The 72,089-nt window shown below is 37.1% G+C and overlaps 1 protein-coding gene and 1 pseudogene across 1 annotated transcript; both read left to right on the forward strand.

Moving 5' to 3' along the window:
- The first annotated feature begins 24,306 nt into the window (after window positions 1–24,306).
- LOC149162689 (uncharacterized) lies at window positions 24,307–24,729 on the forward strand. The gene has a single exon (XM_089435268.1). The coding sequence runs from the start codon at window positions 24,307–24,309 to the stop codon at window positions 24,727–24,729; it is 423 nt and encodes a 140-aa protein (XP_089291394.1).
- Window positions 24,730–44,303: 19,574 nt separating this feature from the next.
- LOC149162690 (uncharacterized) lies at window positions 44,304–44,816 on the forward strand (annotated as a pseudogene).
- The last annotated feature ends 27,273 nt before the right edge of the window (window positions 44,817–72,089 follow it).

Consider the following 72,089-nt stretch of genomic DNA (forward strand, 5'->3'; position numbering starts at 1 on the left):
AACCTAAAAGTTACCTGTACATTTCAACAATTCAAAGAAAGAAACATAACATATTTCTGTATAATAAAACTTTAATATGTTTCAAGTATTCAAAGTTAAAATTATTTTCATAAAATAAAAACTTAAAACCTAGATCTAGTGGTAATGAAACACATAAATGTTTATAATTTATTTTTCTCATCATACTAATATATGCTAGCCATATGGATATTCAAAGGGTTGGATTATATAATGAACATGTTTTAAAGACATTTTTGACAATATTATAAATAAATAGGAAAAACTATTTTAACCCATGTTTAGCCATTTTTCAAATTAATTTCCTAAAATATATAAAAACCTTACATTTGATTTAATTCTTTAGGGTTGTTACCCTTCAAGAAAGTACTTTGTTATTTCAGCTTCCTATAATTGAACAATACACATTTACATAGGCATATGTTATTTTTTATACTCACTTCGTGCGAGATTCTCCATTTTAATTCTTCCTTTCATTAATTGTTACAGTTCACCACATTGTTGCGACCAAGCCTTAGTGTAGGTCCTAAGAATGAATTTCCATGTCCTTGGAGTTAGAATTAATTCGTAAAGGTTATAGTGTAGGAAGTTAGGGTTTTTGCACGCTCCATAATTCCATCTCAAACAAATGACCTAGGGAAATCGTCATAACATTCTCTCTGAGCATCAGATTTGAATTTTGTAAAAAGTGAAGGAAATATCACACACTCTAGTTTTTTGGATATCATCTTTTGGGAGGAACCTCGAAAGAATGACACATGGCACTCCATACAAGTTCGCTTTATCGAACTAGTCTATAATGAGTTCATCCTCAGAGATTTGGTATAACTCTTTCTTGAAGAATCAAATATTGGTATGACTTGGAGGGATACTACAAGATAAAATTTAAGATCTTCTAGATTCACGATTACAAAGATACAATAGGTGCAATATCTAGCTCCTAAAAAGAAAAAAAGGTGTATATATTTTAAATTTTGCTTAGATTTTGTTTGAAAAATAGTTTGAAGTGATTCAAAGGGCATAGTTAAGCATAGATATCATTGTTTTATTTCAAAATTCCTCGAAATCTCTTCTATGACATATGAAGAAGAGGAAGAAATGAAATATGAGATATCAAAATTGCAAGATCAAGTGCAGCAAATTTCACTATCACAAAGAGTAACCAAAATTGAACTCAAAGAGAAGATTGATGGTTTGAAATTTGAGATGGAAGCAATTATGAATGTGAAGATGGAAGGTTTGAAGGACGATTCAAAAAAATATTTCAAAAGGTACCTTGAAGCTTTGAAGGAATGTTTGACAAAATTGCTACAAGAAATGCTTCCTAGTGGTGACAAGGTACTCAATGAAAATCATGATGAGGATAAAAGGAATAAAAATTATGATTTTAGAGACTCACATAGTGGGACTAAGATTAAGCACATTCCAAATAGTGATATGAGGAATTTTTATGGCAAGGATTCAGTGACATGGGTACTATAAATGGAGCAATTCTTTGACCTACATGATGTTTCGAACATACAAAAGGTACACATTGCATCTTTATATTTATAAAAAAATAAATTAGCATGGTATCGATCTCTTTGTTCTCATAAACCACTTGTCACTTAGTCAATTTTTAAGTAGAAATGAGAACACATTATGAGGATACTAAGAGAAATACGTTCTTTAGCCAATTGATAAATCTCAAACAAAAGGGTTCAATGGAGGAGCACATTGAGGAATTCCAAATTTTGAATATAAGGGTAAATTATATTCCAGAGGAGAATAGGGTTGATGTCTTCATAGAGACTTTACTTGGAAAAAGGTTTATGCTTCACTTGGGCAAGAAAACAAGACAAGAGGCGGAGTTAGAGAAAGAAAAGGTTTTGATTCTTATCTAGGATAAAAAATAGTTCACCTCATTCATTTCCAACACTCGAGCCTCATATCTGAAATTGTACAACAACTTGGGATTCTTGGTGAAATCACATGGGACCCCATTCATCGACTCGCTCATAGAGATCAAGTGTAGGGATTAGTTCAGGCAAGAGATTGAAGAGTACTTGGAACATTTGAGATAGACGACCATCAAGTAAGATCTTGAAGTAAACCGACAGAAAAAGAAACATTACATTGGTGCCCCTCTCCAAATCAACATGATGGTACTCCTGCTCCAGAAGCGAACAAAAACTGGTTCCAAGTCACTATACCCAGATTCCATGGAGGTTAGAGTCTACTTCCAGCCTAACACCATTGGATAATTTGGGTATGTCATCACGTAGTACAAAGCTTGGCACCGTTACGTAACTAAGAAACATTAAGTGTGAGTTGTTGAGCTATAGTTTCCCCAAACTCAAGCATAATTTTTTTTTTATTAGTTTGTCTAGTTTTCTCTACCAAATTTTGTCTTATATAGGTACGAGTAAATTGTAATATTGTTTTGTAACTAATTTGTAAGTGAAATTCCAAGTGTCGACTTGACCTTGTGGATAGAAAAAACGCGCATGGCATGATGGGAAAAACCAGTGTTTTTGACTGTTACAAAGGCGTTCTCCATGGAAGGACACAAAGGAAGGAGCTCCACTCCCTCCTACAAGAAGGCTGTGGCCAGTAGGGGAAAAAAACCAATGGAAAATGACAGAGAGCCTTCAGAAGGAAGGGAAAGAAACAGTGAAGAAGAATAGGAGGGAACCAAGTCAAGGAAACATAATGATGCAAAGGAAAATGAGGAAGAAGACAAGGAGAAAGGAACAAAAGGCAAAGCACACATGGGACCATGCAAACCCAAAGCGACGATAACTCCCAGGGTCATTTTAAATGAGCCAGTGTTGCAGGCACACAGGGATCACATGCAAACTTATGCAATCATTTGTAAATTCAAGGGTTTATGGCCCACTGAAAAATCCTTACAAATGTGGATTAAATACCACTGGAAACCAAAAGGAAAAATTGACCTACATCTTGGGTCTAAGGGTTTTTTCATTGTTTTATTTGCAAATATTGAAGATAAGGAGAGAGTGTTTGAAGGAGGGCCCTACTTTTATGCTATAGCAGGCCTCTATATGCGACCCTGGATTATGAATTTTGTTGCGGAACGTGAAACTTTTACATTGGTTCCGATTAGGGTAAGGCTCTATTCTCTTCCTCTTGATTACTGACAAATGGAATCTCTAGCTGCCATAGGAAATAAGCTAGGTCATTTTGTCAAAGTTTCTGAGGCCACTAGAAGGGTAAAATATACTTCCTTTGCTAGAATATGTGTGGAAATGGATGTCTCTGGAGCTCTGTCGGTCGAGGTTATTTTGGAGGTTTTTGGTGAAGAATGCATACAAATAGTAGATCATGAGCATATCCCATTCAGATGTCATAAATGTCACAAGAATGGACACCTATTCAGAGGCTTCCCTCTCAGTAAAATAGAAAACAAAAATAAAACTGATACAATGAAGGATGCAGAAGGCTTCTTCAAGGTGGAACATAAAGGAAAAGGAAGCAAAAGAGGACCAAAACCACACAAATCAGCAGGGCAACAAGCTAACCAGAACATGTTTCATGTACTTGAGGTAGATGAAGGTTCTATAGAAACAGATCAAGTAAAGGAAGGAAGTCCAGTGGAGGAGGAGAAAGTAGCAGACAGGGAAAAAATACAAGATAACAACATAAAAAAGGAATTTATGATGAATGATGCAGAATAGGAGATGGACCATGAAATGACCCAAAGTGAGATGGAAATGGAGGACCATGAGCTCCAGGAAAGTCTTGAGAAAGAGAACCTAGATTTGGAAGGTTCCTTGAAACAAGGAACTAAAGAAGGGTTAGACTCGTTACCTCCAGAGGAGTTCAACAGAGTTCAACAGCTATTTTTATGGAAAACCCAAACTAAAGGGGTGGACAGACAAAAATACAAAGATGGGCAGGGCAACGAAAGAGTGAAAACAACGAAAAACATAGCAGGACTAGCACCAAGAATCCCAGGGAAGAAACGGTGTAGAAAAAAGAAAAATGAGCTTTTGATGGAATGTGGAAAGCTAATGATAGATTCAGGTAAGATGAAAGACCTATCCAGTTAGTCCTTTACTAATATTTAATTATGAAGTTCACTTCTTGGAATATCAGGGGTCTAGGCAGTAAAAGGAAACAAAGATTACTGAATAATAGAATGAAACAAGCAGCTTTGGATATGATTTTCATCCAGGAAACTAAATGTTCCATCCAGAAGATAAGAGATATCCATAGTAAATGGCACAATTGATTTGGTTTCTAGAAGTCAAAGCAAAGAATACAGCAGGAGGTATTCTCACTCTTTGGAATCCGCAAAAAATTGGCTTAATAGATGCAGAGGCATCTAGGGATTATTTATCTGTAGTCATTCAACCGGTGAGAGACAAGGAAACCTACCTGGTAACGAATGTTTATGGCCCTCAAAGAATGGATGACAAACTCAGGCTACTAAACTCTCTGGAGACCCTTAGAGACAAACATGCAGGAATACCCTGGATCCTGGGAGGTGATTTCAACATGATCAAATCACTTACGGAAAAAAAAGGGGGAACCAGAGTTCTAGGCAAAGATCCTTTGGCTTTTCAAACCTTTATCGATAAGAGGAAGCCGGTGGACATTGTAACAAGTAATGGAGTCTTTACTTGGAACAATAAAAGAGGAGGAGAGTCTCAAGTGGCCTCTAAGTTAGACAGATTCATAATCGCAGAGGATATTATGTTTAATGACAAGGAAATGGTAACAAGTATGCTCCCCTTTGGAGGCTCAGATCACTGGTTGGTACAACTAGAGGTTCAGGGCATTGGCACCCCCAGGAATAGACCTTTTTGTTTTGATAACATCTGGGTTACCCACCCAGATTTCATTAGCAACATAGCCAAATGGTGCTCAGAAGATTTAAACATTCAGGGCACCAGAATGTTCCTTCTTCAAAAAAGACTAAAACACATCAAGCTCCAGCATAAATATTGGAACAAGAATGTATTTGGCAACATCTTTGAAGAGAAAAAATCTATTGAAGGTAAAATGCAGGATCTCAACCAAGCCCTTATCATGGAGGGACATGACAAAGTCAAAAGTGATCAAGGCACCAAATATCATCAAAACTGGGAGAATTTATGCAAACAAGAGGAAATATTTTGTAGACAAAAATATAGAGTTAGTGGCTAAAAGAAGGTGAACGTAATTCCAGATTTTTCCACAAATCCACCATAGCAAATAGAGCTCATAATAGAATTTCTTTGATCAAGGATGAAAGAGGAAATCTTCTCAATTCTCATGAAGAAAAAGAAGCAGTTCTAGTCCAGCACTTTCGAAACATAGCAAAGGAAACCTGTTATGATAGAGAACTCCACATCCGGGACTTCACTAAGCATATACTAGGATGGTTTCCAGAGAGGATAATGCCAACCTTTACAGGCCAGTGGCTGAAGATGAAGTTAGTGGAGTACTCAAAGAAATGCAAAATGGGAAGGCACAAGGCTCGGATGGGTTCAATGTTGACTTCTTCGAAGCTTGCTGGAATATTGTCAATCAGGACATTTTGCAGGTTGTTGAAGATTCCAGAATGAACAAAACCATTTTGAAGGCTCTGAACACCTCTTTTATAGCCCTCATCCCCAAAAAAGATTTGGCTCAAACCCCTGATAGGTTTAGACCTATAGCTTTGTGCAACGTGGTTTACAAGATAATATCTAAAGTTGTTGCAAATAGACTCAAACCCCTCCTTTCTTCATTAGTTTCGGGGGAACAATCTGGATATGTGGAAGGAAGGCAAATTCTTAATAACATCATTCAAGCACATGAAGTGGTGCATTCTCTTATTAGCAAGAGAAACACTAGAATGATCATGCAACTGAACATAGTCAAAGCTTATGATAAGTTGAACTGGATCTATATCAGGAAAGTTCTTATTGCTTTCGGGTTCAACCACAATTGGGTAAGATGGATCATGGCTTTGGTCACTTCTTGTAGTTTTTCTATTCGGGTCAATGGTTCTCCTTCGGAGAATTTTATTCCTTCCAGAGGCCTCAGGCAGGGTGACCCTCTCTCTCCCTTTCTCTCCATCCTCGTGACGGAAGGACTGGGTAGGGCTATCAAGAATGCAAAAGAAGTTGGTAAAATCAAGGGTATTCAACTCTCACACAATGGACATCCATTGACTCATCAACAATTTGTGGATGACACCATGCTACAAGGAATCCCTACAATCAAAGAAGCTCTTGCTTATAAACAAATCCTCAGTGACTTTGCCATGGCTTCGGGTATGGAACTAAATCTTTCCAAATCCAAGATCTTTTTCTTCAATACTAACATTGCTATTCAGAGGAACATATCTAGAACTCTGGGATTTCAACGAGATTCTCTCCCCTCAAATTATCTGGGAGTTCCTCTAGAGGCTAAACTGTTACACAAAAGCATTTGGGAACCGGTGATTAATAAATTACAAGGCAAAACTAGGAAATGGACTATGAGATATTTAAACTTAGCTGGCAAGTTGGTCCTCACAAAGGCTATACTACAATCAATCCCAGCCTTTATGCTTTTAGCTATCCCTGCTCCTAAAGGAATCTTGCACCAAATGAGAAACATACAAAGAGACTTTCTATGGGGCAAGGGGGAAGATAAGAAGAAATGGGCTTTAGTTGCCTGGGAAAAAATTTGTAAACCCAAAAACCACGGGGGTCTTGGATAGGATGATCCTGAGATACTGAGCAAGGTTTTAGGGGCAAAATTATGGTGGCAATGGATAAAAGAAAAAGAAGCACATATGGCTATCCTTTGGAAAGAAAAGTATGCAAGCTCTTGGCTAGACAATGACCGCATAAGGATGGATGGTAATATAAGAGGATCATATATTTGAAATAAATCTTGGGAAAACAGAGGCATAATTCAATATAACAGCTTTTGGGAAATTGGAGAGGGAGACTTAGCCTTATTCTAGGAGGATAGATGGCAAAACGAACCTATTTTGTTAAAGGAGGATTTGGAGGAACTCAAAGCAAAGACAGACACCAAGGAGCTCACCAAAGTTAAGGATTTTTGGGATCACAACAACAGTTCAGGGAAATGGAGAAGCTGGAGGAAACTTGATCTCAGAAATGACAGTCCCCTCAAAGCCAAGGTTGAGAGACTAATGAAGATATTAGAACAAAGGAAAATTCTAGTTTCAAGGGGGCATGACCAGCTGAGATGGGGAAACAGCAATGAGGGGACCTATAATCTCAAGGAAGCTAAACTCATACTCCTTGAACTAGATTCCCAAGCTCGAGACAGGATTTGGCAAAACCTATGGAAACTTCAAGGGTGGATGAAAATTAAACTTTTTATGTGGCTGGTACTGCACAGGAAAATTTTGACTTGGGATAACATTAGGAAGAGGGGTGTCCTGGGGCCTTCCAGATTGCAGCTCTGTGAAGTTCAAGAGGAGACAATGGAGCACCTTGTCAACAATTGCATTTTTACATCCAGATTATGGGATTCTTTTGCCTCTATCTTCCAAAAATTTGATAGAGACATTGGAAGTCTTTTCAATGCCCTCACTAATTGGAGAAGGAATTTTTCAGATAATGAAGTTTTGAGTTCAGCTTGGGCACTAACACCAAGCTTCATTATTTGGAATGCTTGGAAGGAAAGGAACAGTAGAATCTTCAAGAATGTTAAGAAATTTCCACAGTATCTCTATGATCTGATCCTAAAATAGATTAAGGAAACTATTGACACTGTTGTCCGGAATCTCCCTATGAAATCCCCTTCTACAACAGATTGGAGGATTCTTTGTAAGCTAGAGATGCAGGGGCTTATTCCTCAGGGCTTAGTCAGGAAAGCTTCAATTCTAGATCCTGAGCTAGATTTCTGGCATCCCCCCCCCCCCAAGGGTTTTCTAAAATTCAACATTGATGGTGCTTCTAAAGGTAATCCCGGCACGACCGACCATGTAGGGGTGTTAAGGGATGATAATGGAAGTATTATATTTATCTTCCATGGTCATTTAGGCAAAGCCACCAACAACATGGTGGAGCTAATGACCATGGAACAATGTCTAGAGTTCCTGGTTCAGGAAAACCGCCAAAATACAATCATTGAAGTTGATTTTGAGTTAATCATTAATTTGGTCAAGAGAATATTCTGGGCAATGAATCCAGAAAAAGCCTCAAGAAACTGGAGGCTGATCCAAGTCTTTCAACGGATTCATAGTCACCTACAGAGTCTGAGAACAGTCAGTTTTGCACATGTGTGAAGAAAGACCAATAAACTAGCAGATTTGCTTGCCAATCAAGGAGTGATATGCACAGATAATAGAGTGGAAATGGACTGGCAAGAGATCCCTCAAAATAGATTAAAAACGGAGTGTCAAAACCAAGCAGAAGAAGATAAGAAAGTGTTCCTTAAAAGAGCCATGGAGGCGGGCACAACTGACCAACAGTTGTTGGTTTAGAGGTTTGCTGAAAATCAGGTCTTTTGAGAGTAGCTTGAAGTGGTCGACAGGTGAATCCCGGGTTATTATGTTCACTATAGGTTCCAATTGCAACAATGAGGAGGATTTGGTTTTGTGGTTAACAGGAGGAATGGTGGATGCTTCAATACACACCGGGTCAAGGAGGGTGACATAGCGAACGGTCGAAAGTCGATGACCATCGGAGGCCGTGAAACCAGAATTGTTTCTGGTTGGCTCACTCTACCGCGACCTGAGTGGTTTTTCGGGGATTGCAGCCCTCTAAGGTGGGAAGTGGTATTTCCTTCTCGGAAGTGATTCCATTGATAATGTTCCATGTGGCGGTGGGGACAGGAGGAATACTGCCCTCATCACACGCTAATGTGCACAAAGGTTGGTGGGTGCGATATCAGTCCCAACCGTTGGATCATCCATAGTAGATCAACAGATGGGATTGAACATGCATGTCTATGGGTCCAGTGGTAATCAGCAGGCTCACTTTACCACGAAGTTGTTCTAGTTGGCTCACTTTACCACGAACTTTTTCCGATTGGCTCACTCTACCATGACCTGAGCGGTTTTCAAGGGATCATAGCACTTAAAGGAGGGAAGTGGTTTTTTCTTTTCGGGAGCGATTCCATTCAGCATGCTCCACATGGCAGTGGGGACAGGAGGAATACTGCCCTCATCGCACGCTAACGTGCGCGAAGGTAGGCGGGTGCGATATCAGCCTCAACCATTGGATCATCCTTAGCAGATTAATGGATGGGATTGATCGTGCATGTCTGTGGGTCCAAGTGGTAAATAGCGGGCTGTCTAATACATCGAATTGGTCCATAGTCGTTGGATCGAACGGAAAATTTCGATGGTTAAGATTAAAAACGCAAATAAGGATTTGGTGGGAAGTGAGTGTCCTTGATATCAGAAGACTTTTCACTTTGGCCATTGCGTCGTGGGTTAAGAAGTCGGATGGATGTGAAACCCTTATATTATTGACACATTTTTTTCTTTTCGGGTCCGTTTCCTGACTCTTGTATCTTTCTTTTGAGAAATTTAAGGCTTGGTTGTAGGGAGGGAGGCATGGGCTTTGATCTCGGTTTCAGGTTTTGACTAGGGTCTTTCAATGGTGAACGACCATGCTGGAATTATGTATTTTTTGTCCTTTATTTGTTGATTAATGAATTTGAAGGTTTGACTCTTGCATTAGCAAAAAAAAAAAGAAATTCCAAGTGTTAATATTGGAATTGTGAAGAGTCACAACGTAATGAATATAATGACTAATTTTTTAAAGAAGTTGAAGATTCATGGGGGAAGTCCAAGAGCCACAAAAGGGAGTTGAAGAGTCACCCCCTCTTATTATAAATATACCCTCATAACTCATGTAAGGGGATTTTGGGGAGCCAAGATTTTGTCTAGGCTTCAGCTTAGGATGAGGAGCTTGGGAGTTTGTGAGAGCCTTGGCTTCTCCATAGCCAAGAGGGAATATATTTCTTTGCAGGAGTTGATGTTGACTTCACATTCCATTATTGGAGCTAGTGGTACGTCAATGGTATATGTATGATTGGAAATTTCACTTAATAAAAGCTCAGAGCTCGCACGTTTTCGTGCATATGGTATGGATATAGTAGGTATATTTTCTTATGTTTACAATGTATGTTATTTAACTTATGATTATGATTATAAACTATTTCATTTTCATTGGTATGAATCTTGTTAAATTCATGTTGTTGTTTAATTCCATTGTTGTTAACTTGTGAACTATTTCACAGATTAGCTTGTGATGTTTGTATGCTCATGTGTTTGTTTCAAGCTACGTATTGTTATAGGCTTCTAAGGGACACACTCATCTTCACTTCCTTTGTTAAAACTTGCATGCATTGCACTTGAATTTATGTAAAGTCACACACTTGTTCCCACCAAAGTCACCATACATCACTCCATGCGTTATTGCAGCCAAGGAACTTCATTCAAACCCATTGCATCGACGACCGGGTGGTATTCTCGATGGGACTCCTACACCACACTATGTGAGGTCTAATTGGGACTTAATATCTGGGAGATCCCCTGAATTTTGGCAGGTCCAACACTGTCAACAGGTTGATTTATGGTGGTCATATTCAAACATATCCAATGAAATTTTTTATATGGTGAGAAATTTTAGGTTTTATTACAAGCCAAGGGATTTTAGTAGGAATATATGGCATTTTTCTCAAATATGTGATTCTAAGCTTAATGGGGATTTGTTTCTCATTGAACAAAAAACAAACTTATTTAAAGAGAGTAAACAGTCAAAATGGCAATCGACTTGATAAACTGGAAATTAAATGATTATGAAGCTACACAAAAACATTCCCTCTAGAAAAATGAAAATGCATGTGAGAATATGTATATGTCACTAATGTGAATGCAATATACTGGAACTCATATCATGCTTCAACAAGGGATGAGATGTTGAAGTGATTTTGGAATAAAATTCCATCAATCCAGCATGATGTGGTTGATAAAAGCTTGAAGGTGAGAAAGAGCATGATCACCGTCACAAAGACCGATGAGAAGGCCATCTCCACTAATGAATAACAAGAAATGTCAATGTTGACTACAAAAAAAATCAAGAAAGAAATAATATTCGCGGAGAATAAGATCATTACACCGAGAGACCACAAGAAGATGGTCACAATACACACATAGATTGTGTTCTCTTTCTTGTTGTCGAGATCTTGTTGATGATACACCTAGAGAAATGAAGGAGCCTTGAATACCACTGGAGTAACTTTTATCCTAAGCAATGGTTGACTCATTATCGCTTTCCTCGAAGGAATTTTTGTCACCACTTTCCATCTCAAATCACAAAATTTAATAGGAATTATATTCAAGGAATCAGGAATATGTAAACTATAGTTTAGTAAAATGAAATCAATTCAAAGAATCAATAGTCTAAAAATCCCATATTTTAAAATTACTTCGAGTGCAATTAATTTGTACCTATGGTATCTTGGTACCTTTGCACTTACAGTTTCACTTAAGAAACATTATTGCATTCCCACATGTTGTAGTAGGCTTGTAAAATTTTCATGAGCATAGTAAAAATCCCCATAAGTAGAGCTACAACCTTCCATGGATTTGACAAATACTGGTCTTTATATTCTTGGAATAATTTTGAAAGAAAATTTTCACATTTGATAATGAAGTGTCTCATACATACTAATAATGATTAAGGAAAGAAACAATAAGCCAAATTTATTATTACACAAATGAGAGCTCGAAGAGGGTATTGATAATGTCATATCCCATCCCTCGAGAATAACTATCAAGGGTAGTAAATCACGATTAAGAATAATAGTGATGGAAGTTACAGAAACCTTAGTAGTGGCATAGAATGTCATTAAATGAGTGATTATCTCATTATGCTTTAATGCACGTGTCATGAAAATGGAAATAAGACATTCAAAATATGAATTGATGAGATAAATACAAATTATTTTATATATATAAGAATTATAATATATATTGGTCAAATAACAACTAATGGTTAGCCAAAAGAAAATTGGTTGCTAGAGTCCTAACATGGTAGGCCCATGTGTTATGCGATATCCCAAGCTTCAATCATCAGTATTATCTCGAAAGAAACCAAAAATATAAAATAAAATTAACATTTCATAAAATTAATTAAAGATTATGAAAGAAATCCAAATATAAACAAAATTAGTACATCATAAAATTAGTTAAATATTGTTAGCTTTTTAGCTACATAAGATGATGCTTAAATGTGATGAGAACTATTAACACATCTTTCAATTACTATTTTAAAATTATTATTCTTTTCTATAAACATGATATATAGTATATTGAATATATAAATATTATTTGTAATATATTAATTATCTTATATATATATATATATATATATATATATATATATATATATATATATATATATATATGTATATATATTAAATATTTTAATTATTTTAATAATGATAAAATATGATCCACTAGGTGTTGGATAGATGGAGACCGGGTTCTCTATTATGGAACTCCTTGATGTGAACTCAACTATTCAATTCCTTGTTCAATCTGGGTGATACATTGGTAATGATGACCATGTAGTCCTCCCAAGTTTAAAAAAAAAATGATAAAATATGAAATCAATGATTTTAAAAATTAAATTATGAGCTACAATGTAAACTTATTAAAAAATATTTTATTATTATAATAGATAGACATAAGTTGAAGTCATCTATTATAAAATGAATATTGATTCTATATATTCCCTACAATATTCTCTTGACTAAAGTTAATCTTTTCGTTATTGAATGTATAGGTGTGACTAGGTATATCATATATAGTAAAAAGTTATACAACACAGAATCTAAATTTTTTCCTAATATTTCTTCTAACTCAAACCAAAACTTCCACATTTTTCTCAAAATCGAATGTTATAAAGGAGGAAAGTATCTTGCATAATAAAGATAATACTAGTTCAGCGTGGAAAATTGTCATAGGCATCAATCAATCATAAAAAACAAATTTCCCCGAGTCCAAGATAGTCATCTAGTTACTTTATTATATCTAAATATATAAAGTATTATACTATATAATTTTTCCTCCCTAGTCCAATTTAGCCGTTCCTCTAATCGTAAGGTTGAATTTTCCCCTTATTTAACCTACCTCTCAAATCTGCTTCTTCATCTTGTAGTGAAGATGAACCACACTCGTTGGTTCGAAATGCGTGGACCAAATATTCTAAATGTGATTTTTCCTGAAAATATTTCATTGACAAGTTAAGGATCACACAAGCTTGAATTCGAATATCAAAACATTTATTAAAGAAAAATAGATTATAAATTTATTTTGAATTATTATTATACTCATTATTATTACTATTATTAATTATAAAAATACTTAATATATAGGTTAAACATATATATACATTTAAAAACATGTAACAAAATGATTAGCCTTTAAGATTAGTCTAACTTTACCATGGATATTCTTAATGTTTAAATAGGTTTTGTTACATTACCACAGACCAACACCATATCATATTAAGAGCATGTGTTTCCTCCTCATAGGTCACGGGTTCAAAACGAGTGTAGAGTATGTATTCCTTCCTAGACTTAGGAGCAGTCAAATCGCCGACCTTAAAATTGGATAATAATAATAACAGTGATAATAATAAAATTAATATCACATGCCCAAACTTCCTATAGAACTTGTTCATATGAAATATTTTTAACTAATTAATTTAATTGAAAGATTAAAAAGGGCATGCACTTGTTCCTATGAAATATTTTTAATTAATTAATTTAATTAAAAGTGAATAAAGAGCATAGATTCTTTGCATATAAGTATCATTCTTTGGTTTGTGTATACTATTATTCATTGAGGTTAAGTTCCTACCATCTCCTAATAATTATTGGCATTTAAATTAAATTTTGCAGTTAAAATAGAACTAAAACTAGAAATATGTTATAAAGTAATTTTATTTCTAATTATAAGATTAATTTATTATGATTTGTTTGACATAGAAGTTTTTCTCATGGGTTCTTGACGGTTGTCCCATGTCACCCATGAAAACCATTAGAACCGGCATCATGGGATCATGGTTAACATCTTGCAGTCAAACTAAAACTAAAACTAAAACTATATTAAATTAAATTATAATCAAGTTTGAATAAAGTAAATTATAAAAGAAAATTGAACTATCAAAACTAAGCTAAAAATTAAATTAAACAGTCCCAAATTATAAAAAAAACGAAATTTGGAAATCGAGTAGGGGCGAACAGCATGGGCAAACAGTGAGGGTTTCAGCTAGTTGCAGTCGGTGATACATATGGAGGGCCGCAGAGGAGGGAGCTCCACTCCCTCCTATAAGGAAGCCATAGCCAGTAGAGGCAAGAAACCTCTAGAAAAGGCTAGAGGTATTGTGGAGGATGGGAAAAGAAACATGGAAGACGAGACAGGAGAGGCCATAAACAAGGAAAATAATGGCACAAAAGACAAGGAGGTAGAAGACAAAAAATAGGGAACTAAAGATAAAACCAAAAAGGACCCTGCAAACCCAAAGTAGAAATCACACCCAGAGTTATTTTAAATGATCCGGCTCTGTAGGCACACAGGGATCACATGCGGACATATGCTATCATCTATAAATTCATGGGATTATGGCCCACTGAAAAAGCTTTACAGTCGTGGATCAAATAGCACTGGAAATCTAAAGGTATCATTGACCTACATCTTGGGTCAAAGGGTTTCTTTACAGTCGTGTTCACAAATATTGAAGACAAGGACAGAGTATTTGAAGGAGGGCCTTACTTCTATGCAGTAGATGGAATCTACATGTGGCCATGGATGATGAGTTTTGTTCCAGAACGCAAAACATTTACTTCAGTACCAGTCTGGGTAAGGCTCTATTCTCTACCTCTTTATTATTGGAAAAATGAATCGTTGGCTGCCATAGGCAAAAAATTAGGTCGTTTTGTTAAAGCTTCTAAAGCCATAAGAAGGAGAAAATATATTTCCTTTGCTAGAATATGTGTGGAAATGGATCTATCAGGAGCTCTACTGGATGAGGTGATGTTGGAAGTACTTGATGAAGAATGGGTGCAAACAGTAGATTATGAGCACATTCCGTTCAGATGTCACAGATGTCATGAACATGGACACCTTTTAAGAGATTGTCTGCTAAGTAAAGTAGTAAACAAGAGAAAAACTAACACAACGAAGGAAATAGACAACTTTCATAAAGTGGTGAATCGAGGAAAAGGCGTCAAAAGAGGACAAAAACAACATCAAGATGAAGGACAACACATCAGTCAAAACAAATTCCAGGTGCTTGAGGAAGATGAAGAGATCTCAAAAGAAGATCAAGCAGTGGAAAGAAGTCCTGTGGATAATAAGAAAGAAGAATGCCGGGAACAAACACATGATATCAATTATCAAAAAGAAGCTATAACGAGTGATGCAGAACAGGAGATGGATTAGGAAATGACCCAGAATGAGATGGACCTAGAGGACCATGAACTACAGGAAATTCTTGATAAAGAAAACCTAGATTTGGAAGGGTTCTTAATACAGGGAACCATGGGAGGAGTAGATTCGTTACCTCAAGAAGAGCTGAATAAAATAAAATAGTTGCTTTTATGGAAAATGTAGGCCAAGGCATTGGAAAAAGGAAAAATCATGGACAAGCAGGACAACAGAGGTGTGAAAACAATAAAAACGACTCCGGGATTAGCTACTAGAAACCCAAGCAAGAAAAGAGGCCGGAAAAAGTAGAATGAACTCTTGATGGAGTGTGGAAAGATAATGATAGATTCAGGTAAGATGAAAGATCTAGCCAGCTACTCCTTTACAAATCTTTAACTATGAAGTTTACATCATGGAATATTAGAGGTATAGGGAGTAAGAGAAAGCAGAGAATGCTTAGTAATAGAATGAAACAAGAAATGCCAGATATTATCTTCATCCAAGAAACGAAATGTTCCATTCAAAAAGTAAGACAAATTCATAGCAAATGGCTCAGTAGATTTGAGTTTCTAGAAGTCAAAGCAGAGAACACAGCAGGGGGCATACTCACTCTTTGGAATCCCCAAAAAATTGACATTTTAGATGCTGAGGCTTCCAGGAATTATTTATCAGTAGTGATTCAACCAGTAGGAGACAGGGATACCTTTCTGGTCACAAATGTTTATGGACCTCAGAGAATAGATGACAAACTCAGGTTTCTAGACTCTCTTGTGGATCTTAGGGATAGACATACAGAAATACCTTGGATCATGGGAGGTGATTTCAACATGATCAAATCTCTTTCAGAGAAAAAAGGGGGAACCAGAGCTCTAAGTAAAGACTCTTTAGCATTTCAAACCTTTTTAGACAATATGAACCTTGTTAACGCTAATAGGAACACTAGCCTCTACACTTGGAATAATAAAAGAGGTGGAGAGTCCCATGTTGCCTCAAAGTTAGACAGATTTCTAATCTTTGAAGATCTTATGCTAGCAGATAAGGAAGTAACAATGAGGGTTCTCCCATTTGGAGGCTCAGATCACTGGCTGGTTCAATTGGAAATTAAGGGCATTGGAATTCCCAGGAACAAACCTTTCAAATTGGAGAATATTGGTTGTCCCACCCGGACTTCTTCAGCAACATTGAGAAATGGTGGTCAGAATATTTGCAGATACAGGGGACAAGAATGTTCCTACTTCACAAAAGACTGAAGCACATCAAGCTTCGACTTAAAGATTGGAACAAGAAGGATTTTGGCAATATTTTTGTGGAGAAAAAATCTGTTGAAAACAAAATGCAAGTTCTCAACCAAGCTTTGATCATGAAAGGATTTGATAAAGCCATAAATGATCAAGTGGATAAACATCATCAAGAATGGGAGAATCTATGTAGAGAAGAGGAAATATTTTGGAGACAAAAGTCTAGAGTTCAATGGCTAAAAGAAGGAGAGCGTAACACCAATTTTTTTCACAGATCCACCATTGCCAATAGAGCTCACAACAGAATCTCTTCGATCAAGAATGAGGAGGGGGAGCTTCATATTTCCCATGAAGTGATAGAAGCTGTGTTAGTCCAACACTTCCAAGGTATAACTCAGGAGAACAATTGAGATAGAGAGCACTTCATCAGGGAGGTAACTAGTAACATACCGAAACTGGTATCAAGAGAGGATAATTTCAACCTTAATAGGCCAGTAATAGAAGAGGAGGTTAGTGAAGTCCTCAAAGATATGCAGAATGGAAAAGCACCAGGCCTAGATGGTTTCAATGTGGATTTTTTCAAAGCTTGTTGGAATATTGTTAAACAAGACATTTTGCAAGTAGTGGAGGACTCTAGGTTGAACAGAACCATTATGAAAGCACTCAATACCTCCTTCGTCTCCCTAATCCCCAAACATGACATTGCATAAACATCGAGCAAATATAGACCCATAGCCCTATGTAATGTGGTCTACAAGATAATATCCAAGGTAGTGGCTAACAGACTCAAACCTTTACTTCCTGTTCTGGTTTCAGGGAAACAATCAGGTTATGTGGAAGGTAGACAAATTCTGGACAACATCCTTCAAGCTCAAGAGGTGGTTCACTCATTAACTAGCAAGAGGCGGGTAGGAATGATCATGCAATTGGATATTTCCAAAGCTTATGACAAGGTGAAATGGTCCTATATCAAAAAAGTTGTTATTTCTTTTGGATTTGATCAAAACTAGGTCAAATGGGTCATGGCATTGGTGACTTTCTCTAGTTTTTCTATTTTTGTTAATGGCTCTCCCTCAGAGATTTTCAGTCCTTCAAGATGCCTCAGACAGGGAGATTTGCTCTCCCCCTTTCTTTTCATCCTTATGATGGAAGGACTCGGCCGATCAATAAAGCATGCTAAAGAAACAGGAAAGATTAAAGGTCTACAACTAACTGAGAATGGTCAGGCCCTAACTCACCAACAATTTGTAGATGACACCATGTTACACGGAGTCCCCACAGTCAAAGAAGCTTCAACCTACAAAAAAATTATGAATCTCTTTGCCTTAGCATTAGGTATGGAAGTTAATCTCTCCAAATCAAAAATCTTTTTCTTCAATACCAATATTGCCATTCAGAAAAATATCTCCAAAATTCTTGGCTTTCAAAGGGATTCCCTCCCCTCCAAATATTTGGGAGTTCCTCTAACTGTTAAACCATTGCTCAAAAGTATTTGGGAACCCTTTATCAATAAGTTGCAGGATAAAGTCAGTGAATGGACCATCAAATCTTTAAATCTTGCTAGCAGGTTGGTTCTTACAAAAGCTGTTCTACAAGCAATCCCTATTTTTATGTTATCAGCCCTCCCAACTCCAAAAGGAGTCCTACAAAAATTCAGAAATATCCAAAGAAACTTCCTTTGGGGTAAGGAGGAAACAAGGAAAAAATGGGCCTTAGTGTCTTGGGAAAAAAATTGTAGACCCAAAAACCATGGAGGGCTAGGCATGGATGATTAGGAAATACTCAGCAAAGTTTTAGGAGCCAAACTATGGTGGCGTTGGGTTTAGAATCTAGAGACCCAATGGGAAAATATCTGGAGATAAAAATATGCAAACTCTTGGCAAACCAAGCATCTCATAGGAATGTGAGGAAATATAAATGGCTCATACGTCTGGAATAAAGCCTGGGAGAATAGAAGCCTTGTTCAAGAGAATAGTTTCTGGGAAACCAGAGAAGGGGATCTAGCTCTTTTTTGGGAAGATAGGTTGCAACAAGAGCCAATTATGTTGAAAGCAGACTTCTTCAACCTCAAGCATGAGATAGATTCCCAAGAATTAATTAAGGTACAAGACTTCTGGGATCATACTGAGCATATGGATAAGTGGAGAATCTGGAAAAATATTGATTGCGGGAATAACAATCCCTTTAAAACAAAAGCAGAGACGCTCACGAAAATGGTGGAACAGAGGAAGATCTTAGTTTCAGGGGGGAAAAACCAACTAAGATTGGACAATAACAAAGAGGGCACCTTTAATCTTAAGGAAGCAAAAAGCATTCTCCTTGAGCTGGATTCCCAGGTTCCTGACAAAATCTGGTAGAACCTTTGGAGGCACCAAGGGTGGATGAAAATCAAACTGTTTATGTGGTTGGTATACCACAAGAAAATCTTGACTTGGGACAATATTAGGAAGAGGGGTGTTTTGAGGCCTTGAAGATGCCAGCTCTGTGAGGCTCAATAGGAAACAATGGAGCATTTACTCAACAACTGCATTTTTACCTCCTGGTTATGGGACATATTTGCCACAATCTTTCAATAATCCGATAGGGACAGACGAAGCATCATTTATACCCTGAATAATTGAAGAAGAAATTTTTCGGATTCTGAAATTCTCAACTCAGCGTGGGCCCTTACACCAAGTTTCATTATATGGAATGTTTGGAAGGAGAGGAACAAAAGAATATTTAAGGATGAAAAGAATCCCCCACACCACCTGCTTGAGATAATCCTAAAACAGCTTAAGGAGACAGTAGGAATCATTGTTCGCTACTACCCTAAAGACCCTCCCTTAGACAGAGATTCCAAAATTCTTAGGCAGCTGGGGATGCAGGGGCTCACTCCTCAAGGCCTAGATAGGAAGGCTATTTCAATGGACATGGAGAAGGATTTCTGGCATCCTCCCTCAGAAGGATTTTTGAAATACAACATTGATGGGGCTTCAAAAGGAAACCCGGGAACTGCTGGGTATGGAGGAGTCCTTAGGGATGCTGAGGGAAGTATTATCTTCATCTTCCATTGTCACCTAGGGAAAGCCACCAACAACATGGCTGAACTAATGGCTATGGAGCAATGCCTGGATCTTCTGAGTCAAGATAACTATTGCAATGTGATAATAGAAGTGGACTTTGAGTTAATCATTAACTCAGTGAAAAGAATAAATAGTGGAACAGCGCCAGAAAAAGTCTCCAAACACTGGAAATTAATCTGGGTTTTCCAAAGAATTCAGAGTCATCTCCAAAACCTTCGCACTGTTAGTTTCCATCATGTTCGCAGAAAGGCCAATAAGCTAGTGGATCTTCTTGCCAACCAGGGGTTAGCTGTACAAAGGATAAGGTTTCGATGGAGCGGCAGGAGTTGAGTCAAAGCAGACTGAGGGATATTTGCTTTGAACATGCGGAAGAGGATACGAGAGTGTTCAGACAAAAAGCCATTGATGCAAGCTCTTAAGTTTTATCCTCTGTATGTGTCATCAGTATCTGGAAAACGGGTCTTTTGTAGGGGGCATAATATGACTGGTTGCTAAAATTCCCGGAGTCAGTGAGATGGATATCACTGTTCATCGGAGTGAGCGAAAAAGACATCACAATTCCTTCATTAATGGAGAGTATCTCTTCCTTTCTGGGTTCCATGTTTAGGCGAGGAGGAGAAGCAGGTGCGGGAGGAATCCGGGTTCTTCCGGCAGTCAGAAGATTCTGATTTTTGGGATTCGGATAGCAAAACTGCTTCCTAGGTAGTTTTTGGCTAATCGCACTTCTCTCAGATGGGAAACATTTTTTGCGTTTTTGCAACGATCACATTCAACGTCCTACATGTGGCAGGGAGATGGTTTTGGAAACTGCCCTTCATCACACACTAACGTTGGGTCAGCTTGTTCGATGCGATATAATTCTCAACTATAGGATATAGCAGTGTGGATCAACGGTCAAGTTTAATTGTGCAGCTTGGAGGAGTAGTACCATTAAAATTCGGTCAGAGCGATGTCAACCTCAGCTGTTGGTTTGAATGCAGAAATGAATGGCTCAGATCAATGGGGCTCTTCCGAAGGTTGGGCAGCAGAAATCTTTGTGGGCTTTCTGGGGGCCAAGAGGCTTATGTGGTTTATTTTCCTTGGGTTAGATGTTTTTCTTTGTAAAGCTAAGAAGTTTTTCCCTAGGGGTTTTTTTCTAATTTTTTCTGTCTCCTTGGCATTGGGGAGATGCTTGTATTTATTGTAAACTATTTTTCAGATTAATGAAATAGAAGGATCGACACTTGCTTCAGTGAAAAAAATAAACTACACGAAAATTGAAGTAAAGAGTCACAATTTTTCCATTAACTAGTAAACCTCCACATCTTAGCGTTAGACCACAACCACCAAACTCATCCATATTGTTATGCTGCAAGGTTACCATCTTTCTTATATAATTATTTATAAACATGTTATTCAATATTCCTGCATATTTTGTTTTCCATTATTTGTGATTCGACCTTTTAGTGTTTTATGTTCTTTTGATTTTAAACTTGTGTAGTCCTGCATATTTTGTTTTCCATTATTTGTGATTCACATTTGCATTCAAGTTTTAGTGTTTCATGTTCTTTTGATTTGAAACTTTGTTCTAGACACCATGTGAAATAACTTGGGAATTTTGATTAGTTGTAAAAGATTCACGTTTTGCAAATGCTTGAATCCTACTTTGATGTTTTCAGTCACAACAAATGCTTGAATATTACTTTGATGTTTTCAGTCACAATAAATGCTTAAATATTACTTGATGTTTTCAGTCACAACAATAACTCGCATATCGTGCAAAAGGACGCACTGTTATCACGTCAGGGATTTAAAGAATCTTCAGCTAAGTTATAGATTTCTATTTCAAGTTTTCAGAATAAATAATTTTTTCGGAGGAAGCAGCGGGCTACCGATTATTTTCAGTGTCCATATTGTTCTCAGTAGCGACCGATATTTTTGAGTTTGCATATTGTGCTCTAGTAGCGACCAACCACTTGGGGGTTTAATATATACACTTGTCACGTCATGTTCAAGGATTGGAATTCTAAGTATTTTCTTTTGCTTTGTTACCGTACCCCATTGTTTATGTTCGGAATTTACTTTATTACAGTTGAGCATCCCAACGATATCGATTATATTTATAATTTCCTCAAGCTATCCAAAGCACAATTTTTATAATATTTTATTGCAATGTCATCAAGATTGATCGTAGTAATTTCTTTGCATTTTAATTTGTTTGGAAGAAGCTTAACAAAAGTTTGGAACAAGACCTAAGTTTGTGCATCATGGCCTGACACAATGTAGCTCACGGTTGGCAAAGCAAGAATAACAATCAAATGTGAAGGGTGCCTAAAATACAAAAACTAATCATATTTATAAATATAAATATAATTGGTTGATCAAACACGGTAGTGGTGACAATTAACTTCCCACTTCGAAAAGGCTAGAGAGTTGGAGCAGTTCATGCACGGTTAGGGTTTGTTACAGTTTTGTAAACGACAGACCTTTACAGACATCTTTCGGCCATTACCCTCCAGCCATAAGCTCCTTATGGAAGGAAAAGGAATAGTCCGCCAGCGATGGAACCCCCTCAGGGGGAGGATATGGAGCCTCCCCCCACTGATACGGAAAATGTTCTACGAAACACAGAAAATGTCAGGCAGGACAACCAGGAAAGTATAGGAACAGAGCATGAAAACACGCCAAAGAATACTGACAGAAATGAAGAACCCAGAGTAACGTCAATGCCCTGCAAGCTTGTAGCAGTTGACAGACCTAAGATTGAGCTCCCAAGTCATCGGATCAACACTCAAATCCAGTATATGAAAGATCATGCATTGATTGGAAAGTTCATAGGCTTTTGGCCCACAGAGAAAGCATTGCATGGCTGGATAGCAGCCAAATGGAAACCAAAAGGGCACATTACTCTGCAGTTAGGGCCTAAGGGCTTCTTTACTGCAATCTTCAACTGTTTGGAGGACCAAAATAGGGTACTGGATGGCGGACCATATTTTTTCAATGCAGTAGGACTGTATCTACGAGATTGGATTGAGCGTTTCAACCCAGACAAAGAAGATCTGAGCTGGGCTCTAGTGTGGATTCGCCTTTACTCCCTCCCTCTGGAGTACTGGGATGAAGATTCGCTGCAAGATATTGGGAATGGTTTGGGCGAATTCATCAAAGTTGCAGAGGAGACGAAACTCAAGCGATACACCTCCTATGCGCGGATATGTGTATATATGCACCTCAACAAAGCTCTCCCAGATGCGGTAAGCCTTTATCATGATGATTACGAATGGATACAGTTAATAGATTATGAGCATGTACCATTCCATTGTAGAAAATGCCACGCTGTAGGCCATTTATTCCGAGATTGTCCCTCTAATCTGAAATCCTCGACCACTCCCACCATGGACAAACCTGACTTGGATGGGTTTACCAAAGTTTCCAATCGCAAAAAGACCCACAAAAAGCCCTCTTCATCCGCCAAAAAACCTGTTACCAATACCTCCATGCCATCAACCAGTAACAGCTTTGAAACCCTGCTCCAGCCGAAGGTTAACATCTTAGAAAACCCGGAACTCCCCGAAGTCATTCCTAAGACTATCCCCCATCCCGCTCCCTCAAGCTCAAAAAAATCCCAAACTTCTATGCAATCCTCAGATCTCAAATCGCCCCCTCCCAGTAAATCCCCAAAATGGAATGTTCAAGGAATGGAGGTAGAAAGCACGCACCAGCAACCCACGACTGTAGAAGATACAAAGGTAGAGCAAGAAGAAACTCAACACATGGAAGAGGAGCTGGAGAGCTTCGACATTAGAGATTTAGATATACTGGGACTAGAATAGGCCTGTAAGAAAAAAGAATATGACAAGATCCCAGAAAGGCAGCTGGAAAACTTAGAATTCATTCTCTCAAGAGCATAGAAGCAAATATCGCTAGGTATCCAAACTGGAAGTCAGTGGGATGGAATAAATATCTTCAAAGATAATAAGAAGCGAGGAAGGAAAACAGATCTTCGAAAAACCATTCGCATAGGAGAGATGCTGGTGGAATCGAGAAGTTACTTCAAGCTTACCAAGTATTATAATTCCATTCCCAACCGTGTATCATGAAGGTCATTTCATGGAACATTAGAGGGCTCAACAACCCCGGGAGATATAGACTGATAAAAAACATGTTTTAATAGGAGAAACCTCAATTACTCTTCTTGCAGGAGACCAAATGTAACTCTCCAATGCTAGATCAGATCCTTGCCAAAGCATAGCCAAGCATCCAAGAAGTCACAATGGATACCATAGGAGCATCAGGAGGGCTAGCAATAGTATGGGATGAAAGAGCCATAACACTTACTGACATGCATGCTAGTAATCACTTTATTCAAGCCACGTTCCATATTATAGGGACAAACGTACATGGACACATAACCAATGTTTACTTCCCCCAGGATGCAATAAACAAGGTAGACATTCTGAATACTTTAGCTCAGATCAACTCAGAAAGATCCCATCCACTTTGGATTACAGGAGGAGATTTCAACATGATAACAAAATTGGAGGAAAAAAGAGGAGGAAGGGTCAAGCTGGACAATGAAAGCACTCACTTCAAAAATTTCATCCAAGACAACTGGCTCATAGATATGGCGTTCAACAATGGAGTATACACATGGAACAACAAACGAGCAGGTGCTCATCAAATCGCCTCTCGATTGGATAGATTCCTGCTCTCCGACAATGCAATCCATCTTGGAGGGGACTTCTCGGCCTCAATCTTACCGCTCTCTGGCTCAGATCACTGGCCTATCATGCTTCAATGGAAAAGACCGGGAAACAATACACGCAGGCCCTTTCACTTTGAAGCCTTCTGGTTGACTCATCCAGACTTTCACAACCTGATTACAGCGGTCTGGAAAAACTTCAATCCATCGGAAGGCACAAAAATGTATCAGCTCCAGCAAAAACTCAAAAATCTCAAGATAAACATCAAACAGTGGAATCACTTTACCTTCGGCAATATCTTCCAAGCACAAGGTGCTCTTGATCAAGAAATGCGAAAATTATAGCAGAGAATCATAGCTGAAGGCAGATCCGAAGCCCTAGCAGAATAGGTTAGCCACCTACAAACGCAAATCTCAGAAAGAGCAAAGCAAGAAGAAATAATTTGGAAACAAAAGTCACGAATTAGATGGCTTAAAGAGGGCGAATACAACACAAAGTTCTTCCACCGTGCTACTATCCAAAGGAGAATGCATAACAACATTACTCACATCCAGAATCGATAAGGGAAACAACTGGAAAAACACAAGGATATAGAATAGGAACTCCTCACCCACTTTCGAATGGCGCATCAGGAACCGCAGATTGATCGCCTGCTAGCTATAGAGAAAATCACCAAGAATATTCCTAAGATCATAACAGAGGAACACAATCAAATCCTTCTCAGGCCTATATCTTTATAGGAAGTGGAGACAGCTATGCGACAGCTCAAAGTAGGAAAAGCACCTGGACCAAATGGCTTCACATCCGACTTCTTCCACAACTTCTGGGATCTAATCAAGGAGGAGGTATGGCAAGTAGTTGAGGAATCCAGGGCAAATAGATGGATGCTTCCATCTTTGAACACAACCTTCATCGCCCTCATTCCTAAGGAGAAACACAGTCAGACTCCAGACAAATTCTCACCTATTGCATTATGTAATGTCATATATAAAATCGTATCCAAAGTTATTGCCACGCGCCTCAACCCCTGCTTCCATTACTTATATCACCAGAGCAATTAGGATATGTGGAAGGAAGGCAGATCATGGATGGTATTATTCTCAGTCATGAGATCATTCACTCCTTAAAGCAGTCCAAAAAGGCAGGTATGCTCCTAAAAATCGATCTCTCAAAAGCTTTTGATAGTTTAAGCTGGAAGTATCTTCAAAAAATGGTACTTGCCTTTGGCTTCACCACCCAATGGGTTAGGTGGGTAATGAGTCTTATTACCTCTACCTTTTTTTCAATTCTAGTCAACGGTATCCCATCCACCCCCTTTCACCCATCCAGAGGTATCCGACAAGGTGACCCACTCTCACCCTTTCTGTTTGTTATTATGGCGGAAGGTCTTGGGCGATACATCAAAGATGCCCTTCATTCTACCAATTATGAGGCCTTTCCTTTCCCAACACCCCTGCTTTCACCCATCAGCAATTCATGGATGACAATATGTTATTTGGTCATCCCTCGGTCCAAGAAGCCCTCAAATTAAAGACCATTTTATTTGATTTTTCGGATGCCTCTGGCGCTTACATTAACAAAGCTAAATCCCAAATCTTTTTCTTTCACACCCCTGCCATAACCCAGTCCTCCATTGGTAGAATCCTAGGCTTCTTGATTGCAGTTCTTCCCTCCAAATACCTAGGTGCTCCAATGACGACCTCTGCCTTAACGCACTCATCCTGGAAGGTGCTCTTCGAAAAACTGGAAGCCTATATCTCTTCTTGGACCTTCAGAGCTCTCAACATGGCGAGTCGTCTAGTTTTAATCAAAGCAGTGTTACAATCCATGCCGCTTTACCTCTTTTCAGTACTAGCAGCACCCAAATGGGTTCTCAAAGCAATCAAAAATCTTCAACGAGCTTTTTTATGGGGAAATACGAAACAAAAGAGAAAATGGGCATTGGTAAAGTGGGACATAATTTGCCTCCCGAAAAATTCTGGAGGCACTGGGTTACGTGATCCTCAACACAGCAACGCAGTCATGGGAGCACGCATCTGGTGGAAATGGATCTCGGACCCGCATACTCCTTGGGCGATCCTCTGGACAGCAAAATATGCCAATAATAGACCAGTAGATGATTTAATTTGGCTCAAAGATGTTGGCCCAGGTTCCCTAATCTGGAATGCAGCTAAACAACATAAAGATCTAATTCAACAGCACAGCTTCTGGGAAATCAGGAATGGAGATAATGCAAGGTTTTGGGAGGATTCATGGCAGCAAAGACCCAAATTGAAGGACCTAATCACTCCCCACCAGCTACAGGATTGGGTAGAATAACCGATGATCAAGGTAAATCAACTTTGGAAGCCCACTCACACCCAAGGATACAGGAAATGGATAAGCTCAAACCACATTCTCAGGCAAGGTACGCAGTCCATCAAAGATAGTCTGGAAACAGAACTCTCAAACAGGAAAATACGCTACTCTGATAAGAAAGATATCATTAGATGGGGTTATGAAACGAGAGGAACCTTCACGTCACAAGAAGCTTATCATGTAATTCTAAGGAACCTTACAGTCAAGGATCATCTCTGGAACAAAGTTTGGGATCCCCCAATTTGGCCAAAAATATCCACCTTCCTCTGGTTGCTTTGCCAAAACAAAATCCTTACTTGGGACAATCTACAGAAACGGAGCTTTCACGGACCTTCCATGTGCCCAAACTGTAAACAGGAGGAAGAAACCACTGAGCATCTCCTAAACTCATGTCCGTTGGCAAACCGACTTTGGGACAAAGTCAGCTTCAGATGTCAAAGAGATGGACGAAGTAAGGAGGATTCCACCAACACTATACGCACTTGGACAACCCGTCCTTACAAAAGCAAACTGTTAAATGCTTTATGGAAACTCATACCAGGTTTTCTCATGTGGACTATCTGGAAAGAGAGAAATAGTCGCATCTTCAAGGACCACTCCTCTCCTATAGAAGTTCTATGGAATAACATATGTCAAAACCTTCGAGAAACCTTGCTGCTCCAAACATGGCTTGACGATGATTTCCCCTCCACTCCACAGGAACAAAATATATGGGTAAATTGGAACCTCTAGTGGAACCACAAGCAGGCACACCAAGGTAAAATTTCTCCTCCAAGAGTGACACCTGACAGATGGACTCCCCCTCCACCACACATGGTTCAACTCAACTTTGACGGAGCATCTAAAGGTAATCCAGGTAAAGAAGGATTTGGAGGAATCTTTAGAAATCACAAGGGCAATGTTCTCCAAACTTTTATGGGTTCAATTGGTTGGGATACAAATAGCTCGGCTGAATTAGAAGGGTTATGGCAAGGACTTCTCCTTGCTCAGAGCCATGGTTTCTCCCCACTTATAATTGAAGGGGATTCTCAGATTCTTATTAACATGGTTAATCAGATATTATAGGGAACCCCATCACACAAAGTTGGTAGCAGTTGGAGATTGGCGGAACGGTTGGAGCAGATTGAACAGTGGCTATTAACTCATAGAGCAGTCACCATTAAGCACATTCATCGGAATGGTAACAAAGTAGCAGATTTCTTAGCTAACATCGGAATTGATAGTGGAAAGACTCTTCATGTAGGAACACTTAACACTATAGCCACCACTCCTCAACTGCAGGATTACAATGATCTGGTGCAAAAGGAAAGGGCAAATGAGGAAGAAACGCACCCGGATGCGGGTGTCAATCCTGTTAATTAATGTGATTAGATGGTCGGCTGGCAGACAGGAGAGCCATATGGCTACCAACATCATCCCCAGTGCCAACCTCAAGCGAATTCATAACACATCGCAAAAGGAAATAAATGAATATGAAGGGCGAGATACATTCATCTCCCTCATAGCCATGGTCCCTGCAGAACGGTATGCAATTCCTCCTTTGCTCCAAGGCGTCCGCCCTCCCCAAATTTTTGAACCTTGCATTCGCACTGTGACTAGCAGTCGATGCTGGTTACTTCCTTGCTTGGATCTTGGCAACGAATTTCATTTCTCTCACTCCAGCCATTGTATCTTAGACCAGGCCCATACCTCTCTTGTTCACTCTTCGCGTCGAAATACTTCCAATTCCATTGCTGTCAACTTAACTCATAATCCTGCTATGGATCGTATTAGGCATCATATCAGGTGCGATGGAACCCACGGAGGCATCATCCGCACACCGGCTTCGACCAGCTCTACCACCGGTTCCCCTAACTCCTCCACTGATATGCTCAATCCTCTCAACTCTCCCTCTCGCCACTACCCAAATACCAGAAGTGGCAAGGGTCATGCTAGAATCCAAGCCATTGAAGGGAGAGACGTAGCAGTCCATGATGCGGATTTCCCTCTTCCACCTTATCCTGCTCCCCACAACACCCAGTTCTATTTCCGCAGCACCTTAAATCGACCTATAATCACTGCTACTGTAACAATTTCCTTTGCGGAAGAGTCTGAGCTGCAAGCTCCTCCATCTGGGCTCAAGGGCAAGCAGAGCAGGGAGACTTCAGGCAGTCAAGGAATCAACATTCCTGGCAATAGGCAACAAAACGAAGACAGAGCGGCTCTGCATGGCAAGGCAATAACTGACAGTCCTTCAGCTGAGAGCAATAAGCATAATGGCACGAAGGCTTCGGGAAGCAGATCGAACGACACTTCTGAAATGCAGATGGGCACAGGTGGCGGTGAGGAGGCTCCACCAACTCAGGGACGTGGCGTGTCTAACGCAGATGATGATTGGTACCAATTTGGGTGTGGAATCAAGGAGGAACCAGCCTCGGAGGATCCACTGACTTGACGCATGGCAACCAATTATTACTGCTTTCTTCTAGGCAGATGTGTCTAAATCTGGGTAGTATTTTTAGGACTCCTGTTTTTTTGATTCTAGACATGCATTTTCTCTCTGAGTCTTTTTGGAAAAACAATGTTTACCCAGGTCTGGTTTTCTTTCTGGTTCAATGGGCTGGTTTCCCCTATGTTGGGGCAATCTGGTTCAATGGACTAGTTTCCCCTATGTTGGGGTAGTCCAAAACAAACAGATTCATTTTTTGATGATAATTGATGCTCAACAACTTTGAAGTCAAGCCTCTCTATAACCTCTTTTTGTACCATATCAATAGAACAATATTACTTAGAAAAATAAATAAATATAACTCGTCAAAATTCTCATAATTAGCCTAAAAAACTAGTATTCTTATTTATATTATATTATATTACATTATTATTTATATTGTATAAGTATTATAAAATTTTAAATTTTGAATCAATTATAAATTAAAAATAAATAAAAATACTTTTATTGATTTGATCAAAATTATGTGCTTGGCAACAAAAATACTAACAACAAAAATTCCGCCAATTTTGGTCAAATTGCAACATCAATTATTTTGAAACTAAGGTTATGATTAAGATATGATATATCCCAACATGCATCTGCTAATACTTCCTCATGTTCTATATAGATAAGCCACCTCACCCTAGAAAATGCATCTTTCACTTGAAAGCTATAATTAAAATTATTTAAAATAAAGATTTTTTATTTATTTATTTTGCATATTTTGAAATATTTGATAAATTTGATGGTCACGATAATTATTGACTTCATTTTTTTCATTAAATTTTTAAAATATTTAAAGTATAATATTTAAAATATATGATTTTAAGTATAATATTTAAAATATATGATTTTATTTTTATTCATTAAATTTCAAAAATATTAGAAATCATACTATTTAAAAATATACAACAAATAAACAGTCCCCATCCTATTAAATAATGATACTATGATCTTAAACCATACCAGACACTTATACATAAGCACTTATAAACTATACAAGGTAGGTATATAAAAGAAACTATAAGAAACATGAATGCATAAGAATTCACTCCATCAAATTCCTAAACTTCATAAACTCAAGTACTCTATATTCCTGGAATTGCAAAAAATGGTAATTTCTTGGTTGATATGTACAAGTTTTTAAAGAAATTTTAAACTTTATGATATAGTCATTATAATGAAGCATCAAGATGTATCTAGCTTTCATATCTAGAGAGCATCAGGGCTATAAAATATATTTTGATAGAGCTATATTGGCAATTAGGAAACATAGTAAGGCATAAATCATAATGCTCTTTCAAATCTAGAGAGCATCCAGAGCTATATAATGTATTTGATAGAGCTAGCATCCAGAGCTATGTAATGTATTTGATAGAGCTATATTTACCATTAGGAAACTTAATAATGCATAAACTATAAGGTTTAATTCTAGAAAAATTATGAGATATATATAAAAAAATGCGTGCATTATATTATATATTTTTCTGATACAAGAGCATTATATTAGATATTTTTTCCTCTGCTCAAAGAAGTCTTCTTTTTGTGATATTTTGATTAAGAGAAATTGGTTGATTAAGAAATTATGTGAAATCATGCTATAGTGTTTTTTAAAGCCTACAGGATGCTATCCAGAGTCACAACCAAAACGTAATCATACAGACTTTTTATTATATGAGCACATTAAAAGAAGAGACCTAGAACATGGCCAAGGTATTTTAAGCCATTTCATCAAAGGTATAAAATTAAGTAGAGTTAAAATATCGGGACTCTGCAAGAAAATGCAGCAGAAACTTTATGTAATTAACAATTTTTTTCTTATATACTAGACTTCGGTGAAATTGTTTAAAAAAAAATAGAGTAAACTAATAAGCCATGCCGCACATTAACATGTGCGGACCATACAAGGGTCTTATAACCCTAATGCAGTTGACTTCGGTGAAATTGTCAAAAAAAAAAGAGTAAACTAATAAGCCATGTTAATGTGCGGACCATACAAGGGTCTTATAACCCTAATGCAGTTGAAATTCATAGAAACTCTGGGTAGAAAACCCAAAAAAATGCATTGATTCTCTATAAAGAGCAGCGATGTGCAACAAGACTTCAAAGATTCCAATTTAAAATTGGAAAACACCCAAAACATAAGGAGAACAGAAGTATTTTTGAGGGAATTACGTGACATAGAGGAAATCATTTTTTAAAATTAACATGGAATAATTTGGGACGAATAGTTTAGTATCCCTGCAAAACATGAAATTGAACAAGTGTTAATCTACTAAAAGCTATTGATATAGTAGAAAAAAAAAAACTTAACAAATTGTGAAAATAAGAAGAATAAAATCGTATCGCACCTGCAACAGCCTTTGCAAGGCACCTAGATGGAATCTGAGTAGAAGTCCATGCAAAATAAATATTGCAGTAAAAATAGTGGCTCGACACTCAACTGCAGAAGGAAAAATGAAAAAAATGACAACCATGAAGGGTAGGGTTAGTCATCTAGAAACACTAACACTCCTTCACTGTCCGATATCTTCGCTAAATCGTGACAGTACATTACTACCTTGCCTGCCAGCCCTGCACCGTACGTACCTCTACCTCGAAGACAATTTCAGAGAGCCGACAGGCCTAAATGCTTAAGAAAGGATCTCTGAGCTCTAATGCTTACAATTTTCGAGATTAAAACGAATGGCGGTGACCGTGCAATATTGTATTCTAGGACCAAGTACTTAGGACAGAATCAGGTCACAAGTAGCTCCACTCCATAATATGATGTTCATCGTTTTAATCACAATACAAGTTTGTTAGTCCAAGTAAGTGTGTTGCTACAGGCTTAATCACAATACAAGTTTGTTAGTCCAAGTAAGTGCGTTGCTACAGGTAGTGGGGCACCCCTCGTGGGCTTTGACTGCCTGTCATACTGTTCCCTCCTTGCCACTGCTCTTGCTCTCGCTCGGCTGTTGTGAGTTACTAACCTGGTTCGATCAAGGGCTTTTCATTAGGGCATTAGGCTGCAAATTGTGGTTGCAAGGGACAGAGGCATGAGACACAGGCCTTTGCTCTGAAGAAACTGCATTGCTGACCCATGTTTTCATCCATCAATTTTGCGACCTCTCCTTCTGTTATGGACGATCCCTCATCATCCCTGCAAATATTCTCAGTACCTTTCTTGATTTTTCTAAATTGCATGCTGCTTGAAGCCTGACATTTCATCAAATTTCTGTTAACCTTTATTCTTCAATTTCTAATGTTAGTAATCACATTAAATGATATTATTAAAGAAACTACTTTAGAATAACAAATAACATGATTATTACATCTGCAGAGATATCTGTTACAGCTTCACCAACTGCTCCTGCACCACCAAGTCTACTCATGCTTAGAACCTGTCCATGGAGACTGTTCTCAGTATTCTGTCCATGGAGATTGTTCTCAGTATTTGGAGAATAGTAGCAAAAGAAAAGGTAATTTGCGTTCCGTCAGTTGACCTGACATGGGGGGCTTCACAGCTTGGCCGAGAACGTGTGCATTGAAATGGTTTGTTTGGTTAGTTATCAAAAAACAGTTTAACAAAAAGTAGTTGTGCATTGAAATGGTTTGTTTGGTTAGTTATCAAAAAAACAGTTTAACAAAAAGTAGTTGTTTGATTATTTATTGAAAGCGATTATTAAGTGTTAGTTACTTTTTAATTATATTAATTGATGGTGCCAGACTCTTCAATCTTCTAACATTTTATCCAATGGTACAGATTGGTACACGGCGGTAGTTGTTTTCAGAGATGGCATAAAAATGTAAATACAAACTTCACAAAACAATAGAAACTATATTCTTCTTAACGCAGGTTGAAGGTTATTGCTACAAAAAAATTCCAGAAAATCTACGTAGCATTTCTCACCATTGAAATTATAATAGTATTCTCATTAAACTATGCGAACCTGCGTCAATACTCCAGTCTCCATCAATATTTCCCCAAGCCCAAACAACCCAAAGCTGGAGTGCGAACACCAGTTAACTCAGCTCGATGCAGATTATAAGAAAAACATAAAATTATGGTGCTCCACAAATATACGAACTGCCGTAGAGTCAGTCACTCCCTTTGCGTCGCGATTATATTTCTCAGACTCCAACCTCCAATATATCAATCATCTACGATAAAAATATATCAATCATTAAAACTATAATTCTAAAAACCAAAGTTAAAGGAGAATTATATAATCAATAGTGACCGTGAGTGAGAGGATGAGGCGGTAATCTGAAATCACCTCTCCTCCTTGCGTATTTGTCATCTTCTGCACCATACAATTAGATGTGAGATGATTGCACAAATTTCAAGGGTTAGATTAAAATAGTTATAAATTCGTTACAAATTAGTATGCATTAGTTATTGGTTATTACGTGACTACGACTACCATTCTTTCAGGCAAAAAATGGTTTACAACTGCACTAACAGTTAAGGCAAACTTTGAAGCGCCCATAGTTGTATTCAAAGTTAAAAGGCAAAGCTACACACAACCCTTCTTCCTCCATAACATCTGCAAAGGGTGGAAACCAGCTAGCCACACCCTCCTTGCGTGACTGAAAGTTATCTAGATATTTGAATTGTGGCTGCCATGGCTTATCATCGTCCTCTTTTCGTGTGCAACTAAAACTTGAGGAAGCGCCGAAAGGTACCGTCTTGATGCCAGTTTATTAATCTTCTATTTTAGATGTTCCAGGTTCATATAGTATGCTATTTTCTTGATATGCCACAAATTCTTAAAATCAATTGCAGGGAATATTTGAGTCATAAGAGTTTTCTTTTGGTAGTGCATATAGCGTTTTTTTAATAGCATATTCGTTTGTTTTTTATCTAATTACTGGATTTGAAACTATATCTATTATATTTCCACTGAATTGCGCGTTAAGTTAATGATTTCCCTGTGTTTTGGCGGTTTGGTCAATGATTTTAGAGATTTGCTTTAAGTTAATGTATATAATCCTTTTTCACATTCCAATAGTGGTTGATCAAGATTGACACCCAGAAGTTTACCAGGCTACATAAGATTCAATGCCAACAATTTGAGATAAAGATCCAGATCGTTACCCAAATCCATTTAGCGAGCAGCGAGGCTGAGAGCTATTTGAGTGGTGATTTCTTGAGCAAAGGTATAATATGGATTTATGTATAATGCCTCCAACGAGGGATGCCTGTGTGGTCAATGGCAATGGGAAGACAGACGGGTGGAATGGAAACGGGATTGGGAATGCATGTTTTAAGAATAGGAGTAGGTCCCCACTTTAGTCTAGCGGAGTGGCAGGAACTGGAACGCTACGGGTTGATTTTCAAGATTTTCAAGTACATGATGGCCTGTGTGAAAGAATGGGCAAAGCAAACAATGCTCTGATACCACATGAAATAAACAGAGTAGGGCAATGCTCTGATACTAATTGAAAGTCACAGATCACAACGCTCAGATACAAAACAATACAGACCAGCTATGACTGCTGAATATTAAAACAACATCATTTACATAACAATGAAATGAGAAAGCAGTAGCTACAGCTTCATACAAGAACTCCGACGCACTGAGACCATGCGTCTCAACTCTACTTTGTTCTATCTTAGCTCAACTGTATTTATACAAAACTATTAAGTCGGTTAAGGCCTCTTCAGGCTGGAAGGGTCATGGTGGTAAGTATGGCAGTAGTACCTCTTCGATACTGGGCAAACCATGGCGGTGAGATGGTGTTTGGTGCATAATATGTGAGGCTACCTAATTATTTCCAACACTCCCCCTTAATTACGACCGAAAACTTAACCTTGACTCAACATAACTTAAACATGTACGCTGGTCTAAGTCTCAGCTAGGATACAATGATTCAAAAATTTTGACGTCAACTCTTGTGTTAAATTTCTTTTCCCTTTTCTTACAGATTCTGTATCCTGAACTACTTCATCTTTGTCTTTTTGGCATAGGTTCCAAATTTCAGTTTCTTCATTTGTTGTTGCAACTCTACCAAAACATAGAAAATCATTTCAGGTTGTCCATGGATGTCTTCTACCTCTTCAAAAATTTGTTTGTATGTAGACTTCTGCCACATGTCATCTTCTATAGTTTTCTCTACATCATCAATCTTCTGATTATCAATTTTCTGCAACATAAGTTCATAATAGAATTTTATCTCTTCAGGGCTATAATACATGAAAATTTCATTTTCATTTTCAAAATCATTGATAGTGTCTTCAATATTCATAGCTGCAATTTCTATGCAGGCATCATCAATACATGGTTTTTTAAGCCATGCTTCAAGAATCTTCTTCATGTTTTGTTGCTTCATCTCAGTTGGTTCTCGTATAGAAATTTCACCTGTAGAACAAACCGATATATGCAATGTCCTAAAGCATAATACTTGTTCTACTTCTACAAAACATTAAGCGAAAGCATAATCAAATTCATGAGCAACATCAAGTAGAAACATGCATAACTAATCAAGAGAAATAATCACACATAACACAAGATATATCTAAGGGAAAGCACCAACATAGAACCCCAACCATGTATTATCAATCAAGTGGAAATCCTCTTCACAATACAAAAAGAATTAGCTCTCAAGCTATTCAATTCTCAATGAACTATGAAGATATGAAGATATGTCTCATGAACCAATGAAGCCCTGTTTACGTATGGTCCTTGCATAGTTTGCTTAGGAAATAATAGCAAAAGCATATGCTATTAATTCCAACATACCAAATTAACCAATGGTCCAACTATGCAATTCTTGAGGACACTAGTTCCTCAACCATGCAAAATCTACTTACTAGAAATAGTCAAGCATCTAACAGCACACTGTCCCACATCTCATCTCAACTAGGTCTGTGACATAACTGACATACAACAGATATCCATGAGTGAATCCTCAGTTATCTAAAATAATAGTTGTTACATGCATGCAAGCATTAACAAACTATATTTTATTATTTTAACAACTTGTTAAAATAATCTCACTGGACTTGACTAGTTAGAACTAATTCAACTTATTCTCTCATTATAGAGCTCATACTTATTCCCTCAATCAGTGGAGGAAATTAAGGATAAATTCCTCATTCAGTGGAACAACTCATGTGTATGCTCACAAAGACTTCAAATTCGAATTTCCTTCACTAATTAATTCAACTGAATTAATTAATTAATATTTCCAACTGCTGTTAGGACCAAAATTAACTTTACTTCCTATATATAGACTAGGGACTGCTATAAATAGGAAGGGGCCCAAAAATGCTATTTTTAGAACTTTCTATTTTTAGCAGTTTCACCTCTCACCCAATGTGGCCAATGACCTCACTAGCCAAACTGTTATTTTTAGACATGCTATTTTTAGCACAATCTAAATTTAACATTTATTGGTGTACACTTTTCAACACTCCCTCTCAACAAGAATGTCTTTCTCTCGAACCCGATCCTGTAACTCTGGAATGTTTTGCATGCAACACATCCATCAGGTCCACTTGCTCCAACAACTCTTGGAACAAAAATCACTCCCAACTAACCACTCTGTTGGGTTAGGAACATACTATGATGCTGAAGCTCTACCTGCTACTAACAAGTGCTTCCTCTTTGACATCTGTGCTACTACAACATCTTCATGCATCTCGCACCATTTCACACCTCTCTGTGCCACCTAGCACTGTGCGAAACACTTGTGCCTCTCACATTGTTGCAGCCTACTAGCTATGCACTATCCTGGGATTCCCTGCACTGCCCCTCTCTCTACCGCTCCATCTGCATCTGTCTCTACCCAATCAGTCAGTTCCTGCTACTCCACATCGAGGCTCTTGTAGCAAGGTCTCATCCAAGAGGTTGGGTACCTCAAGGATCTTGCCCCTCCTCCTTGGGACAATCACTCTATATTTCCCTACCTCCTACCTAGAGGTATGGCTGCATGTGATCCCTTAGCCCACTTGGCTTGAAGCTTCCCCTTACTGAAGGTCTCTGAATGAGTAGATGTCTCTACTCGATCTCCACTCAACTTCTCCTGTTGTGGCTACTCCACAATCTCCTGAAGCTGCTGCACCAACCGTGGCTCCTCCACAATTGTCTGAGACTTCTTCTGGCTCTGCATGTTGAGAGGTAATATACCCTCCCTCTCAACCACCAAGTCTCCATCAATTGCCTTGCTTCTCAAAGCTTTTCATGCATCTTGAACCTCAAGATTATGCAAGTTCTTGACCTGTGAACCAATCTAATTCACCTATCTAGTGATGATATGTCTAAGCAAAACCTCTCCCTTACCAAAGACTACATCATAACCTCTGTCTTCCAGCATTGCGATCGACACCAAGTTTCTCTTCAGTCTTGGTACATACTTGACATCAGTCAAGGTAAGGCGAGATCCATGCTCCCTCTAAAAAATAACCATGCCTTCACCTGAGACACTATACTTTTCATCATTACCCATCATTATGAGTATCTAGTGATCTCTCTCCTCCAAAGTATTAAACAAACTCTTGTCACCGGTCATGTGGAAAGAAGCTCCACTATCAAGAAACCAACTACTTCCCACCATGGATGAAACCATGCATGTGAAGAGTGTGAAATCCAACTCAAACTATCAAGCAAGTGCCTCACCTTCAAATCCTTCCCCAGATCCCTTCTTGGATTTCCTCTGTGGATAATTTGCAGCATAATAGCCCACCTCAAGACAACAAAAGAATCACACTTTCGATTTGTCAAGCTTCTTCCCATCATTGGAAGAACTGGATTTAGAAAGAGAAACCTTCTCCTTCCACTTCTTCGCCTTACTCACTAAGGCACAATTCTCCTCATCATGCATCGATGAAGATCTATCTCTGGTGCTCCGTCTGATCTCCTCCTGCATCAAATCCGACCATAGTCATTATCAATATGGCAGTTTCTGCCTTCCATTCACCGAGTCTTGGTAGCTATGCTAGCTCTTAGGAAGGCCAAGGAGTGCTAGACTAACCATATCCTCATCTGATGTCACGACCCCTACACTTGCAAGCTCATCCCTACATGTGTGAGCTTGGTAAGATACATAGAGATCGTCTCATCCCTTTCACACTTGATCTTTCGAAGTTTGTCCTTCAGTGCCAGCTTCCTCTGATCACTGCTATTGTGATATAAATATTTCAATGTTTTCCACGTTGCATGCGGAGTCTCCTTCCCATGGAGGCTCAAGACAATGTGATCTTTCACTCCCTCCAAGAGAATTCTCCTAGCTCTAGCCACACACTTCCTCCATTCCACCTGCTCAGTCTTGTCAGTAGGCTTAGGAATATCTTGATCAATGAAATCCTTAAGGCCATTATCTTCCAAAACTACCTTCATGCAATCCTTCTAAGCTTTATAGTTTGAGTTGCCATCAAGGGCATACTCAAGCCTCAAACCATAGAACACCATTGATGAAATAGATGTGATAAGAACTTGAGATCTATATCTCGAATAATAAACTTCGAATTTCTCCTGCTAGTATATTGTTGTTGCTTGAGCACCTGTGCTTTGATACCATGTAGAAATTTCACCTATAGAACAAACAGATATATGCAATGTCCTAAGGCATAATACTTATTCTACTTCTACAAAACATTAAGCGGAAGCATAATCGAATTCATGAGAAACATCAAGTAGAAACATGCATAACTGATCAAGAGAAATAATCACACATAACATAAGATATATCCAGGGGAAAGCACCAGCATAAAACCCCAACCATGTATTATCAATCAAGTGGAAATACTCTTCACAATACAAAAAGAATTAGCTCTCAAGCTATTCAGTTCTCAATGAATTATGAAGATATGAAGATATGTCTCATGAACCAACCAAGCCCTATTTATATAGGCTTTACCTATGGTCCTTGCGTAGTTTGCTTAGGAAATAATAGCAAAAGCATATGCTATTGATTCCAATATACCAAATTAACCAATGGTCCAATTACGCAATCCTTGAGGACACTAGTTCCTCAACCATGCAAAAACTAATAGTACACTGTCCCACATCTAATCTCAACTCGGTCTCTGACAGAACTGATATACAACAGTTATGCATGCGTGAATCCTCAATTATCTAGAATAATAGTTGTCACATGCATGCAAGCATTAACAAACTATATTTTATTATTTTAACAACTTGTTAAAATAATCTAACTTGACTTGACTAGTTAGAAATAAGTCAACTGATTTTCTCATTATAGAAGTCATACTTATTCCCTCAATCAGTGGAGGAAATTAAGGATAAATTCCTCAATCAGTGGGACTAATCATGTGCATGCTCACAAAGACTTCAAATTTGAATTTCCTTAACTAATTAACTCAACTGAATTAATTAATTAATATTTCCAACTGCTGTTAAGACCAAAATTAAATTTACTTCCTATAGATAGACTAGGGACTGCTATAAATAGGAAGGGACCCAGAAATGCTATTTTTAAAACTTTCTATTTTTAGCAGTTTCACTTCTAAATTTAGCATTTCTTGTTGCACACTTTTCAACATCTAGCATCTGCACACACAAAATCATTTTTCAGTTTATATGAAAAAACATTTTGAGAACCATATTGGTTCTGTTCATTCTGCTCTCCACTGAGAGCTTTCTCCTCTTCTTCCTTCTTTAACTTTGTGGATGCCTCGTAATCTTGAGTCTCCACCTTTGCTTCTGCAAATAGGTTTTCTTCCACTTGATTTTCAGACACAAGTGGGTTTCTCTCACCAAATAACAGTCTATCAAGAAGATGTTTATGTTTCATCATCAGCAACCACTCGTCACGAGTTAATTGTTCTTCATCAAATTTAACATCAACAATTTCAATTGCTCGATCCACAAAACCAGATGTTTCTCCATTGACAACATTATTTATGCAAAAAATAATACACCATCAACATTGTGATCCACTTTCAAGTGAGATTCACAAAATCCTTCATCTCTCTGTAGATTCACCGCTAGAGATCCATCTTCATTCTCACCTTCAAGCACTGCTACAATAGACTGAACAACACTAGTGTATTCGACTTGATTAGTCCCCCTTGCACTAAATTCTGCTTCGAGAATCTTCCATGCTTCATTGGAGGTTGTAGCTTCTGCTACCTTGCACAAACAATTCTCATCCAATCCTTGTTTTATAAAATTTAATGCTAAATCATCACATACTTCATCATATGACTTGTAAGACGAATGTTCAATTAATTCTTTATCTTGAAGAAAAGTTAGCATTCTAATAATCCATAAATCAAAATTTTTACGAGCAAACATAGGTGGTGGTAGCAAATCAAAGCTACACCAATCACCTTCAATTTCTTCTTTGTCTTCTGCTAAACTTCTCAATTCCTTGGCTTCAGCCTAAACTTCTCTAAACATGGCAACAATCTTTTCCTTTTCTTTTCACTTCATTTTCTTCATCTGCCTTAGTCGTGCTTTGCGACCCATGACTCTTGGCTTTCCTCTGTCTTATAGTTGTCCTATAGCTGTTTTCGTGATTGCATAAAGATATCTACCATATCGCCCCCCCAAAAAAATATGATGTTTAATATGCGCCCCCTTAAGGCGCAATTTTCACCAACACACTGTGATGCTTGACAAAATTCACCCACAACACTATGATACAAAACTTTGCTGACTTTTACAAAAGCCCAAAAACTCTTAAAATAAAAAATCAAATGTTAAATCTATGTTCAAACCTTCAACTTGCTGCCTCTGGGTATTCAACTCCTTATAGCTACAGGCTCACACGGTTTTTCACTAGCAATCCCACTTCTATGAGAACATGATGAAGGATTCTCAGTCTTTTGAGAACATCTACTATCTTCAACACAACGATCAACTTTCTATATGATTTTGGAACAATTGTATAGGCAGAGAGTTCTTCCCTTTCAATAGGTCTCTGTGGGAGAATCACTCGAATCAATCGACAAGTAGGACTATGGCCCTCTCCCTCTAGTTATCGTTGGAACTTCACTTCAAATAACTGATCCGACCTCCAACTGCTTGTGAAGGCTCGAATCATGCAGTGGCTGACTTGCTCGAATACGCTCCCACTAAGCTGACTCAATCCCACAACTGTTCTCCTCGCACAAGTTAGATTTCGCACTCGTCTTTATGGAGACTCGTTTATTTCTAGACCTTTTTTTTCTGATTCAAGCCATGAAATATCAACATGGATAGCGGCTCTCCAGATTTGGAGCAGTCCTCCTCACACAAGGCAGTTATACATGAGCCTCACACAGGACCACACTACGCAATTTACTTTTGAAACGTTCAAGTGTGATCCATCATCTTACTAGCAATCAACATAGAAGGACTACCTTTGCCTTACACCAATCTTGTAGGATTTCCGATAGCAGTGGTGCATAAAGTGAAAGAAGTGATAGAAGCAGAAAAAGTTGAGGATGCTGATGGAATTCTTGTGAACTCGAATTTTTCGAGCAGGTTATTGTTCTTCGTCCATGCCCGCTCACTTTCATATACTTTAATTAAAACTTCAGACTTAATGGAGTGACATCTAGCAATAGCAGGTTCTTCTCATGCACAACATCGAATTTGTCAGCAACATCTCCTCTTTCCTCATACACTACAATTTTTTCACAGGGTAGTGTCACTTCAGAACCCTTGCACTCACTTGGCACTCTGCTATCCCCTTGCAGGTTCAACACAATATTACTCACACTCAATGCTCTAATAATGGTTGAAGGACAGAACAACAGGAAACAGTGACTTCAATTCCTTCTGGCCCTGGTACCACATGAAAGAATGGGCAGAGCAAACGGTCGCTCTGATACCACATGAAAGAAATAGAGCAGGGCAACGCTTTGACACTAATTGAAAGTCACAGAGCGCAACGCTCAGATACAAAACAATACAGACCAGCTACGACTGCTAAATATCAAAACGACATCATTTACATAACAGTGGAACGAGAAAGCAGCAGCTACAACTGCATACAAGTACTCTCACACACTCGGACAATGCGTAAGATTTCATTTTAGCATGGTCTTTGCCTTTCTTGATCTTTTTTTTCTCTTTCAACACTTGTCAGAGAACCATTATTTTTGTTTTCATTATGGCATGGTCCTTTCCTTTTCTTGATCTTTTTTTTTTGTCTTTCAACAGGTGACAAAGAAGCATTAAATTAGTGTTATATGACATAGGACTCGTGATTTGTAAGGCTAAGCAAGCATGTATTGCAGTAAGATTTCATTATAGCATGGTCTTTGCCTTTTCTTGATCATTTTTTTCTCTTTTAACACTTGTGAAAGAAGCATTAATTTGTTTTCATTATAGCATGGTCCTTTGCCTTTTCTTGTTTTTTTTTGTCTCTTTCAACACTTGTCAAAGAAGCATTAATTTTTTTTCATTATAGCATGGACCTTTCCTTTTCTTGATTTCTTTTTTTGTCTTTCAACAGTTGTCAATGAAGCATTAATTAGTGTGATATGCTAGAACCATTAATTAGTGTTATATGACATATGACTCATGATTTGTAAGGTTAAGAAGCATGTATTGCATATAGCATGGTCCTTGCTTTTTGTTGATCTTTTCTTTTTGTCTTTCAACAATTGTCAAAGAAGTGTTAATTAGTGTTATATGCTATCTATTGCCTTAGTGTTATATGTTATCTATTACCTTACTTAGCTAATTAGTATTATATGTTATCTATTGCCTTACATAGTGTTATATGTTATCTAGTTGGAAATAATTAATTCCTACCTGTCTATGGTTGTAATTCTCCATTCAAGGAGTTTGTTCCTACATTATAGGGATTTAGTTTCTTCTAGTTTAGTGTGTGGTTGAGAGAATCTCTCAACCACACTACTGTACGTCTAAGATAGCATTCTTATCTTCAGACTATTGATTGTATAAATATGTGTGTAATTCCCTCATTCATGATGAATAGAATATATTATTGATCGTGCTAATTTTATCTTGGTATCAGAGCCCGTGAGGGCCTAGCCCCTCGTGGGCTTGGCTGCTCCTGGGCTGAGGGAAAATAATTGAGTGTATAATTTTATTATTTGTTTGTCCATCGAAAATTGAAGTTGTTAGTGGATTTTGGATTAGTGCGACTGGAGCAGCGAAGGTTGAGACTGGTGTTTCCAGGTCAAGATCGCTCGGTTCTGTGGTTTATGGTAGACGCTAATTGCCTAAGGAGATTGGCAAATCGGGGACCGGTGATGAGGTAGACCGCGGCTCTCCTGATTGCATGAAAGTTGAAACAATGTGACTTTTATTACTGTCTGCTGGAGGAGATCTACGTGTGATGAGGCGTTGTTACTACTGCCTTCTTCACATCTAGTGGATTGCCTGCGTGGTTGAGTATGTTATTTCGAGGGTTCGTGTCGAAGGCGTTTCGAAGAAGAGCTCCTCCCTCGCGGTTTCGCAGAGTGATCTGTCAATCTGACACGAAGTGTGGCTGCCATGGGATACACAGAGAGGGATCTGGTGTGGCTGCTGGGATACACATCACGGATTTGGAGTTGGTGTGGAGGCAGTAATCGGTATAGCGGTGACTGCGCCCTGCACTAAGTTGGAGTGGCCTGTATAGAGCAGTCTGTGTGGAGATAAGGTGACAGTTCGACTTAGAACAATGTTGCGGAAGTGATCCGAGGTTCATTGAATCAGAGGTCTAGAAGTGCGGCACTGATCGCGAGATCTGCAAGATCCGAGAGGATCGCTATTGAGATTGTTGGCTGTGGTGGAAGCCTGCGGTCGTGTTTAGCTGCGTTGAGGTGCATGTATTTCTTTCAAAACCAACAACATTAACCTGAACACGAGATTGATCCAATCAGCTCTGTGGGTGTTTTATTGTGGCCCGACGCCAGACAAGTTTTGATGCCTTTTTTTTTACAATTTTTTTGAAGTTTTTTTGAGAGTGAGATTTCGATCCGTAAATCAATTCAGTCCAACAAGCTTCATATCAAAAAAAAAATTATTGGCACAAACGCACTATGCATTCCTAGGGTTTGTTTATTCTTCATTCGTGTGTTGTGTGGTTGCCAATTGGTGAGTCGACCTGTCCGTGGAGCAGACTCTGTATGGGCAGCGTCAATTCTCCGGAGTTGCACTCGAATTATCATCACCATTGCAAGAGAATGGTTTGAGAGCTATGGCCAGAGCCGCCCTTTCCGTCGTACTCCAACACCAGACAGAAGAATCTGCTTTTTCTGCCCCCTCATTCCATGAAATGCCGGTTGACCTCATTAAACAAACCTATTCAGTGCTCGTCTGTATATATTTGGAGGCCGCTCGCAGAGACCTCTCTTCCCACCAATTCCTCTTATATCTCACACAACGCTGCGCCTTATCGGACCCCGAATCGAAGACTCTGGGCGACTTATTCATGGAAAATAAGCAGGAACTACGAAAACTTTTGTGACGGAGTGCTCACCATTCTTCCCTAGCGCGGCTTACACGGGTCGACTGGAGACTCGACTACTGCGTATTTGCGTCGGAAGACAAGGCTTGCAAAGAGCTTCTCTATTTTCTGGGGCTTAAAATTCTGGATTCCACCACGCCGTCTGAGGATAATCTTGAATTTGTCTGCACGGTTGAATAGCTACAGCATCTCGTCGGGCAGTTGAAGGACGCGTGTAAATCAGTTGAAAGGGGTCTGGGTTAGACTTGATGGTCTTCGATCGTCACGGACGGTTCGAGTCTCCTCAGGTGAACTGTGTGTGCATCCTAACTTTAGGTGGCCCCATGGTTTGGGTTCGTTTAGTTGTGTATGAGATCCTCGTCTGCAAGGTAGATGCTGTGCCATTGAAGAGCACCAGATTGATTCTTATTTTTTGAATTTCTTTTTCTGGATTATATTAATGATCTTCATTCATGTGTTCTCGAATCATGTAATGTCTCCCTTTATGAGAGCGCCTGTGGATTCCCTATGGAGCGCTGGTTGGCATGGACAGACGAGAAAGGCGGAGGTGATCAGACATCTGGCGGAAAACGTGGCACCCGGCGCCTTCCTGTTGCTCAGAAGTTGCTGGTGCGTCTGCCTGGTCGTGTTGGGATTGTATCGAGATCTGGCACTCTTACATATGAAGCGGTCTTTCAAACAACTATTGTTGGTCTTGGACAATCAACATGTGTGGGAATTGGGGGTGATCCTTTCAATGGGGCAAATTTTGTAGATTGCTTGAAGCGCTTTGTGGAAGATCCTCAGACTGAAGGCATCGTTCTGATAGGAGAAATTGGAGGAACCGCAGAGGAGGATGCTGCTGCATTTATTAAGGAGAGTGGAACACAAAAGCCTATTGTTTCATTCATTGCTGGACTTACAGCACTGCCTGGTGCGTTGTAAGCCTTGGAGAAGACCTTTGAGGCCAAAGCTTGCGGCCGTTGGGCAGCTGCGGCACAACAATCTGGTGTCATTCAAGGGCTGGTGCTTTGAAGAACAAGAACTTCTTTTGGGTAACATGAAAGTTCTTTTGGGTAACATGAAAGTTATTTTTTATGTCTTGGAAATTTGTATACATATTGATATTTGCGACCTCAATATGAAGTCATTTTGTTGGAATTCGCGACTCTAACGAATGACAGGTTAAGCATGGAGATCCAAGAATTTATTTGACAAAGATACCCAAAGATGTCAACTATGAAATGATGGGATAAAAGAGCGGCAACAACGGTTATGGTGGACAACAAAGAAGATTTTTTTGAGTTAGTGTGGTTTGTGGAATAGACTCCCTAGCATGTTGTAATAATCATTATATGTACCCAGAAACTCCAAAATGTTGAATGAAATGTAAGCCTTTTAAAGGTATTTGAAAGTTCGTGGTGATCTTAAAACCACTTTGTAATGGTTTGTGGTCAGCCTGAAACCATCTTTTGTAACTGTAATGTGATGGTTGTTGGTAAGCCAGAAACCATCTATAGAGCCTTAGTGGCTACAGGAGTTGCCCGGTGGTGGCACGCGGAGATGCTCGGTGGTAGCAGATTTGATTTGTCCGTTGGTGGCGAAGTGAGGATCCTTGATCAGCTCGGTGGAAGCAGATCGGATCTGCCCGGTGGTGGCGAAGTGAGGTTCCGTGATCCGCTCGGTGGTAGCAAATCGGACGTGCCCGGTGGTGGCGAATCAGAGCTCTGTGATCTGTTCAGTGGAAGCAGATCGTTTTTTGCCCGGTGGTGGCATAGTGAAGTCCTTGATCTGTTTGGAGACAGCAGATCGGACTTGCCCAGTGATGGAAGATTGCCTTTGTGGCTGTGTGTACACAGGAGCTTTGTGCTCGTAGGAGCAGGTGGGCTGCAGTAACACCTGGCTCGGACTCAGATGATTTTTTTTATTTTTTTTTTCCTGAGGAGAAGGGGATTGGCGCTTTTCGCGCTGACAGCAACGCCAGGAAGGCCAACTGGCGCGACTGTTAGGCCATTAATCGCATCAATGGGCGCGGGTTTTACTTCCAGGATCGTGCCAATTCACCCTCAAGTGGATCCGCGAGATCAGAGAAGTTGTGGATCTGTCCGAGGGTGGCAGAATGTGTTTTCGAGGTTCTGTACATGCAATTCGCGTGATGGTGATGGATTTCACTATCATGACAAGTAGTCATTAAGGGGGGGAGTTGGAAATAATTAATTCCTACTTGTCTATGGTTGTAATTATCCATTCAAGGAGTTTGTTCCTACATTATAGGGATTTAGTTTCTTCTAGTTTAGTGTGTGGTTGAGAGAATCTCTCAACCACACTACTGTACGTCTAAGATAGCATTCCTATCTTCAGACTATTGATTGTATAAATATGTGTGTAATTCCCTCATTCATGATGAATAGAATATATTATTGATTGTGCTAATTTTATCTTATCTATTGCTTTACGGAATTTCCTTTGGAACATCTAATACAAATGCTAGTTATTTATTATTCACAAAAGATATTGCAAAGAGGTTAATTCTAATTTTATAATGTGTAATTTTTTTAAATACATTTTATTAATAAGAAAGTTTAGTTTCACATATATTATGGGAAATCAGTTTTTTAAACCTTAATATGTAAGTGAAATTCATTAATATCAAAATAAAATATTTCGGTAGTAACCAGCCAGTAGTTTCTCCAAAAGTACTCGTGCACTCATACAATTGCGAGGCGCACACAAAGGAAAATACAATTGAGAGGCCGTGGAGATGAAATTTTCTCAGTACACACTGCCATCACACATAAAGAAAAATTTCAAAGGCAAAAGCGAGTTATGCAATTACAAACTCGATTTCAGGAGTCCGCGAGCCTAGCGCTGGGAAATGAGTAGCAGAGATTAGAGTGCCCAACAGGACTAGAAAATGGCTTGGCACTTTTGGCACAACCAATCCGTTTTTAAGCCTTGTTGGGCTGTATTATTTCGACCAACCACTTCCTAGGGCTATGTTGTGGTATTCATTTGAATTCAAATTTGTAATTGCGTGACGGGCTTTTCCCTTTGCAATTCTGCATTATGTTTAATGGATACATTCTACCAATGTTATAGTTCCCGCTCCCTTTAGTTACGATCTTGGAGAATTTTCCTTTCTGAGTGCTTCTCAATTTTGTGAGTGCACAAGTATGGTACCTTCCGAGGTACTAGTGTCTGCTTGCTACACCTAGCCACTACCCCGCGATCTTCAGTGTTTGGTGAAATCAGAGAGCCACAGAAAAGGAATTGCAAACCGTTTGGCAGTCGGCACCTTCACCACCCGGAAGATGTCACCCGTGCATACGGTGAGGCATTTTTTTGCTAATGTTGTCGGTTTGAGTTACATATTTCTATTCACCCTGCCATTTCATCTAATGACATAAATGATTTTTGACAAATTTAAATAATTTCCCCATCTCCAGCATTTAGGTAATATTTTACTCTGAATTTCAATCTATTTTATTGGGAATCTACTCAGTATTTAGATATAAAATGTTTTAAGGTGTAATTTTTTTAAAGTAAAAATAAATTTATTTCTTTTGATGCTTGATAAATAAAAAAATAAAATAAATCTAAATTAATTTTAATTTTTTATTATTTTATTAAAATTTTAGTCTAAAAAAGTGTTAGAATAATAAATATTAATATTTAACATTATATTAAATATTTGAAAATGTTAAATATTTGTACCAAAAAAAATTATAATTTTAATAATAAAAATTTATAATTTAATGAATTAATTAAGATTTCTAATAATATTTATTTAAAAAATTAAAGTAACAAGATGTTTAAAATTCCTTATTATCTTTATATTTTTTGAAACTTTATTTTATTAATATTTTCATCAAATTTTATATAAACAAATTTCCTTTTAATAAATTTTCACCTCAAATAAAAAATTATTTTATTTTTAATGAAATTTATACTATTCACACCACCGTAACTGTGGAAAGGTCGAAAAGATGGATCAACGTGTTATGAAATTTATACTATTCACACCACCGTAACTGTGGAAGGGTCGAAGGCTATTGGAAAAGATGGATCAATGTGTTTCCAGAAAGATGGATTCTTTTAGGAATAATACCTTTAAGAAAGAAGCATCTGACCGTGACCATTTCCATGCAGGAAGTATAGTCTGAGTCGGGTCGCATATTTCATATGGAACAAGTAATTTTATGCAACAAGTAAATTTGGACTCACTTTCTATTAACAGTAAAAAGTAAGAAACAAAATAAATGTATAGAAAGTGCAACACATTGTTAAATAAAAGTATAAATGTATTATTTGCAATAAAGTAAAATGCCATAAGATTAATTTCTTAGCGAAGCTTACAAGAAATTCATTTTAATGGTACTTTTAATAAAAGGAAACAGTTTGTTGAAATATACTATATTGATATAAACATATAACATTTATTGCTCGAAAATTATTGGTATCTTTTCTAAAGGAAGAATTTCTTAAATGTTTTATTACGACTATAGTTGCAATAACATTTGTTTTTATAATATAATGTAAAATAACAAATATAATTATTAATGTTATAATGGAAAGGAAGTGGTTTATGTTGAATATAGTCACTTATAAAATAACAAGCTTAGATTTATTTTAATTTTTTATTTAGTAAACGTGGAGAGCTATCAAATCTTTTGATATGCAAAGTTTTAGAGTGAAAAAAATTTGATATGGCTTTGCATTTGAGGGATTCAAAGTTAAGATGGATTGAGAGTGGTTTAATTTGGCCCTTTAAATAGGCTACATTCCACATGAATATTATGGCTCAATACAACAGATTCTCAATACCATGGACCGTTTTTGTTTATAGAAATTTGACATTGCTCTGCATTTGTGAGATTCAAAGTTAAAATGGATCGAGGGTGGTTTAATGTCTCCCTTTAAATAGGCTACTTTCCACATGAATACCATGGGTCCATACAATAGATTCTCAATACCATGGACCATTTTTATTTTTTATTTGGATAAGATTATTATATTTTATTTTATTTTATTTTATTTTCCCCAATTTAAAATATTTATCTTACATTAAAACGATTTTTTAATTTAATTAATTTTTATTTTCTTATATTGCTTGACAAATTTAATTGGAGACTTTTCCCCTCAAATAGACTATATTTCACATGAATACCATGGGTCAATAATATGGTTTGTTAGAATTAAATAAAAAATAATAATCTTACCAATATTTTATTTTAATTATTGGTTTTATTGATTTTATTTTATTTTTATTTTTATTTAATTTGACCAATTAAAAAGCTCCATAGGACATGACATGACATTAAAACTCTTCCATACTAGTTCTCAACTCAACAAGCCATGATGGTAGTTAACATAGCATGTATGGATACTAACATTACCTACTTATGGAATAAGAATTCTGGAATAAGGCTTCCAAATTGTTAATTTAGTTATCAATAATTATTAGGTGAATGGAAGAGATTTAACTTCAATGAAAAAATCTAGATTTATCTCCAAATTATTTATGTGGTTTTTGAGCTTTTAACAAAATTGGTTAATTAAAAAAATTTCATATGAACAGTTATCATACAAAAGAATTTTTGGTTCTTTCAGCATGTAGTATTGATAAGCCATGGTTTAGACCCATGATATTGTAAGTGATATTTTTTTGTTCTTTAACTATTGACAAGCCATGGTTCAGGCCCATGATATTGTAAGTGGTATTTAAGGCTTAATAATCTCCTTGGTAAAGTGAGATACATATATTAAAGTGTTTTTTGAAATGTATATAAGTTTTACTTATATATTAATTATTTTTTACATTTATTAATAAAAATTATAATTAAATTATATTTTATGATTTTTTTCAATTTTAGTAATGTGATATGTAGAATGAAATAAGTATTTTCATGCTTACTCACATTTACCAATTATTTAATTAATATATATGACTGTGCTATTTACTAGAATGAAAAAGTACATAGTCTCATGTGTCAACATGGTTAGTATCCGTATACATTATGAAAACACCTAATTCCCCGCTCTGTAATTACTATAGAGAAAACGTATAATTCCTTGGAATCATGGATGATTATTTTTATAGAGTAATCTAAATCGGTGACAATTTTTCTTTGAAAATATATATATTTTTGGACACGTTTTGAAAAATTCTAGTTGAAATTTTTTGAAATTCGGGTTAGAGATGTTAAACTATGGAAATCTAGGTTAGAGATGTCAAACTAGAAGAGTTTGAGGGTTCTGAATCTTTTTCTACCTTCAAATTCTTTATTGGAACACTTCTAAATCAATATTTTTGACAAAAATAAAAAATATCTATTTTTGGTGCTAAAGTTACCATCTAGGTGAAATTGTCTCCTCTTTAGACAAAGTTGTTGCTATTGTCATTGTTAGCATGAGGTTATTGTTAAATATTGTGCATTAGTCGTATTGATTATGCATACAAACTTAGGGCCCAATGTAAGTTGAATGGACTAGCTACTAGGATTTATTTTTCTTGATTATGCACACAAACTTAGGGAGAAATATAAGTTGAACGGACTAGCTACTAGGATTTATTTTTCTTGGTCGTTAATTTTTTATCATTATATTTATTTGCTTTTTTTTTACCTCTAATTTTAATGTCATAGCCAATCCCAACAAACTCATTTACAAGACATTTTTTTTATTCAAACTGGTATATGAGATCCTTTTTCTATTTGACTAGTGAAGTCTGAGAAAGTGTACAGTAACCCTATGACTTGTTGGGATGAATTTTTTTATTACTGACTTTCTTGAACTTTTATTTTTCAGCTTGTTTTTTTTTCCTTTTTATTTTTATTTTCTACTTTTTTCTTTGAATCTTTATCTTATTTTATTTTTAAACATTTTCTCATCTTCAACTCCCTACTTCTTTTCTTTATTTTTCCAATATTTTTCATTTTAATATTTAAATTTTACTTTAATTTGATGTATTACATTTCATAAATTTACTCTGATTAATAAGTCATTCTAATTAATAGTTTGTTATTATAGTTCAATCAATTTTCATAATCTTTAATATGTTTAATCTTTTTACTTTTATCTTTTCAACTATTTTTTCTACCATTTCATAATATTTGTATTTTTAGATTTATAACTATTTTAATTTAACAATATTTTTTAACCTTTTATCTTTGAATAATGCGTGATATTTTATATGTTTTAAAATAGCAGCCTGGATCTATTTAAGTTTAGATATATGAAGTGTGGAGGGATCAAATTTTTTGTAATGAAAACCCTTTTTTAAAGTGAAAAAAATTTATGTTTTAATTATTATTATTATTTTGTTTAGTTTGACCAAGTCAAAATATTTACATAATATAACAAGACAAGAAAACTTCTCTTCCATATTGGGCTCACTCTAAAAGTTTGATAAATGTCATAGTGGAATGGACTAGCTACTAGAATTGTTTTGGGTCATTAATGATGACTAAATTATACCAAGGTGCACATACTCTATCCTCCTCTCATTTGAGCATATGAATCGTTACATCTCCCTTTACTTAAATTACTAGTAATAAAGAAACTTACTTTTATTTTCTACACCACCAAAGGTCTACCCATACTAATTGAACTCACATTTTTCATTTTAATTTATAAGAGGTACTATGTTATATACATGGTTTAGAGGGACCATTGAAATATGAACATTTTGACACACACACAGACAAACACATATATATCATAATTGTATGTTTACAACCCTTGGATGAGTCACTTTAAATGATGTTCATTAATGATACATTCGTAATTGTCGGTTGATCTGAATATTACACAACAAAAGGTGGTTCTAACTTGCTTTCCACTATCCTTATAATCATTTGCATTTTTTTTGTGACATAATTTATTGTGCTAGACTCTCGGCGAACTTTCTAGACTCCCTAATTGTAAAACATTATAGTTATTAATTTTTGTATTGTCCTTGGATTTGGTGTTGGACTTGATCCAATGGTGTAGATTATAGGAATTTTATTCAACAATGGATATGGGATATGGTGTTACAAAAGCAACTAACCTCCCTACCCTCTCACACCACCTCACCTCATTCGGTCTTTCGTTTATTATAGAATAGGAATGCAACAAGAATTATTGTCATGAGGGTTGAGGCGTTGCCAGGTATTTTCTTGTGGCTCTTTTTGCATTTCAAGTACTAATTTCACTACAGTTTCCTTTATGCCTCTCTTCGTTTGGTTATTTGGCTAGTTGTAGGTTAAATGTTTGAGGATTGAACATGGCATTAAGTTTTGTTCACCTAAACTACCTTCTTTGGAAAGCTATGGTGTGGGAAGAAATATGAACCCCATCGTTTAAGCCTTGCCAAGTTTGTAAGTTAATGGATGTGCAGATATTGTATTCCTCAGGCTAACATTATAACGCTTGAGAAATATTCTCATTTTTTGAAAACTTTATCTGAATTATTTCTCGAAAAAAGATATAGGGGTTTATAACCACCTTCTAGGCTTATTCATAGTTTAGTTTCCTCGTAACCCCTGCCCTTCCTTTTTAAGTCTTTAGGGTTGCTACCCTTCAAACGATTACTTTTCTAATTTAGCTTCCTATTTTAAATTGGCACGTTCGAATCGAACAATACCCATTTACATAGGAGTATGTTATTTTTAATACTTGCTTCATTCCAGGTTCTCCCTTTTAATACTTCCTTTGATTAATTGTTACAATTCACCACATTGTTGCAACCAAGCCTTAGTGTAGATCCTAAGAATGAATTTCCATGTCCTTGGAGTTAGAATTAATTCGTATAGGTTATCATATAGGAAGTTAGGGTTTTAGCAGGTTCCATAACTCTATCTCAAACAAATGACCTAGGGAAAATCTTCATAACATTCTCTCTAAGCATCGGATTTGAATTTTGTATAAAGTTATGGAGACTTTAGTTTTTTGGATATCATTTTTTGGGATGAACGTTGAAACCGTGACAGGTGGCACTTTGTACAAGTTCGCTTTATCAAACTAGTCTATAATGAGGTCATCATGGGAGATTTGGTATAACTCTTTCTTGAAGAATCCAATATTGGTATGACTCAAATGAATACTACAAGACAAAATTTAAGATCTTCTATATTCACAATTACATAGATATAAGAGCTGCAATATCTAGCTCCTAAAAACAAAGAAAAATGTGTGTATATTTTAAATTTTGGATAGCTTTTGTTGGAAAAATAGTTTGAAGTGATTCAAAGGGAATTGTGAAGCATATATATCATTGCTTGATTTCAAAATTCCTCGAAACAAAAAAATGGACACCCCTAGTAACCAACGAGAAATCTCTTTTATGACAGATGAAGAAGAGGAAGAAATGCAACATGAGATATGAAAATTGCAAGATCAAATGTAGCAAATTTCATTGTCACAAAGAGAAACCAAAAATGAACTCGAAGTTAAGATGGATGGCTTGAAACACGACATCAAAGAAATTATGAATTTCAAGATTGAAGGTTTGAAGGAGGGTTTGAAAACAGATTTGAAAAGGGACCTTGGAGGTTTGAAGGAATGTTTGAAAAAATTGCTACAAGAAATGCTTCCTAGTGGTGACAACGTACTCAAAGAAAATCATGATGAGGATAAAAGGAATAACCATTACAATTTTAGTTATTCACATAGTGGGTTGAAGGATAACCACATTCCAAATAGTGATATGAGGAATTTTGATGGAAATAATATGGTGACATCAGTACTATAGATGGAGCAATTCTTTGATCTACATGATGTGTCGAACACACAAAAGGCACACATTGCATGTTTATACTTAGAAAAAAATCAATTTGCATGGTATCTATCTCTTTGTTCTCATAAAGCACTTGTCACCTGGTCAATTTTTACGTAGGAAATGATATAACATTATTAGGATACTAAGAGTAACACCTTCTTTAGCCAATTGATAAATCTCAAACAAAAGGTTTCAATGGAGGAGCACATTAAGGACTTCCTGAATTTGAATATAAGGGTAAATTATATTCCAGAGGAGAATAGGGTTGATGTCTTCATGGGGACTTTACATGGAAAAAGTTTTACTACTTGACTTGGGAAAGAAAACAAGGCAAGTGGCACAGTTGGAGAAGGAAAAGTTTTCGATTCTTATCTAGGATAAAAAACAGTTCACCTAATTCATTTCCAACACTTAGGCCTCATATCCATGATTGTATAATAGCATGGAATTCTTGGTGAAATCACATGGGATCCCATTCATCGACTCAGTCATATAGATCAAGCGTTGGAATTAGTTCATGCAAGAGATTGAAGAGTACTTGGAACAATTGAGACATATAGCTACCATATAAGATCTTGAAGTAAACCGACAGAAAAAGAAACATTACATTGGTGCCCCTGTAAAAATCGACACGATGTTGCTCCTGCTCCAGAAGTGAACACAAACTCGTTCCATGTCACTGTACCAAAATTCCATGGAGGTTAGAGTTTGCTTCGAGCCTAAAACCATCGCACAATTTAGGTATGACATCATGCAGTACACAGCTTAGCACTGTTATGTAACCGAGAAACATTAAGTGGGAGTTATTGAGCTATAGTTTCGCCAAACTTAAGCTTAAATTTTTTGTCTTATTAGGTTGTCTAGTTGCCTCTACCCAATTTTGTCTTATATGGGTACAGGTAAATTGTAATATTATTTTGTAAGTAATTTGTAAGTTAAATTCCAACTCTCAATATTGAAATGTGAAGAGTCAGAATGTAATGAATGTATTGACTAATTTTATAAAGAAGTTTAAGAGTTATGAGTGAAGTCTAGGAGTCACAAAGGGGAGTTGAAGAGTCACCCCCTCTTGTTATAAATATACCCTCATAACTCATCTAAGAGGATTTTGGGGAGCCAAGCATTTTGCTAGGCTTAAGCTTAGGATGATGAGCTTGGGAGTTTATGAGAGCCTTGACTTTCGTAGCATAGAGGGAATATATTTCTTTGGAGGAGTCGGTGTTGACTTCATGTTCCATTACTAGGGCTAGTGGTACCTCAATGGTATATGTATGATTCAAAATTTGACTTAATAAAAGCTCAGAGATGGCACGTTTTAATGCATATGATGTGAATATAGTAGGAATATTTTTGTTATGTTTGAACTATATGTTATTTAACTTATGGTTGTGATTATGAAGTATTTCATTTTCATTGGTATGAATATTGTTAAATTCATGTGGTTGTTTAATTCCATCATTGTTAACTTGTGAACTATTTTCAAAATTAGCTTGGGAGGTATTTACGCTCATGTGTTTATTTCAAGCTATGTATTGTTACAGGTTTCTAACGGTCACACTCCTCTTCCCTTCCTTTGTTGGATCAAGGAAATGCTCATTCTCATTATCATATCAGAAAATTACATAACAATGTCTTCCACAAGTCTTGAACTCGAAAAATGGTAAGTGCTCTCACATAAAAAAATTGAATCCTAATGAGGCTCTAGGCCTCTTTATTTATACAACTGAACTCTCCAACAACTTCCTTAAATCTATGGAGGCTCGGCTCCCAAACTCTAGATGAACTGGCTCTTTGACTATCACTGGCTCGATTGCCTTTTGATCATCATGAATTAGCTGCTTGCAACTTTGAGCTAGTGTGATTTGATTGGAGGAATATTTGAACGAGTGAGGATTAAATGAGGAGGATCTATCTCCTACATTCTCTCCTCCTTGTCTCATTCAAGTTTCTGCCCTTAATTAGCCAAAATTTCCATGATTTTCTCTCAAAAACCTAAAATCAATGCACATTAGTCCACTAGGAATAACATCTCACTTTTACTCACCTCATTAAGCACAATATAATCAAAATATGTAAGGAATTATGAGAATAGTTTATTTAAATAAGCTTGGAAGTCTATCAAGGTCCATATAGTTAACCTATCATGAGACTCATAATCACTATGTCATTTATCATTCTGAGAAGTCTCACGGAGTTCTAGAGACTCGCCTGAAATACTAGCTCAAATTTCGGGATCGTGCCCTCTGAACTGGGAAAGTTGGGTCACAACCACATAGAAGAAATGTTGTGCATGTGGTTGGAGACCTACAATGACACCCAAGCCTTTTCATGTACGTAGTTGGGAGCCTAGGTCAGTGAAAAGGAGCCCTAACTAATGGTTTGGTCACCTTGGGTGGTTCTTTAGACCCTAAGCTTCTTGTAGCCCTGAGGGATGTTGTGAGTTGTTAGTGAGTCATGAGTTTGTAGGCCCCACTTCCTTAACTAGATATTGGGGGTCGAGTCATGTAGTAGTGGCACTTTGATTCACATTTACTCAGAGGTCTTGTCAAAAAGGGTAAATTTAAAGGATCAGGTGTTACAGTTTTCTTTGATCCATTCTTCTTACTCGCTGTTGTTCCTTGAGCATATTATTTTTCTTCAACTTTTGAGATTATCTCTTGTATATATGTTACTATGCCCAAATCTTGATTCTTATTTTTCCTACCTTGTCCCGTTCTACCTCAACGGTTAGTTTCTTTAGGGGCACCATATTTTTATTCTTCTTTATTCATAAAATGCAATTCTATGTATCTTGACTCCTTGCTAGACCATGCATAATTCAATATGTTGATGCAATGCATAAGTTCTTACCTCTCATCTTATCGTTTGAAAACCTCAGAGTGAGTAACACATTACCACATTTTCAATCAACGCATGCAAACAAGATAGTCACATATATACACCTCTAATAGTGTTAAAATTGGCAACTAGGGCCAAAATCCACACGGGTCATGTTATTTATGATAGTTGAAACATGGTCAAGCTATTCATATGATTGGGTATGCATTTCTATGCAACATCTCTCTCCACACATGTGAAGGAAAGGAAGGGAAATTTTTTGTTCAGCGTTGACGAGGTTTGGCTAATTTTTCATTGGATTTTTTGGGCTTCGTTGACAAAGCATTGACCTGTTTTGCTACAATTTTGGGTGGAGGGGTTTTGTCACAGCAGGCCGCATTTATGGGGACAAAAATCGAGGTAATTTGTTAACTTTTTGACCAGTGTTGACTGTGGTTAGGGCTAACCACATGTTGACTGTTTGATGAAACTTTGACTTGGATCAATTTAGACTATTTTGAGGGTTCTTTTAGATTACTATTTGGAGGCTGAAGTTGACTGAAGTTGAAGGAAGCTTTTCAGGGTCAAATCTGCCCTGTTGACCAATGCTGACTTTTCTAGTTAGGGCTCTTTTGTTGTTGTTATAAATTGTCAGAATTTGTAAATTGTACTATCTCTCTTTGCTGAAATTTGGAAGAGTAAAAGATGATGATTTGATCAAGAGCTTCCCTACATTGTGGTTTGTCCCTCACTCGTGCCATATCTTGTGTCCTCTTGTCTTCCAGTCTTTATGTTTATGTTCTATCTGCATTTTACTATCATTTTGATGTGATCGCTAAACTGAATATTGATATTTGGCTGATAAAGAAATTGAAGTAAAAATTATCTAAAGCATAGAACATACCATTGCTTCCTAATATTAACAAATAGCTTACGTGGTGGTGGTGCCAAAATCTTAGGGGAATGAATTTCTCTTTCGATTGAGAACAACCAATGTTACTCAACACATTAATTTGCAATATGAGTAAGCTTATTTTTTTTAGGCTATTATGCAAATTATATGTAGGAACAGATGGAATCTAGCAATAACCAAAGCTTAGAATCAATTGTTTTAATTATCACTCTCTGCACTCCAACACATTTGTTATTGCACTCCATACCTTGCTCACACTTCATAGAAAAAGAAACACACGTTATAGAATAAATCTCACTCTGTCACACTATCACTCCTATTAAAAAACAAATAAGACTCATCGAAACCATTCGACACTCAAGAATTGTTCTAATACGCATTCAATCAACTACAAAAAGAAAAGAAATATAAAAATAATCAAATAACCATGAAAATTAATGGAGGGAATAGTCGAGGAGATATGTTGTTGCAGAATGATAGAGGCTACAATCCTACAACTACTCAATGCATGGAAAAATATAGCTGACAGTAATACTGAATCACACAATAATCACAACTGAGAGAGAATAAATATATTGCCACACTATCACTCTAACTAGTGATCCGTGCTAAGGAGAGCCCTTCTTCCTTAGTAGGGATTGGTGAATTATACAACACAAGAACTAATGAGGAAAGACATAAGGAGCCATAAATGGTAAATATTTTCATTAATAAAAGTCGCAGTATAAGATTACATTGTTGGTACCCCACCTTTCATTTATATCTATGCATGCCTCGTGGATAGCGAGTACACTTTTGGATAATTCACATTCCCATTTTCAAAAAGTAGGATCATCATGAGAATCTCTCAATTTCCATTTGATCCCAATCGAGATTATAAAAAAATTGTCTTAATTGAAACCAAGTTATAACAACTTTTCTAAATTATAATGATTTATCATTTGGAAATTCTAACTATTTCAACTAAGGGAGAATAAGCTTGGTGTTATATACGTAGCGTTAGGAAATTCTTCGTTTCATATTTAGTAAGGCAAAACTTGGGAGATATAGTCGTGTAACAACAACTCAACAAGCCGAACCACTTAAAACAACCCTTCATCAATTCATTAATAAAATAAGCTAAATAAGTTAGCTTTTATGTCAAATTACACTAAAAACCACATAATAAAGATGACATTTAGTAGGCAACATAATTTAGTCAATAATGACTCGCAAAGTGACAAGGCATGACTTTTAATGTCAAAATTGTTGGAAAAAATAGAAAAACTCGGTGCAAGAGAATTTGAATCCTACGTCGGAGCAACATTTTCACTATATACAATGTCATTATGTGTTTAATATGTTGGGAAATTATTATTTTTTCATGCTGTGTTTTTTTTTTCATTCATCACATTGCAAAATTGATTTTCCATTCATTTTCTTGCAATGTTGATTTTTATTTACTATATTTGAATATTAGTTTTTGTTTGCCACATAGAGATATTAAATTTATTGTTTCTAACATGTAGGAATGAAAAAGATTGATTATAATTTCCCTTCACTAATTATAGTTAAACATTTTAACCAAAATTGATCATCATTGTTTTTTTTTTTTTTCAACAAAAAAAAGCATGATGTAATTATATTAAGATGATATAATTTGTCGAGATACAATTATCTCCGTGGAGACATAAAACAGAAGGCCATTCCCTCATAACAGAAAAACTGTTGCTGTTACAACATCATACCAATGAGAGATATATTGCCGGATTGTAAACATATTAGGAGTAATACAGAAGAGCCGTAAGAAGGCGATAAGAGACAGCCTCATAGAAAAGTATGAGCTACGAGCTACGCCGAGGTGGGCACAAATCCTGTAATGGAGACCAAAATTGTTTGCAGAGGCGTGTTGGATTCCTGGAAAATACGGTGATTCCGCCAGGTCCAGATGTGCCAGCAAGTTAAGATGAAGAGTGCGCGCCAGGAGGGTCGTTGTGTGCTCCACCAGAGGAAGGCGTCCAGGACAGAGGGAAAGGAGCGATGCGTAAAACCATGTGAGAGAGAGAGCTCATTCCAAATTGATGAGGAGACTGTACAGTCAAAAAACATGTGGAAGTTTGATTCAGGGTTAGCAGAGCAAAGAGAACACCTGCTCGGACCATGCCAACCTTTTCTCTGGAGAACCTCCCAGGTGAGGTTCTTGTTGGAGAAAAGGAGCCAGGAGAAGAGGATCGCCTTGAGGGGGCAGGGGGCTTTCCATAGCTTGATAGGGAAGATGGGGAGAGGAGGCGGGAGGGTAGAAGAAATGAGGGAGTAGATATTTTTGACAGTGAGAGGAAGGGAGGGTTTCGGAAAGGACCAGACCAGCTCGTCAATGGTGCCTGTATGTGTGAAAGCTATGCGAGAGAGACTGTTTGTAGCAGATTGCCATAGGGGTTGGAGGGGAGGGGGAATGGCGAGTTGGTGATGATTTTTCCAGATTGGCTGGTTGGAGTGCCATGAATCTATAAGCCTACTCCATGTAAAAAGGCCAGAGGAATGAAAGAAGGCAAGGAGAGCAGGGGGAATAAAGGACTCAAGGCTATGTTGAGTGGGGTCAAAACAGATAAGTACCTTCATGCCGGTGGCAATGGACCATTTAAGATTCTGCAGAAAGAAAGATTGAATCTTCCTGAAATTTAACCAAATGGTGGAGCCATTTTTGATACCAATGGAGGAACGCCTGTGCCAAAAAGAGATATTTCGCCCCTTTAGATATTTTTGTCTGATGTAAGAGCTCCAAGGATTGCAGCCATATATGCCTCGGTGTATTTCACTATTGATAATCAATGAACATGATGACAATGGGTCGCCATGGTTCATAAAAATGTATCCAATGTCCCCATCTCACAAACTAAATTATGGAGCAGCTACCCTGCATCTTCCGTCAATCTAAGCTGATTATGAAAAAAGAATCGAAATGCGAATTAAGTGAGGTCAAGAGTGTTTCACTGCTGCACCCTCCATCTTACCCTACAATTTCAGCTTTAACTGCCTTTGTTTGTCCCGATATCAAATATATTTGACGAGAAACCATTAAAACAAAATTGAGGGAATTATAAACTATGAAACTAAATGGTGTTGTACAATTATAATTTTTAAATGATTCGAATATAAACAATGAAGAATATTTATTGATGTCAAATTTAACTAATTATTTACTTTTAAACAAAATAGAATATATTTTTCGAATAATGAAGAATATTTATGAAGGTTAAATTTAACTAATCACTTATTTATGAAACAAAATAGAATATATTTTCCAAAATAGTAAATTATGAAAAATATTTATTAAGATTAAATTTAACTAATTTCTTATTTTTAAAACAAAATTAAAACATCTCATTTCTCAATTTCAATTTTGTACAATAAAGAATAGTAAATGACATTAAATCTAACCATCTACATAAATTAAATCTAACCATCTACATAATTTTTATATTTGATATTATTTTTTTCCCAATATAAAAGATATGAAAGACTACATGTCAAAAATAATATTTACATTAACAATCCATATAACATACCAATATAGTAGCCCCATAAGCCCTACAACCAAGGAGCATCATCAACCTATTTTCAACAACATCCATATCATTATTGTCCACGATATCATCATTGTTGTTGTTAGCAGCACGCATCCGGGTATTGTTGGGATGCTGCTCAAGAAACACTATTGTATGTTGTTGTTGGGAGGTTGCTGTATGTTGTTGCATAGAGTTAGTTCCAGTTAGTAGCACTGGACCTTTCGAAAGCCATTCACTGACGAGTTGTTGCGGCCAATATCATTGGACCTTTGGGGACCCCATTTAACTTAAGAGTTGTATATGACCGGAAATAGGATAGCAGGAAACTCTACCGCGAGGTTGCTGGACTATCCGATTTCTCGTCATCTACAACTCTTTAGTTAAATGGGGTGATGAAAAGTCCACTGCTACTCACTGCAACAACTCTTCAATTAAATGGGGTCCTGAAAGGTGCACTGCTACTAACTAGAACTAATTTGATGCGACAACATACAACAGCCTTCCAACAACAACATACAACAACCTTTCTTGAGCAGCCTCTGAACAAGGCTAGGATGGGGGCTGCTAACAACAACAATGATGATATCTATGACAACAATGATGATATCGTGGACAATAATGATAAGGGTGTTACCCACTATAGGCTAGTGAGTCCTATTTGGTACACAACAAGCTAGTGAGTCCTATTTGGTATCCTATATATATTGTTAATGGATTTTTTTTGTTAATGGATTTTCAGAATGTTTGTTTTAAATATTATTTTTGAAATATAGTTTTTTTATATTTTTTATTATGGAAAAAAATTAATAATATCAAATATAAAATTTAGGTAGATGGTTAAATTTAATCTTAGTAACTATTCCTTATCCTACAATTTTGTAGGATAAGATGGAGGGTGCAGCTGTAAAACACTCTTGACCTCACTTAATTCCCATTTCGTTTCGTTTTTCATAATAGGCCTAGATAGATGGAAGATGCAGGGTAGCTACTCCATAATCGAGTTTGTGAGATGGGGAACATTGCATATTTCGTTTCGTTTTTCATAATCGACATAGATTGATGGAAGATGCAGGGTAGCTACTCCATAATCGAGATTGTGAGATGGGGGACATTGGATGCACAGTAGGAGAACCTCTCCACATAGCAGTCTCTGTACACTCTTATGAATCTTTCGAGCTCCTCGATTTTGCATGGGTCGTGCAGGAGTTAGGATTTATCGAAATGGCATCGATGTAAACCTAATTTTTATTATACTTCCAACAATTTTCCTGCCACAAATCTACACTGGTGCTTTTTGACCGTCTTCTGGAAAAATCATTAGATGATTTATCGCCACTTTGGCTTTAGCTGATTGCATCTGATTAACCACCAACCGATATGTGCATTTTCGGTGTGCACTGATGCGATTTACGGTTGATTCCAATAAATGTTAAGGATGAAATAGAAGGTGCAGCTGCAAAACACTCTTAGCGACTCTTAATTCCTATTTCATTTCATTTTGTTAAATGTTAACGATGAAATTGAGGGTGAAGCTGCAAAACACTCTTAGCGACTCTTAATTCCCATTTCATTTGGTTAGTAACCAAACATGGGTCAGCTGCCAGAAACTGCATTGCTCATCCATGTTTTCATCCATCAATTTTGCTACCTCTCTTTCTGTTATGGACCATCCCTCATCATCTCTGCAAATATTCTCAGTACCCTTCTTGATTTTGCTAAGTTGCATGCTGCTTGAAGCCTGACATTTCATCAAATTTCTGTTAACCTTTATTCTTCAATTTCTAATGTTGGTAATCACATCAAATGATACTATTGAAGAAACTACTTCAGAATAACAAATAACATGATTATTACATCTGCAGAGATATCTGCTACAGCTTGACCAACTGCTCCTGCGCCACCAAGTCTACTCATGCTTAGGACCTGTCAATGGAGACTGTTCTCAGTATTTGGAGAATAGTAGCAAAGAACAGTTAATTTCCGTTCCGTCAGTTGACCTGACATGGGGGGCTTCACAGCGTCGCCGAAAACGTGTACATTTAAATGGTGTTTTGGTTAGTTATCAAACTGTATTTTCATGTATGATAAAAATATATCAATCATTAAAACTATAACTCTAAAAACCAAGTTAGATGAGAATTATATAATAAATAGTGGCCGTGAGTGAGAAGAGTTTTAAAAATAGTATAATTATTTATTATTCATAAACGATATTGCACAAAAGGATATTGCAAAGAGGTTAATTTTAATTTTATAATGTGTAGTTTTTTTAAATGCATTTTACTAATAAAAAGGTTTAGTTTCACATATATATTAGGAAATTATTTTTTTTAACCTTAACATATGTAAGTGATATTCATCAATATTTTATTGTAAGCAGTGACTAGTTTCTCAAAGGTACTATACTCGTCCACTCATACAATTGAGAGGTAGGCACAAAGGAAATTTTTCCTCGTCCACTCATACAATTGAGAGGCAGGCGCAAAGGAAAATTCTCCTAGGATATTAAGTAAAGGGAGCGGTGGAGACAAAATTTGCTGGGTAAACACACTGCCACGACACAGTTAGACAAACTCGATTTCAGAGGAGTCCCTGAGACTAGCTCTGGGAAATTAGTAGCAGAGATTAGAGCGGCCAACAGGACTAGAAAATGGCTTGGCACTTTTGGCACAACCAATCCGTTTTTAAGCCTGGTTGGGCTCTATAATTTCGACTAACCATTTCCTAGGGCTATGTTGGGGTACTCATCTGAATCCAAATTTGTAATTGCGTGAGGGGCTTTTTCCTTGTGCAATTCTGCCTTATGTTTCATGGGTGCATTCCACCCATGTTATTGACAGAGAGAGCAGAGGAGCACAACTCATAAAATCAACACACAAACACTGAACACAAGAACTTGAACACAAGAACTTGCCTCTATTAATCAATTAACAAGTATATATACAAGTTGGAGAAGTTTCTGGAGATGGGTTCAGTCGGTGGCTTCCTAGAGAAGCTTCCACCATTGTCAATGTATCCGTCGATTTCTAGAACTTCATTAAATTCAGCGGCTGATTTCTAGATCTAGCATTAAATCATTGTTGAATATTGGTGGCACGTAGTTGGAATTACGTCTGGTTTCCAACACTCCCCCTTAATTCCAACTACATACAATAAACAAGACACTATACTCTTAATTGTCATGCCTGCTGGTCTAAGTCTTAGCTAGGCTTACAACAAACATTTCATTTTTGTCTTCTTGCTAAAAGGTCCATTCTTGTTCATTTGTTGATGCAACTTCATCTTCACTTTTCTTGCCATAAAATAGTGATGGAGCTTCTCCTTTCTTGATTGCGGATTAACATTCTTTGAATTCAATATTGCTTCAGGGTCTTGGGTCTTATGCTTGTCCTTAATGCTTGCAATTTCTTCTTTTATTGCTTCTTCTTGGCTGTCAATATCTGCACACTTAAAAACAACATTAGATTCATAAACAAAACCATATTGATTTTTGTCATCGTGCTCTTTGGAAAGAGCTTTGCTTCCTTCATTTTTCTTTGCTGATATGGTTGGTTGATTCATGTCTTCAACCTCTTTTGTCAATTCTTTTGCTGCAAACATGTCTTGCATTTGATTCTTCTCACCAAACAACAACTCATAAATAAGATGTTTTTCATGCATCATATTTAACCACTCATCATGGGATACATAATTTTCATCAAATTTGACTTCATAAATCTCTGCATCACATGGTGTTTCCTTAATATCACATGCTACGCTATTGTCAATTAAAGACATACTTTCAGCCTTAATCCTAGCTATGATGCTTTCAACACAATCACTTTTAGCAACAATACCTTCATCAACTTCAGCTTTCTCACTACCTTCCATACTGTATTTCATTTCAAGAATATCCCAAAATATTTTTGCATCACGTATTTCACCAAATTCATACAAAATTTTGGACAAAATATTTTCTTCTAAAGTTGATATGATAAGAAACAATGCTATTGCATTTCTACACTTATCATTCAAATTCATAGAAGTTTCTTGGACAAATTTCCATAAATCTACTGAACCAAGCAATCCTTCCATTTTAATTGCCCAAAGCTTAAAATTTTTACCTGAGAAAATTGGCAGAACTGGCATTAATCGTTTCAGTATTGCATCAGTGTCTTCAAATTCTTCTATCTGATTCAGATCTTCTTCTGCAACTATTGCCATTTGAGAAAATTCAACTGCCAGGCTATGCCAAGCCGCAAGCTTTTACTCCACAGTCAGCACCAACTTGCTCTCTGTCCAACGCACTGCAACAAACAGCTTCAAGAAAAAATTCACATAGATGAGATCTCACTCCTTGAGACCTTCACTCCACCGAATCTCCACAATCGGCTTTCTCTCCACAGCCGAAACTCTGCAGGCAACGACTCTATTCCACGTCCTCAGGCTTGGGCCTACACCAAGCCTCTTCCCAACAACTCTTCACCACTTCACAGGTTCTTACAGTCCGCTGCCAACTTCTATGCACAGATCAAACACAACTTCCCAACTGCACTGACTCATCTCACGTCACCACCAACCTCTGCACCAAATCCACCGTTGGTTCCACAGTAGGCACTCTAGACGAGCGACTCAACAGAAGGCTCACTACGCCTCTTGTAAACCAGACCTTTGATAAGACACAACAACGTTGAACACCATTACACCACTGTCTTAGCAACTTACATCAGTTAAATTCACCACTCACCATACTTCAACGACGCCTCCACGACTACCACAGGCTTGCAACCTTACCACATTTAGCACCTCAACAACGATGGACAACTCGTCAATTGCTCCTCCGATGAGCACACAGTGCCACACTCTTGTGCATCAACATCCATACAAGCACAGGAACAACAATAGCTCACGCAACCACGCTGCACCTCCCGCAGCGACCTTCAATCAACATGCAACACTCGTCCACACAACACCGATCTGCAGCGGCTTCTTCAATTGACAGGACCAGAATCACCTCCCATGCACCGCAAATCTTGGCAACCTTTGGTTGCACACAGGTCTCAACAAGCGCAATTAGACACCATCGAGAAGCTCTCTAAATTGGGCGGCCTTTACACTAACATCCAACACAATAGACCAACTGTTCGGCTCCTGGCAGATGCACCAAACACGGCCTCCTCAGGCCAATACTCTTCACACTTACAAAATTTGCGGTGGCTCGTTCAACTGATAGCAATGATATTTTCTGCAAAAAAATATCTTTTTCATAGAATCACATCCCAAGTAGCTTCAATCAGAGGAGAACATTGAAAACACAAGCTTCAACGCAGCTTACAACATACATACACACAACTTTTCAGCGGACAGACTCACTACAACTTGGATTCTAACAACCCACAACCCAAGTTTAGAGAATGAACACAACAATTTTACTGGCCGACAGCGCTACAGGTTCACAAAAAACAAAGGATGCTCTCCTCCACGAGCAAAGATTCGGCACCTGATCTCAGTGTCCTCCTCATACTGAACAGAACACAATTATGGCAGCAATACTGTATTGGCACTCTCCACCGGAGCAGGTGTCACACAACAACACTACGCACTCAGCATCTTTCACGTGCTCCAGGCTTACACACAGCTTCAAAAAATGTTCATTCAGAAACACACCCTCTTTTTAACAGTGCCTCCTCTTGGCTTTGCAAGGCACTACCTTTTCTCAAAGCTCTCTTCAAAAGAGCAACAACGACTTCACCAACACGGCAGGCTTTACTTCACAGGCCAAGAAAATACTCTGGCAGACTCCAGAGGTGACACAGCTCTCTTATGCGCCCTCACACGTCTAATACCCACTTGGCCTCTCCACACAGTGAGTTGTGTCTCCTCAAGCTCACCTGAGCTCTGATACCATGACAGAGAGAGGAGAGGAGCACAACTCATAAAATCAACACACAAACACTGAACACAAGAACTTTCCTCTATTCATCAATTAACAAGTATATATACAAGTTGGAGAAGTTTCTGGAGATGGGTTCAGTCGGTGGCTTCCCGGAGAAGCTTCCCCCATTGTCAATGTATCCGCCGATTTCTAGAACTTCATTAAATACAACGGCTGATTTCTAGATCCAGCATTAAATCATTGTTGAATATTGGTGGTAGGTAGTTGGAATTACGTCTGGTTTCCAACAGTTATAGTTGTGGCTCCCTCTAGTTTCTGCGTAACTCTCATTTTATGAGTGCACAAGTATGATACCTTTCCAGGTACTAGTGGCTGCTTGCTACACCTAGCCATTAGTCTGCTATCTTTAGTGGTGGCTAAAATCAGAGAGCCCCAGAAAAAGAAGTCTGCATGTTCACCACCCTCGAAGATACCACACGTACATATGGTAAGGTAGTCTTTGCTAGTGTTCTCGACTTGAGTTAGATATTTCTACCAACATTTTGGGCACCCTCTCATTTCCTCATTTCATCTAATGGCATATATGATTTTGACATATTTAAATAATATAACCAATCTAAATCTATCTTAATTGGGAATCTACCAAATATCTAAAGAGATAAAACTTCTTGAGGTGTAAACATTTTTTAAAGTGAAAATAAATTTATTCTTTTTAGTAATCAAAATTTATAATTTAATTAATTAATTAAAACTTTTAATAATATTTATTTAAAGAATGGAACTAATAAAATGTTTAAAATTCCTTACTATCTTTATATTTTGAAACTTTAGTTAATTAATATTTTCATCAAATTTTACTTAAACAAATTTCCTTTTAATAAATTTTCATCCCAAATTAAAAATTAAACAAATTTCGTTTTAATAAATTTTCATCCCAAATTAAAAATTATTTATTTTTAATGAAATTTATACTATTCACACAACTATAACTATGTAAAGGTTGAAGGTCATTGGAAAGGATGGATCAATATGTTTCTAGACCTGGATGTATTTTTTAAGAATAATACCTCTAGGAAAGAAGCGTTTAACCGTCACCATTTCCATGCGGGAAGTATAGTCTGAGTCGAGTGGCATATTTTAGGAACAAGTAAATTTGGACTTGTATGCATCCACTTTCCATTAATAGTAAAAGTAATAAACAAAAAGACAATGATTTATTACGGAAATGCATAGAAAGTGCCACACGTGGTTAAATAAAAGTATAAATGTATGGTTTACAATAAACTAATAAAGTAAAATGTCACAGGATTAAGCCTACAAGAAATTCATGTTAATGGTATTCTTAACCAAAGAAAACAGTTTGTCGAAATATATTATGTTGATATAAACATATGAAATTTATTGCTCCAAAATTATTAGTACGAGTTTCTAAAGGAACGATTTATTAAATGTTTTATTACAATTATAGTTGCAGCAATATTTGTTTTTATAATATAAGTTTTTTATAATATAATGTAAAATATCAAACACAATCATTAATGTCATAATAGGAAGGAAGTGGTTTATGTTGAATATAGTCACTTATAAAATAACGAGTATAGATTTATCTTAACTCTTGATTTAGCAAACGCAGAGAGCTATCAAATCTTTTCATATGTAAATCTCTTCTAGAGTGAAAAGAAATTTGATATGGCTCTGCATTTGAGAGATCCAAAGTTAAGATGGATCGAGAGTGGTTTAATTTCTCCCTATAAATAGGCTACATTCCACATGAATACCATGGGTCAATACATTGGATTCTCAATACCATGGACCATTTTTGTTTATAGAAATTTGACATGGCTCTGCATTTGAGAGATCCAAAGTTAAGATGGATGACCGTGGTTTAATTTCTCCCTTGAAATAGGCTACATTCCACATGAATACCATGGGTCAATATAATGGATTCTAAATACCATGAACTATTTTTTTATTATTATTTTATTTTTATAGGGTTATTATATTTATATTTTATTTTATTTTATTTTGACCAATTTAGAATATTTACATTACATTACAACGATATTTTAATTTAATTTATTTTTATTTTTTTTTTATGTTGCTTGACACATTTATATTTCACATGAATACCATGGGTCAATACTATGGTTTGTTAAAAAGAAATAAAAAATAATAATCTTACCTATATTTTATTTTAATTATTGGTTTTATTTTATTTTTATTTTTATTTACTTTGACCAACCAAAAAGCTCTATAAGACATGAAATGACATTAAAACTCTTCCATACTAGTCCTCAACTCAACAAGCCATGATGGCACTTAACATAGCATGTATGGATACTGACATTACCTACTTATGGGATAAGAATTATGGAATAAGGTTTCCAAATTTTTAATTTAGTTATCAATAAGTATTAGGTGGATGGTAGAGATTTAACCTCCATGATATATTCTTGATTTATCTCCAAAGTAGTTATGTGCGTTTTGAACTTTTAACTAAATTGATTAATTAAAAAAATGTCATATGAATAGGCGTCATACAAAAGAGTTTTGGTCCTTCCAGCATGTAGTATTGACAAGCCATGGTTTAGGCCCATGATATTGTAACAAAATGGTATTTAAAGATTAACAATTTCCATGGTAAAGTGAGGTAAATCTATTAAATTATTTTTGAAATGTATATAGGTTTCAGTTATATATTAATTATCTTTTACATTTATTAATAAAAATAATATAAAATAAAATTATAATTTAGTTATATTTTATGATTTTTTTCAATTTTAGTAATGTAATATATAACATGAAATAAGTATTTTCATGCTTACTCACATTTAATTGATATGAATGTGCTATTTACTAGAAATGAAAAAGTACATAGTCTCATGTGTCAACATTGTTAGTATCCATATACATTAGGTTAACACATAGCAATTAAACATTCATGAACTAGAGGTGAGTTTTCCACGTGGAGACAACCACGGAGAACATAAGCTCCTAAACCCACAAAAGACATTGTCTTAACCATACAATTAACTGGACAACTACAATAGAATACCTGCACACAAACGTGAGCAACTACAGAGTTCAGTATGCGGGCTAAGCTGTTAAGTAAGAAAAACACAACGATGACAAGAGGGTGGTGACCTTACCTGAGACTGGAGGATTCTTGCAATGGGCGGTCCGCGCGCATCACAATAAATGTTATCACTAGCCAAATTTAGAGTGAGAAATCCATGAATGACTCTGAGAAGAAATCTATAAAGCTTATGAACTTTAAGACCTGCATGTTTACCTTCTAGAAAATGATTTTGGATCTACATACTCCCGTAGAACTGGAAAACCATCGAGCCACCCCTGGACGGTGGAGGAAATCAGCTAAACTCTGCACCAAGTGGAGTTTCGAAGCAGAAAACAAGCTCAGAGAGCACATAAAATCAAAATGGCACAGGGTCAGGTTATTGGGGGTATCTTCCTTTGCACGACTCACCATAACAACCATGGAAAACAGTTGAAAGGGTGATGGCCTGAAACCACCACATACCAATTTCGTTTTAGAGCAGTGAGACACCAAAGGCCTACGACAACAAATGACACTACAGCCTACCGGTTGCCTGAAGTTGGTTAGAGGGTTAAACCTTAAACCCTCCCCACTGTCGGATTACATAGCAAAGATCAACAGATGTAAAGTGGTCCAGGTGTCATAAGGGATAACCACCATCTAGCGGATGCATGGAGTAAGCTTGGCCACAATTATGCCGCGTGTACTAGCATACAAGAGCCTATTAACCAAGGTCTGTTCATGGATGGCTACACTGCTGGGGTCCATGTGCAAATTAATTGTGGACCACCACATATGCATCTCTAACTGTGAAGTTTAATCAACCATACAAAACCATATAAGTGTAGTACTATAATTACAGTCAAGTATTAAGTGTGCATTAAAACTTCATATAAATTTACTTCAGTATCCATTTTATCAATGTTTGTTTTATATGTATTATTTTTTTTTTTTCTCCTTTTTCCATAGTATTAAGGTTTTAGGTGTTACAAATGGTATGAGAGCTTAGCTTTGTACACTGAGACTCTTTGGGGAAATATGTATATAGGAAATAAATGTGATTTCTTTAAAATAGGTAAGTAAATATGCTTGTGAACAGAGAGACCCACATCAAACACAAAAGGGGTTAGAATGCAGAGGAGTCCAGGACCACCAAACCTGCTAGAGTCAACTTATGTGAATGCCAACTCTGGCATTTGGATACAACTAGGAGAGGGATCTCATCATGCTAATGTTTTCTACTCGAAGCCATTCAGGAGTTGTGTGCTGAGATGACAAATTTAAGAACAGGCAATGAATAGCTACGACTGGAACATAAGAGAATTCTTAGAAGCCTATCCAATTGACAAAACAAATGAGATCCAGACCCCAATGCTGAAGACAGAGAGAAGACACCAACAACTTAGCATGGGGAAGAGAATGCAGAGTTAGCTGAAAAGAATGGGGAAGATGACGAAGGAGGTTCGGACAACGTTTCCAACCAACGCAAGATAGAAAGACAGAAATCTAAATTACAAGGAGAATTTAAAAAGTTTAAACCGTCACTCTTTGAAGGTGAATCTGAAGAGG

The sequence above is a fragment of the Pinus tabuliformis genome, chromosome 5_2 (assembly GCF_031772625.1).
Source record: "Pinus tabuliformis cultivar Carrire ecotype Pingquan chromosome 5_2, CPIR1, whole genome shotgun sequence".
In the NCBI taxonomy this organism is placed as follows: Eukaryota; Viridiplantae; Streptophyta; class Pinopsida; order Pinales; family Pinaceae; genus Pinus; species Pinus tabuliformis.

Excerpts from the sequence above, each read along its gene's own strand:
- LOC149162689 (XM_089435268.1), top strand. The coding sequence starts at position 24,307 with ATGGCGTTCAACAATGGAGTATACACATGGAACAACAAACGAGCAGGT.